General features: G+C 50.0%; 3 protein-coding genes across 3 annotated transcripts; all 3 read left to right on the top strand.

The window, feature by feature from the left end:
* The first annotated feature begins 23,110 nt into the window (after positions 1–23,110).
* MGAT3 (beta-1,4-mannosyl-glycoprotein 4-beta-N-acetylglucosaminyltransferase) lies at positions 23,111–27,433 on the top strand. The gene is made up of 2 exons (XM_059816806.1): positions 23,111–27,362; positions 27,419–27,433. The coding sequence occupies exon 1, from the start codon at positions 23,111–23,113 to the stop codon at positions 24,617–24,619; it is 1,509 nt and encodes a 502-aa protein (XP_059672789.1). The 3' UTR covers positions 24,620–27,362; positions 27,419–27,433.
* An 11,116-nt stretch (positions 27,434–38,549) lies between these two features.
* Positions 38,550–38,790, top strand: LOC132316931 (mitochondrial ribosome and complex I assembly factor AltMIEF1). Its single transcript, XM_059816888.1, has one exon. It carries the CDS (start codon positions 38,570–38,572, stop codon positions 38,780–38,782), a length of 213 nt encoding a protein of 70 aa, XP_059672871.1. The 5' UTR covers positions 38,550–38,569; the 3' UTR covers positions 38,783–38,790.
* Positions 38,791–38,924: 134 nt separating this feature from the next.
* Positions 38,925–45,777, top strand: MIEF1 (mitochondrial elongation factor 1). Its single transcript, XM_009817088.2, has 5 exons — positions 38,925–38,963; positions 40,157–40,305; positions 40,457–40,637; positions 42,647–42,909; positions 44,011–45,777. The coding sequence occupies exons 2-5, from the start codon at positions 40,162–40,164 to the stop codon at positions 44,815–44,817; spliced, it is 1,395 nt and encodes a 464-aa protein (XP_009815390.1). The 5' UTR covers positions 38,925–38,963; positions 40,157–40,161; the 3' UTR covers positions 44,818–45,777.
* Positions 45,778–51,251: the final 5,474 nt, after the last annotated feature.

The raw sequence follows: 51,251 nt of genomic DNA, 5'->3' as shown, positions 1-51,251 counted from the left end.
AGGGGGTCGGTGGGTCGGTTTGACCTGATCCTGGTTAAGCAGGGAGAAATACAGTGTAGGTGTCTACAACATTGCAAATTGGAGGTGTGACAGGTGATAGCTCAGGGGTGCTGTGTTTGAGGAGGAGAGGGAAGCGTGGTTCACTTTCCTCCAGGCTTTTTTTCCCCTCATGTTGTGATAATTATGTTTGCAAGACCAAATTACACTCTTAAGTGTGAAGAGCAAAACTCAGCCCTGGGAAGGAAGGAGCACACTGCCTCCCTCCAGGAGGACACCTGCTTCTCCTTGACCACAGCAACAGCTCTGTGCACCCCCAAAGGAGGGCTGCTGCACCCAAATCTGTGCATCCAGCATCTTCCCAGAGTCCTTGAACCCCCTGTTGTCGCATCGCTCATAGAGATGCGTTCCTTTTGACTTCTCCTTTATCTTTGTTTTGGCCAATTCTGCACACTGCCAAGAAAAAAAAAATCCTCTGGTTTATTTGTTTTCCGAGGTCAAGTTTCCAAGGACTACTTGCTGGCTCATGTGTCCATCACTGGGAGAGCTTGCAGGTACTGACCCCCCTGCAATCCGGAGTGTGCAGGCTAACTTGAGCTCAAGCAGTGCCAAGAGATAGAGAAACGAAGGCAGGCAACGTTCTCCTTTTATGTTTGCCATTGCTCCTGAGGGGAAGACACCAGAAAGCTCCCAGCCAGGCAGCATTTCTTCCACAAGAAGGGGTTTGCTGTCACAGTCTGAACAGGTGATTCAGAACAAGAGCACCGAGTGACACCAGGACTCTCAGTGCCCTCCACTGCCTATATGCAATTGCTGTTAAGAGACCTCTGCGGCGGAAATGCCTCTGAAGCCACTTCTGCATGTGCTTTTTCTTGACTGTATGGTGGTTTTTTTATCAAATTTATGTAGAAACATACTCTGTTGCTGCCAGGCCAAATTTTTGCTCAACTTTTCCTTCACCCTTTTTCCGACAAGCCACCACTGACTTGCTATTATTTATATTTCAGTTGCTCTTAGAGGAAGTGGTGGAAGCTCTGATACAGCAAGCGGTCTAAAACCATACAGTAAAATATAGCCCCACGCTAAAGAGTCTGCAGGCTGGAGAGGCACGGCGTTAGCAGGAACAAGTGGCATGACCTAGGCCAGGCAGGATGCTGGTGGCAGCAGACACCCTCACCTCCATGTCCACTGCCTAGGGCAACCATGCCGTGGCTGCCGCCCTCCTTTGCCCTCCCAGCGGTGGAAAGATTGGATTTTTCATGCTGCCCAGAATCGCTCTGTAGTAGGAGATGAGGGTGAAACTCGATCGCTTTGCCTTTAAGATCGCAAACTGAAAAAAAGCCAAATGCATTTCAGCAAATAATCCAAGGAGCAGGGCTGCCAGAAACCCCTAAGTGAGAGCAAACAATCCTTATCTGGCAAAGTTTTACGTTACTTAACACCAGTGCAAGTTTAAAGGCATTTGTTTGTTGCTGTTACACACAAGGCATCTTTTCTGGGCGGATCCTGTTATTAGGGTTAGTCCCTGAGTATTTGTACCAGCACTTGTTCATCTTCCCAATTGCTACAGCCTGATTGCTGGAAATGGTGATTGCCAGTGACTGTAATTTTTTTCAGATCTGAGGCTTCAGAGCACTCAAGTAGGAGATAAATACCATTGTCTTATGCCATTTGCCTTGTGACCGGTGATAGAAATGTCACTTTGTTGTTTTCCTCCCTGCCACCAGCAGTGCAAAATGAACAAGGGCATCGGATTTCAAGACTGGTTGGCTCAAAGGAGGACTTTGTTTGCAGAATCTAGCTCGAAAGGGCGTTAAAAGGACTGTAATCCCAAAGGGGGGGAAAAGAGGTGACCTTCTGGTGATCTTCTGGGGAAAGGGCAATAGTGAAAGTTCGGCTCTGTGACCATTAACTCGGCTCTGTAACACAGTGTGAAGGAGTCAACCAAATGTCAAATGACTTGCACACAGGGAGCCCGAGAATCACTTATCAGTAATAGCCACATGGTGAAAAACAGATCGCATAATAGCGACTGAGCCCGAAGTGTTTATAATTCCTCTTAGGAAAGGGACTGGCAGAGTTACCTCTTTCTGTAGCAGCAAACCCTTAGGCACAGCCTCTTGGATGTGCACCAGGTTCACCCAGAACTGATGGAAAAGTGCCTTTCCATCCCCTGCCTCTGGTTGGCAGGTCGGACCTACACAGCTCCGCTGGGGTTGGTGAAGTGCAGCACATGCCTGACACCCTGCCCGCAGGCTCTTGCCCATGCCACCCACATTTGGCACTGCCCAAGACGAAGAAAATAGAGCCAAGTCACAGATCCCAGCCACTAAAACCTAAAAAACCACGCAGGACGATGTTTTGCTTCAAAGCCTTGCACCTGGCAAGGCAGTAGCATGGGGTGGGGAGGTGCAAATCGTCACTGAGTCCACCTTGGCTTCAGTCGCAAACACAGAAGTGTCTCGGTTAGCAAACAAGCTGAGCTGAGGGCTCGGTTGTGACTAGGCAGTGTTTTATATCGCTTCTACCATCAGAATTCATTTGCATGCAGAGGTTTGGATTTTTAGACCATTTAAGGTTAACTCATTGCAATATGTTAATCGTCTGCTTTCCTGGAGGAGCAGCCAGCGGGGGGGGGGGGGGGGGGGGGGGGGGGGGGGGGGGGTTAGGGAGTGCGGTGAGCAGAAGTTGCTCTGCCAGCAGTGGGATGAACGGTCTCTACCCCATTCGTGCCCGGGGTCGCTGCACGCCGAGGACATCTCTCCAGTGTGCTCAGCTCCTTCCCGGCCTCGCCAGCCCTGCACATCGTACCCTGAGCTCAATCCCACTCTCTCGTCCCAGAGAGGGGTAGGAAGCATCACACACCATGCCAAGAGCGGTATCTGGCCACCCTGCAGCCCACAGGCACACAGGGGCATGCTCTGCTTTCTCTTACCCCTCCCCTGTTTCTGCTCATCATGGAGCTCATCCAAATTGCTTTGCTATAAGATCCCTTCCGTGCTGCCAGGTTTGGTTGAAATTGGCCGGTGGATTCAAACCGTATTGTGGGCGGCTGATAGACAGGCAGATAGACAACATGATTGCAAGAGCTTCATTTTTGTAAGAAATTGGGCTAAAAATGACTCCTTATCCCAAGGGAGCTTGTCCAGCATGTCTCAGACTGAAGCATGCAAAGCAGAGAGAAAACACTACACAGACAGCAATGGTTAGGGTGCTAATTCAAGATCCACAGTCAAATTTCTCCCCTACCACAGCCTCTGTTTGGCCTTGAGCAAATCACATAATTTTTCTAATCCTCTGTTCCTTTCACGTAAAACAGAGCTAAAGGTTTGGAGCTTTTACCTTTCTTAGAGGCTAAGTAAGCTAGAAATCATGAGGTGCTTGGATACTACATCTAAGCCTACAGCCTCAGTCTGGTGCCGTCAAAGCACATAATACCATTAAAGAAAATTAAAAAAAAAAAAAAGATTTCTGCTGTCTGGGCCCACAACGCCAGAACCACATGGGTCTGGAAACAAGGTCCCACTTGGGAGGAGGTACAGATATGGCTGCGCTAGGGTGAAGGAGGTACCAGCCATGCTATTGCATCTGGTAAAGTACTAGCGCACAGTGAAACAACAGCCTTCTGCATCATTCTGCTCCAGGGTTAGCTTGGGGAAGAAAAGAAAAATTTTGTCTTTCCTTACACAAAGATTGAAAGGCGAAGCTAAAATCCCCCCCAGATCTTTGCAGGGCATAATACAGGGGCAAACACTTCCAGGGAGGATGCGGGAGCCTGTCTCTCTAGTAAGGAGTACTTGGTGTGGCAAACGCTGTTTGTCACAGGACAGGGGAGCTGTGGTATTGCAGCTGCCTTTCTGTGCTCAGGGATATTATTCTGCCTCTAGATTCGTGGTCTGGTGTTCCTGAACATTTGCAATCTCTGGGTGAGCCCGTAAGCCTTTAGTTTTATCACATTAACATGGAAAAGTGTTGGCTGTCTTCAGACTGCTCCAGGGATAATAATTGAAGCTAAGGGATAATGTTTTGTGAGCGAAGGAGTTCCAAAATAGTGATGTTTTCTTCCCATTAGCACCAACCACCCCTTCTGTGATGGGTGTTCATTGGCTGGGGGAAATGAATAGGTGATTGCTGCCCATCCCTAATAGGTTTTATACTCCCAGAGCTGAAATCACCCACACAAGCATGGCTAATGGCATCACTTGCCAGCCCTCTCAAAAAAAAAAAGCAGTCATGGACTCGATGCAAATTGAATCACGGCTGCCAAATTCCCCTGGGGATGCAGGAGCTGAGGGCTCCCTTCAAGCCCAGTTTTCTGCTAGGGACCCATGGCTGTCCTGGAGAGCATCGTCCTGTGAGTGAGCGACATCCTGGACTCACAGAGATGGGGATGTTGTTGTCTTGCCAGCGTGTTCCCACCGATTTGCTATTGCTATCATCGAGATGGAGCGTTTTGGTGTCCTCAACGACTTGTGCTGGTGCAGAATTGTGTTCTGCCACAAAATGACCTCCCTCGTATGGTGAGAACTTCACTTGCTGTATCGTCGTCTTCCTCCTCCGTCCTCATTCCTCTCCCTCAGTACTTCCGCAATACTCCCAAGGCACTTCTGAATCCGGCTGACCTCTGGCTGTCTTTAGTCATCCTTCTAGCTGAGTTTGCAGTGGGGAAAATTCCCCTTCACTTATGCTGTCTCTTTGCCTGAGCTCTGACACAGTCTCCATCTTGGCCTTAAAGCTCAAAATTAGGACGGCCCTTTCCCAAGGAAGCCCTCTCTGGTGGTGGCTAGGTAAGAGGACGAGAACAGTCAGAAGATCAGTCCATAGGGCAGAGTCTCGTGCACGCCCATTGGGTTGCCACAAGTAGTGCTCAGGAGAGCAGGCGGCGGCAGTTTAACAGAGCTGCTTCTCCCCTTCTCCCCAGCAAGCCGCCCAGCTCACCCATCTGATAAATGGCAGGTTGGAGGGGCGTTGGCACGCATGCTTTGTTTTTAATGTGCTGTTTTTCTAAATTCCCATTAAATCGAGAGGAAGGGTGTACTCTGGTTCTGCTTCCTTTTGACCTCTCGTTAGCTCTTGGCTGCAAGGGGTTAGGTCCCATGCTTGCGATTCGGCATGTTTGTAGCGGTGCCGTTCGGCCGGGGGTGTGGGGGGGTGTGGGGTGTGTGTTTTGGTATTGCTTGGCTTTGTTTTCCTGGCCCAAGAAGGGCCTGATGAGGGAGAAGGCAGGGCAAAGTTGAATTAAGAAAAGGCAGCCTTTGTGGTTGGGGCGCAGGATAGAGAGTCAGCAGATGCAGGTTCTATTTCTGGCACCGCAGCAAAACTTCCTGGATGTCGCTGGGCAAGGCAGCTCGCACATCTCCACCTCGCCTTGTCTCCCTCCCGCCAAACAACGAATGCTCCTGCCCGCCCTCGCCCGCCGGGGCGCGGGGAGGGATGCTGCCGCGCCGGCGGAGGGGGCCGGCTCTGCCGTAGGGCTGCGAGGCGGCACCGCGGCTCTGCCTCGATCCCGCAGCATCCTTGGGGGGCACCGCCTGGCCCGGCAATCGCTACCGCAGCCCGCTCAATAAAGCACCCTCGGCCTTGCCACGGACCGCCGGGGCCCCCCCGCCCGCCGGGCCGCCCCTACAAGGCGCTCCTTTGTGCGGGGAGGCGGGGGGCGGCCGGGCCGTGCCCCGGGGGGGCGGGCGGCGGCGGCCCGCGGCGGCGGCGGCCCGGGGGGGCGGGCGGGCGCGCCGGGGGAGGAGACAGGAGGGGAGGGCGGCACAAAAAGGGGCTGCTGCAGCCCTGCCCGCCGCTGCCGGCGGGGCTCGGCTCCGTATCGCATCTTATCTTTTTCCCGCGGCCGGGAGGAGGTGCCGGGCCTCTCCGCTCCGCGGCGGAGAAGGAGGAGGAAGGCGGCGGGGGGCTGCGGGCTCGCCTCGCCTCGCCGCGGCCGGCGCCGAGCCATGCCGGGGAGCGGCAGGCGGTCCGGGGGCGAGCGGCAGCCTCGCCCCACCGGGGGCCCGGCGGGCACCAACGCTGCGCCGGCCGGGGGTAAGTGAGTGAGCGAGCGGGCGGGCGGGCGGTGGGGCGGCGGAGGGGGGCAGCGCATACCCGCCCTCCCCGGTGGAGCCGCCCCGGGGCGGTGGGTGCTGCGGGCAGCGGGGGCAGGACCCCCCTCGGTCCGTCCCCCACCGCCGCTGCTGCCACCTGCAAGTTGTGCCTCGGCCCGGGGGTGCGGCGTCATGCCCTGCGGGCGCTGCCAGAGAGGCTTCCCCCGCCGATCCCCCACCTTCCCGCTCCTTATTTATTTATATTAGTGCTATTTTTTTTACACCCCCCCCCCCCCCCCGCCATAATCCCGGCATCCTCTGCTAGGGACCATCGGCGATGGGGAGGAGGGAGGCGATGTTGACAGTCCCCTGCCCGAAGATGCGGGCTCGCCGGGGATGGAGGCACCCTCCGGCCGGGGCACTGCAGCGAAGGCCCATCTCCTGCCCATGCTCGGTTTGCAAGGAGGGCACAGGCTGGGGATGCGTGCCAAGCCTGCAGCAAGCAAGAAGGAGTAACAGGAGTGTGTGTGTGGGAGGGAAAACATACATACAAATATATGTGTATGATCATCATCGAATGCCCCCTTTCCCCCTGCTCTGTCTCCATGTCAGATTGCTACAGTCCTCCTGTTGGGAGCTTGGCTGCAAAGGGACGTGGGCATCCAAGTTCTCCCCACTCTTGCAGGGCTGTTGGGTTGTTTGTGGACTGCAAATAGCTGTATGTCCTGCTGGAGTGGCACAGGCTGGCGTAGCTCTGTCTTTGTGAGAGTTTTGGTCCCTGGATGAGCGTGACAAGGGTGATGGGGATGCATCTGCTACAGCTCTAGACTTGCTCAGACAGCTCAGCAAAGGAGGGAGTGTGGAAAGAGGCTCCTTTCAGTGCCTCAGCCCGTAGTTTTCCTCTGGGGATTTCCGTAGGCTGCGTTTCTGTGAGCTGTGCCTGGGTTGCTTGGGAGCCCTGCCTGTTTCCCAAAGCTGAAGCTGGGGTCTCACACCTCTCCCTTCCACCCTAAGGCAGAGCTTGGGTCAGTAGAGAGCCTGCCCAGCACACAGCATGGGTGCTGAGCACCTCCTCTCCCAGAGAATGGCCCTCTGGTTAACTCCATATCCCTCCCCCTGAGTGGGAAGTTCAAGCCTGTGAAAACACTCGGTGGCACCACTGCTAACAAGTGTGACTTGAGTCACCAGGAACCCCCAGCCTTGTGTAAACTGAACTTCAAATTCCCTATCTCCTCCTGCCCCTGTCTCCCCCACCCCAGTGGGGTGTGAGTCAGCAGGAACTTTTCAGGCCCCCTCCCTCAAGGGTGGCTCTCATGCTTTGTACCTTCCACCTGCAGAAGTGGTGTTTGAGTCCAGCTGGAGCCTGTGACTTAGGAAGTACTTGCAAGTCCCTGTTGCTGAAGCCTGGTTGCTGCCAGCTGCTCTGAGAAGAGCTGAAATCAAGCAGGATCTGCCATTGCTCGACCCTCAGACAGCAGAGCCATCTCAGAGGGGAGGGAAAACCAGTGGGCTCCCCACCCTCGAGCAAGCCTCCAGTTTCCAAAGCCCCCCTGAACACAGCTGTAGCACCTGTGCTGATTTTCCAGCCTCAGTAGTAGTGCTGGGAACACTTCCTCCAAGCTGGGGTGGGAGAAGAGCAGCCCTCTGAGCTATTCCTGGGGAGCCTCCAGTGTCCTTGTAGCATTATAAAGCAAGTTTTGAATGAAAGCCATTGCAAATTGTAGAAGAGGGAGTGAAGCTGCGGCTCTGCCACTGCATGTCATAAAAGTCCGTCGAAGATTTATGGCTCCTCTGCACCATCAGGTGATTTTTGCAGTAGTGGTAAGAAATCCACTACAAGGTATAACATTCCCTCCCCGCGAGGACTCTCAGTTATGCCTGCATGGCTTGTTTATTAATGCCCTGGATATGGCAATTAAATCCTTAGGAGAGGGGAGGGATTCTGGCTAGCTGCAGGTGAGTTTTTTTTTTCTTGCCCAGTTCCTAATGTGGTGGCCCAGCTGCTGCCTTTCATGCTGGCACACCTTTGGTCCTAGGTGCTACTGAGGCTCATCTTCATTGGTGGTGTCTAGAACATGGGGGACCATTTCCAAACTGGGTTCAGGGGCTGAGCTGCTTGCTACCTGCCTGCCTCCCTCCCTGCAAATGCTGGTAAGATTGGAAAAAGGAAGAGTTGCCTGTGTGGTACACAGGGGTTGCCTTAGCAAGGAGGTCAAGAAGAAGAGGTGGAAAATTGTGTGTATTTGCACGGATGTTAGCTTCAGGGGGTGCTCACAACTGTAAACATTTATCTAGAGTACTTGTGCCCAAAAAGAGATAGGGATAGCTGCTCTGGAGGATTGCTGGGGCTGCTCTGTGGTCGCAGAACCTGCTTAACCTAGCCCAGGTGCATGGCAGCAAGCACAGACACACTCAGTGTGTTTGCCTGGGGAGCGTACCTATGAAGTTTGTGTGGTCACGTGTTTCCCATATGCCTTGTGTTTACCTTTCTCCTCCTCCTCCCACATGCAACTGGTTAAGTATGGTGTGACTTTGTGGCCTGCTGGAATGGTGTAACATGCTTATTGCATGTCTTAAAAGGATGCTTGTATGACAGACATGGGTGGGTTTTTGCTGGGTGCATGTAGCAATTGCATGCAGGTCCTGCCAGGTGCACTTACCATGGAATGCATGCACTTTTGTAGAGTTTATGCCTGCAATAAGTGTGGTGTATATAAGCACTCGTGGATACAGCAGTTGTTCAGGACAGTGCATGTAGATGTTGCTGTGCATGTTCAGTATGTGAAGGACACCTTAGGACAGATGAGTTTCTCTGTCCCTCCCTTGCTTTGACCTGTCTGCAAGCAGAGATAAACTGTCTCATGGCAGGGTTCACAGCTGAGTTTTCAGCTTGCTGTGTCTGAGCTTCCTCCTATCTTGAGAATAGCACCTCTAAGGTGCACATGCTATCACAAATTGACATCCCCCCTTGCACTGGATCATAAAGGCAGAGGAAGTGGGGGAATTTGGTGATGGATAGATGGGGTAAGCTGGGCCAGCATTCATTCCTAAAGGCTGATTAGGTTTTAGGTGGAGTTAGTTGCTCTAAAATGAGCCCTTTGTACATTGTTGGAATCTGTGACCCAATCAGTGGGATGTAGCTTGAGGAGGTGGTGCTAATGAAGGCTGGTACAGCTGACAATAACTCTGGCAGCGAGGAAGGCAGAGGGGGTACTGACTGGCACAAGAGGCATCTTGACATCTTTAGGTCAGTGTGAGGTGCCTGAGAGGGCTGGTTCATGTTACCAGCCCTTACTAGGGGCTAGAAGCAGAAGAGTGTGGCTAGTTGTCCCCACCTGCTTTTCCCTGCTGTCACCCATCAGTTCTGCAACAAAAGGTCAGGCTGTAATTGCATTTGTCCTGACAACAGGATGGCATCTTGTGGTAGTACAATGAAGTGTTACAGTGGGATCTGAAACTTGGGGAAGGTAGGCATATGGGGCGGTGCAATGCAAGGGGACATGGGGGTATGTGAGGAATGCCTGCTGTTCCCCATCCTGGATGTTCTTGGAAAGGTGGTGACATATCTGCAGTGCACACGTGGACTGTGCTGTCAGGTCAGTGCTGCAGGCTGGCCTTGAGGAGCCTTGGCAGAGATGCATGGAGGGGGGAAGCCTGGGATCATAGGCAGCTCCAGGTCAGATTTGGGGTGCTTTGATAGAGTTAGGCAAGTGTGTTGCTAGGACTGGGCTGTGCGGGTCAGGGCTGCGCCACAGCAGCAATGTTGTGCAGGGTGCCAGGACCAGGTGCTTGTCCCAGGGGCTGGGGCAGAGTTGCAGTCACAGAGCTGCTGAGTTCCCCTTCTCCTAGAGGAGGTGGGAAGAGATGCTGTGTGCTGGAGCAGCAGCGTAGGGTGCACAAGAGCACTCCATGCCTGCATCCCTGTGAAATGGACTCTGACTGCAGCTCTCAGGAAGGCAGAAACGTGATTTCTTTACCTTCGTTTTCTGACTTCTTTGTGCTCCCTGCAGTGCAAACCTTTTACTTCCCTCAAGCTCCTTCTGAAGCACAACAGGTACCTCCTGCTCTTCAAACCTGTGAACACCTGGAACAGGGCAGGTGTATTTTTGTGCTCAGAAACTTGCCTGGTAGAGCTGATGGGTGAAAGGGAGTGCAGCACTGCACTCTGAGCTTTCATCAGGCAGGCTGAGGGGAAGAAGCAGCATAAAGGGAACTGGCTGCCTTACAAACAGTGAGGGCTTGTTCTTGAGCTGTGATTTAGGAAATGATTATTCCCTGCTTTAGGATAGTGAAAGTTACCTGAGCTGCTCACTGTGGGGGCCTTGGCCTTTCATACTGAGATAACCCCCCTGGTTGAATAGGCAGCTTCATGAGCTCAGTTAATGTCCCCTGTTTCCCCAGCTAGGGGAGTGCCCAGGCCTGTGTCTAGATAGGGTTTTTTCCACAAAATTGGCCATGGCTATGGGGTATGACCAAACTGAGCTCTGCCAGCAGTCTTTTTCAGCCTGTAATGCGCAAACTGCAAGCAGCAGGAGAGGTGGATGTGGCTGTCCAGAGGGAGAGAGGCAGTGGGGGCAACTCCTCTTTCTGAGGATCATCTGTGTCTTGTGTTTTATGACAAGGTTTCTCTCCAAGGGCCTCGAAGCCACCCATTAAGCTTCTTTTAATACGGCAAGCCCCTTAACTGGAGTAGAAAAGTATCTCTCCCATTTCCCACCCAGGGAAACTGAGGCATGGAGCAAGGCTGTGCTGTGTCCAGTGGCTCACCAGGAGAGCAGCGACTGAAGTGCAACATTTCCTGTACTGCTTTGCCACCAGCCATCTCGGAAATCCTGGAGAACGGCAGGGTGCAGGTGCTGAGCTAGGGGTTATCGATAACTTTCTAGTCACTGCTTGGATCCTGCTGCCCTTTTCACCACAGATATTGCCTCCTTCTTGATCTGCTGCCTAATCTATAATCCCAGCTCCCTGCTGCCTTTTCTTAGGAGTGCTGTTTTCCCCTCTGTGTGTAAATCCTTACAGGTTGGGCCAGGGTTAGTGAGCAGAATCAGACTCTCTCATCTCTTAAGTCTTTGGGGTAATTTTTATCTTGGGATATTGCTGCATGTGCCTTGCATGATACCAAAGCTGCAGCAAGCAGATTTGAAGCATACCGAAAGACTAATGCAAATTAGACCTGCTGCATAACGGCTTCAGCAACTGTGAAACCTGTGATCTAAACGCAGGTATCTGCTACACTGACTTTATCTGCGTTAGGATCCCCTGTTTCGGCATGCAGATACTGGAACTGAACAGAAAGCAAGAGAGACGGCATGGCAAAGAGAGGCATGAAAGGGAGTATCTCGTCTAGATGCTGAGCCCTTTAAGAAAGAAGGGGAAGGTAAGCCAGAGCCCTGATATTTTAAGCTGGTTGTGCTGAGGCTGAAGAGAGGGCTGTGGTAGCGCTTTTGATTCCTCCTTCCCCTAGCACAAATGCTTCTAGCTGGGCAGCAGGGATAAGGAGGAGGACGGAGACCTCTGCAGACTGAGCATGTTGGGCATGCACAGGTCTTGGAGGCTGCAGGAGCCTGCAAAGGTAGGGCTTTGGAAGAAGTGTTTGCCTGTGTAAGAGCTGAGAGCGGATGGTGCTCGCTGGGTACGAGGAAGTCCTTTTTTTGTGGAGCTTGTAGTGTGAGGGCTGGCTCTGAGGCAGAGTAAATAGGGAGAACGGTGCCCTGGAGTGATCAGCGTGAGTTGCATGCTGTTATTTAATGACCCCGTTGCTGAGGGAAGCCTCGGTGGCCCTGATATTCAGGGAGGCATATCTCCCGAAGGCAAAGGAGCGGGGCAGAAAAGCAGACGAGATTCTTTCTGCTTTCAGCTCAGCCTTCCCTTTACATTATTTGTGCTAGCAAAACTGTTCTTTCCTTACTGCCTCCTGAGCATTTTCAGTTCCCTTTTTCTCTTCCCACCTGCCCCAGCAGTCATCTCTTCCCCGCCTTGCTGTGCCAGTGCTGTCCAGCTGCAGCTCTCGCCAGCTAACCACGATCGATGGAGGCCAGATGTACCAAGCAGCCTTGCTTGAAGGGGATATGATTTGCTGCTTTTCTTCTGGGGCCATGTGAGGTCTCTGGAGAAGAGGTGGGTTAAAGGAATTGCTGTTTCCCCATCAGCCCTGTGTCCCCAAATAGCTTCTGTCATGCTGTTGTCTGGTGCAGGCCTGACTGTTAGCAAGTGGCTGTTGTGCTCTCAGATATGTGCTATTGGCACAGAGCCTCTGTGGCCTCGAAATCCCTATCTAGCAGCAACTTTTGGAGCAAGGGTTGTCCACACCTGCATTCAGCTTGGCCAGGGGGACGACGGGATTGCTTTTGCATGATTTAGCAGTCTCTTGAATTATTTATAGTGCAGTTGTGCTCTGGAACAGAGACCCCTTGCTTCCCGTGAGTGCTGGCGGGGAGGGAGGCTTGTCAGGCATCCAGAGTCTATCACTTAGCGTTGAGGAAGTGCTGTGGGTTTCCTTTCTGCCTATGTTTGTTCGCATATGCCTCTGGGCAGCTGAACTGCCCTGAAAATCCAGTTCTGGTTTCCACATCACTCAGGTGTGTGGTACTGTGGAGCATCTCTGTGGCTTGGGACTGTGCGAGAGGTTCCTGAGTTCAGAGCCTCGTCTTTGCAGTAAAGGGACAGTGTCAAGCTGGAGACAGTGAATCGAGTGCTCGGATTTGGTCCCTGACTCACAGTGCTGTGCTGTGTATCTGGGGCAGGGATCACTGGGACTGCTCTCTAAAATACTCGGATGCTTGAGAGCACTTTTTTCTTTCAAAGGCCCATTTTGCCCTGCCAAAGTGGTTTTTTTTTAGCTTTGGCATGACACAGTCCATTGGACTTTGCAAGAGATCGTCAGGACCTGAAGACTTGAAAGATCAGGTGGTTGAGCAGCAAACTGTGCAGCTGAAATTCCCATCATTTCTCAGTGACTAAACCCTGAAAAGCAACCAGTTGAGGGCAGAGGGAGACTGGGGCAGTTTCTTATAGGCTTTTGCAGCAGAGGAACATCATGAAGATGAGCTGGGTGGGCTGAGCAACCATGCCAGCTATGTATGAGCGTAATGCCCTTTGGCCCTCTGCCTCCCTCTGCCAGGTTGCTGTACCATGCAGATGGGCTGTCCCACTCCTGTCCTGCTTGTTCTGGCGACTTCAACATGACCGTGGCTCCCCCCCTTGCATTGCACATCCATCTCCTTCACCACCAGTTTTCATGGTGTGCTTACACATTAGTTTTGTCTTCCTCCTCTCCTTCCTTTCTGACCTGGCTGTGGCAGCTGACTTCTCAGAAACAGAGTTCAATATAAATGTTTGTGTTACTGAAGACCTGAAAGGGGGAGGGAAAGGGCTGAGGGTGGAGAGGGAAAGGAACTTTGCCTGTAATCAAGTGACTGTGGCAGTAAACCGCTCTGTCTTCTGTACTGTTGAGCAGAAATACTCAGCTTCCCTGTTTCTATCTGCACAGTGTCAGTTTGTGGCTTTTGCAGTTGGGGAAGAGTTGGCCAATCTCCAGATGTCCCTTGGACAAGCTGTGCTGTCCCACCTGGCCCTGGCCTGGTTCTCAGGTTCTTCAGCCTGAAACAAAACCCATTCTTTCATTGAATGGTTTTACCTCTTGTCAGGGACGTTGGCAACTGGCTAAATGCAAAATTCTTCCTCATCCTTCTCAAGAAATTAGGCAATCTAAGGGAAGAAGGTGAAGGCAAATGGTCCTAAAACCTGTGTGATGTCCAGGATGGCATTTGATTTCACTGATGAAGACTAGCGCTCTCCATCTTTCCCCATACACCTGCTCGCAGTCCTTTCCTCTCAGTTTAATCTGGAGATCAGGGTACTGCTTTGCTTAGTGAAAGGGAATGCTTGTACAGGAGAAGTAAACATATTGTTGAGACCCAGGCCTGCTGCAATGCCTGTAAACAAGATCCAGCCATCTGTGGGAGGCAGAAGAGAGATTTATGTGACCCTGAGTTAAGTGCATTAGGAGGCTTTTGATTTCATTCTGGGAAACTGCCCCTTTTCGTGGTACCATATGCCTGTTACCGGCATAGAGCTGTTACTGAAGATTTGATTCATGTGGATTTAATCTGAGGGGCTGTGATACTGCACCCGGAAGGATTACATAAGCAGGGGGTTGACTCTGCAAGCCGTTGCCCGAGGTGTTCTGCAGAGCCCTCCAGTCTGTGCCCTTTGTCCACCCTGGAGGTGGGAGTCCAGGCTGATTCACTTCTGCCTTGGGGCAAGGCATTGAAGAGCTCTCTGCCTATCAGTGCTTTCCTTCCAAAAATAATAACAAAGTGAAGTGGCAGTGGGGGATCCAGGCAGCACTGTGTTGAGGTCTTGCCTAAGTCTTGAAAGAGGAAATGAAGAACAAAGGCAGAAGAGACAAATAAATAAGGGTCTGTTCTTGGTCCAAGAAAAATTCCCATGGGTTCATGCAACATTCTCGAAGATGTGACACTCCCAGGGCTGGAGTTTAATTTTTGAGAAATAAAAGGAAAGGGGAAAGAGGCGAGAGAAGGGGCGGGGGGGGGGGGGGGTGTTGGGGATGGGGAGGAGAGAAGGAGGGAGAGACACCCTAGAGAAACCTCTCAGCATGGAGTCAGGTTTCTCTGGCTGTTCCTGGTGAAGACGGGTTAATGCTCTTTGCATGGGATTGGCTGGTCACCAGACATTCAGAGAAGAGGGGGATCAGGGGCTGCCAAGTGGGACCCCTGTGGCCTGAAAGGAGGGGAGGAGGGGAAGGAGGAGGCTGGGAAGGCTCTACCAAACAGTAATAGATCTGCTACTGTGGGAAAGTGAATGCACTGCCAAACCCCAAGTGGTTGGTGATGGATGGGGGAGGAAAGAGGGCGGGGATGGAGGGCCAGCTCTTCTCTGTGGCAGCTAGGATCTTGCTGCTGTTCCATGGCCTCTCTTTATTTATCGTCTTCATGGGGTTTAATTGCTCCCCTTCTTGATCCGTCTTGGAGAGCTTTTATCCCGGGGATGCACAAACAACTGCCACCTGCTTCAAAAATAGATGGAGACAATGTGGTTTCTGCCTGCCTGCGTGGGTTTGTCCACTCTACCCATCACCATGGCATCAAGTGCTTCTTGCCTCCTTCCTTCTTTAACTGCCTCACTCTGAGCCCATGGGACACCAACCTCACCTTCTGGGCTGTTCAACCTGCATCTCCCTGTTTGGGCTGTCACCTGGTCCCCAGGAGCTCTCCTGCTTTCCTTCGTGCATGGTCTGGCACGTGTCTGCCATGTGCCCTTCACCCATGGGCCCTCAGCTCCGAGGGTAATCTTGATGGCCCTTTTTGGTGCTCTTCTCAGGATTTGTGACTTGTACTCCACTTGCTTGACATACATGGACTGCCTACCAGGGTCTGCTTTGAAAGCAGTTACCTGCTGCTGCTTCTTCCAGATTCCTCTGTGAGATGTGCTCCTTCCCTGATGCTGCTGAAAGGAGTTAGTGAGCTCAGGGTAGTTGAACAGTGCTTAAAAAAGCCCTGTAATTTTGAGTGCCTGAGGATAACACAGTTTTGGTGAGAAGTGAACCGGTGAAATAATTCAGAAAGTTTCTGTTGGTCAGCTGCTTGTTCCCATGCCTAGGCACTTTTCTTGAAGTGTATTTTTAACCCAGTTAGATCTGCTGCTGATTTGGCTTTATAAAGCAGACTTTCATATGATTGACAACTTGAATTCATACAACTGACAACTGAGGGGTGGTGAGCTGTGAAGGTGGTGAGTGAGGGGAGAGAACCTATGAAACAACAGCCTGTGTTACCACATGCCTCACTTGAGGTCTCTGAATGTGTAATTTTCTTTTATCCTCAGCCAAAATGGTTTTGTTTGTCCCTCTCTGCAAGACACTGAGACTAGCTGGGAGTTCTTGCATACTTCTTGGATTACCCCATGGCTTGTCTGAGGACGTAAGCTCCTTTTTTGTGTAGTTTTGTCCCTTTTTCCTTTCCTGTTCCTTGTCTCACGATGTTCCTGTTCCTTCCCTGTAAGACACCAAAGTCAAGAAGAACTAGCCAACTCCATTTTGCACTGCTGTAACAGCTGCACACTTGAAGCAGTGAGCAGCAGCAGTACTGTATTTGGCTGGGAGAAAGGCCTTGCATCCTTGGTGTGTGTATACTGCGGAGTGCAATGAGCAATGCCTCAGCTCACCCTCTGATGTCCTGAGAGACCAGATCTTGGAGCCAAGTGGTGATGCAATCTCCAGGGCCATCACAGCAGTCTTCGTGGAACCAGATGTTTTGAGGAGACAGTAAGCAGGGTTGAGGAAAAGTCCTTCCAGGATATCAGGCATAAGTGCAGGAGAGAAGAGGATAGGAGAAGCGCCGCTTCTCCTTTAGTGGAAAGAGTGCTTAGACTAGTGGTGCTGAGAAATTAAAACTGTGGCTTCTCAGAGCATCTGAAGGATCAGAGTGTGCTGAGGCATCTCTGGAACCATGGAAAATCCTATGGTGAGACTGGCTTTAGCTGGAAAGAGGAGATTAGTTACAAGGGAGCCCAGTACAGCTGAAGGATACTGAGAAGAATATGTGATAGATTCCAGTGGAGTTGGAAATCCAGCTTGAAGCTTCCTTTGGCATACAGTACTGTACCCTGGTGATGTCCAACTACTTCTTGGATAAAACTAAATTGGTGTCTTGTAGGTCATTACTGGATTTCAGTAGAGTTTTCTAGTCTTCTCCGAGCAGATCTTCTTTTAAACCAGGGGCTGGAGAATTACATAATTATGCTGCTATTAGTATTATGGTAGTTACAGTAAGAACAGTCTGTTCAAGTGGAGGGTTTTATAATGGACTCTGAAGGTGTTCAGATGCTGGTCTAGTCTGCTGACTTCTGGAAGATCAGTCCTGAGCCAAAATCCTGTCAACAAAGACCACTTTATCTCCAGGTCCCGAGTGCTCTGTATGGAGGGTTAAGAGCTGCTTTGTCCCAGAGTGTACAGCTATGTTGCTGTGACTGGAGACGTGGCATCTAAAATAACCAAGGCTTAGTCCACCGAAGAGCAGGACAAGACACTTGAGAGAGCAGTTGAAATAGTTAAAGCCCATGGAAAGTGTGGAGTCCAAAGGTACTGTGCTTCCAGGAGCTGAAGAGGTGAGCAGCCACAGTACTTAAAAAGCTGGAGGCTTTGTATTGCATCCATTTTAGTTTCTGTAAGCAGCAGATTGTAGCTACTGGCATGGAGCACTTTGGTTTCTTACAAGAGTGTATAGGAGAAGACATCTGTGTTCTTTTTGACCACAGGTGCTTCTGGTCAGTTGAGGCCTAGCAAGACCTTGCACATAATCCTGAGGCTTGTGGTTGTCATGATGTACATCATGTGTCTGCCTTCAGTGGGAAGGGGAAGGCAATGCCTTGATTTCTCAGCTGTGCTCTCACCCTTTCCTGGCCAACCTTGCCTTAGCCTTGTGTAGATTCACCCTTAGCTATCATTTTTTCTCCATCCAGTTTTCTTTCTGGCTTGATGACACCCATTAATGGTGTGTGGATGGCAGCTCTGGAAGTCAAACGGATGCTATAGTGGCATCCTGTTGAGAGTGGTCACCTTGTATCTCTGCTCACCTCCCTGTTGAAAGGGAGGGAAGATGCTTAGGACAAAGCCTGGCTCTCCCTTAGCCTGACCTTACTTGGAGAGCAACTGTGCTGGATGACTTGCTCCAGCTGGTTTTGCTGGCAGCAAGTCAGTGGCACCTTGTGGTCAGTTGCCTCAAAGCTGCAAAGGAAATGCATGGCATGAGGTATTGCTGTTTTGCATTAGCACTGTGGGCAGCAGCTCTTGATGAAGGTCACGAAGAATGTTGTATACTGTCCTTGAACGGAAGCTGATATGGACCTGCCTGCTTTCAAACTACCTTGTACTGTGACACTGCCAGAACTTCCTGCTGACATTCTCCTAGCTTGCAGTCCCTGAAAACACCATGGCATCCTTCATGTGAGAGAAACGCTGAGCCCTAGCTACCTTCTGGTACATCCTGTTTCTCTCAAATTTCCCTCTTGTCCAGCTTTGTAGGATAATCTTCTCTTCCTATTCTTTAGCAAAGCGCAGTCCAGCTGTCCCTGAGCTAGTCACATTTCAGTTGTAGACAAATAGTAGGTTTTATAGTTTCTCCTTACTTCTGTGGGTGTTTGCAGGACAAAAGTAACTGAGATTTTAGTGTTTTGAGGTACTATGACCCTGATGCACGTAGTGATTCCTGTGCCCTGTGGATAGCAGGCAGACCTAGTACTTCAGAAGTGTGGAGCCTGTTCATCTGTCTCTAGCTGGAGCAGAGAGAGAGAGTTTGGCCCTCATTGTGGAGTGGGGGATGGAAGTCATGCTGGGTTTTAATCTGCTGTGTGAAAGTGATTCTAAGTTGAATTGTTGCTTTGTGTTGAAGTGTCTGAGTGATGGGCAAATATGTTACTGCATGGGTGTTATGGGATAACTGTAGGCAGAGGAGATGAGCATCTCTGTATTGGGGAAAGCCAGTAGTTTTTACTGACTTGTCTTCCATAGCAGCTTTTCTCCTGTAACCATGGGAGAGGTCTAGGGAATCTTGAGTCCTGTGCCCTAACGGGATGGAGTGTGGGGTTTCATGCATCCAGTGGCCTGCTGCATGGCTTCTTGCCAGCGTCCTCCAGAAGAGAACATTAGGACTGGTGAACTGCCAGCTCTTAGTGGTGCATATCTCTCTGGCTCCTTGAAAAATCAGGATATGACTTTGGGATGGTATAAATCAACTGACCACTTGATATAATAGCAAAGTAAAACAGTAACAGGTGCCTGGGGATAAGTCATATGCATACCACTTCTAGCTTTCCTCCTCTGAAAGCCCTTCCCCTGCATAGTAGAGACATAACTTCAAGCAAGGAAATATCAAAGGGATCACTTACTAAAAGAAGCTTTCAGCTTGTGTTGCCAAGACTGAATGTTGCTGAAGCAGTTTATAACTGCATGTTCCCTAAAGAGCTTTGTCTTAATGGAGCTGACTGTCCATACTCCTTCTGGCTTTTTCTTCTACTTGAACATTAAAGCTTTTCTTGCTGTTGTGTTTAACCTGACAGCAACTTGATCACTCTCCCTGAGAGATGACTTTTTCCCCCTCCTCAGACAAAATTGTCAGAAAGGAAATATCTCTTCTTGCTGTTTTCTGTGTTCCTGGTAACTGATGGCTGCTTTGTGACAGAGCAGCTGGGCTCTTTTATGACAAGCTGAGATGTCTCCCTGACTGGTACATCCTTTCTCATTTCCACCACACGCACATGTTCTGGATGGGGAGGGTGGGTAATAACATCCTCCTTCTCTGCTGGCCTTTGTCTCCAGTTTGCTACCACTCAAAGACACATCTTTCACTGCAGTGCTGATCAGAAGATACGGGAAGGGATACGTGACTGATGGTTTTTAGCATCTCAGCCCACCCAAGGGTGCATGAGCGCTCTTCACTCTCTGGCAGTGGAACCGCTAGCATGTGAGTGGAGGTGGTTCCCAGGGAAGAGGTTTTGAAGAGGACACAGCTTGCTGCTTTCCTTCCTTCCTTCTTTCTAGGAGGGGATAGGAAATGTGTTCATGTTTCCACTCCCTAACAAAGGCAACTGAGCAGTGAAATTTGCCTCCTGGGACGTGTCAGCAGCAAAACAGCAGAGGGTACTGCAGGGCCAGCTTGCTTTGGCAGAGCTGCAGGGGAGGGCTGTGTGCGTTAGCCCGGCTCTCCGCTCTCCCAGGCGCAGACTGCAATAACAGGGAGGTAATGCAGCCATGCGCAGGCTGAATTTTGCCAGTGGGTGAAGAGCTGCGGAGCTGTGTGCTGAGCCTGACAGATATTGATGTATGCAAATGTCAAGTGAGGAAAATATGCTTTACTTCCTAAAACTATGTGTCCTGCTATGTTGACATGGCACACCACATCCCAGAAAGCGAAGCAGTTTGAATGCCAAGAGTTAAGACCTTGTGTCTGGGAATTTACCTTGGCATGTGGAGTATCACAGCCATCTGGGAAGAAGATGAAGGCATGCCTTGTGTGACTCCTTCAGCACCTGTCCTCTGTCCTGGGCTGGCCCAGAGGAAGCTGGCTGCCCTGCATTTGTGTGTCTGGTAGGAACTGGAGCGAAACCAGCATTACCTGGCAGCCATTGGGACTGCCTTACTGGAGCAGGCCAGCTGTTCATCTTGCCTGGGTTTCAGCATCAATGGCCTCAAGTTGCGCCAGGGGAGATTCAGACTCGATATTAGGAAAAATTTCTTTATTCAGAGAGTGGTAACACACTGGAATAGACTGCCCAGGGAGGTGGTGGAGTCACCCTCCCTGGAGGTATTCAAGGACCGTGTGGACGTGGCATTGTGGGAAGTGGCTTGATGGGCATGGTGAAGTGTGGTGTGGTTTTTTGTTTGTGTGGTGTGGGTGTGTTTTGGTGTTTTGTTGTTTGGGGTTTTTTTTGTAATGGTTGGACTTGATGATCTTACAGGTCTTTTCCAACCTTAGTGATTCTGTGATCTGAGAGCAACCTGGTATCTGGAGGTAATGCCTCAGAAAGTGCAGGACACCTTACTGGAGAAAGCTGTACTAATTTACTAGTGAGGGACATTGTCTCCTGCCAGCCACTTGCTGCTAATTTAGTGTTTTCAGCTTCCTTGTGCCCTTCTCTTCCCCATACTTCAAGACAGAGCAAAAACCCAGTGACAATGCAAGGAAAAGGTGCTGGATACTCCTCTACCTTGCAAGTGATCTCGCTGCTCCAGCAAGACATTAAAGGAGCCTTAAAAAACCAATAAAACCCTGGACACCAGATGCTTCTCAGGCGCCCCTTGTTTTGCCCCTATGAAGAAAGCTCGACAGCAAGCTCCAGGATGGTCCTCTATGGCTTTCAACAGGAGAGCATCCAGCCCCTTCATGGCTGGGCCACCACAGAGATGGCCTCCCACCAGCTGGGCCATGACCGGTCATGTGAGGCCAGGCTGCAGAGCTGTGGCAGGTGGGTGCAAGAGGCAAGGGCCTGCCCTGGTGTGGTCTCCTGAGGGGAGACACCATTTCCTCCTTCCCAGCCTGCCTGACAAGATGGTCTCCTGGGGGTGCACAAAGCCAGGACCTTGCCCCTCCGCTGACCTGTGTTGTGTCAAAGTATATCAAAACCCCTAATAAATATTAACAAATCGGATCACGCTCTCCCTTTTTTTTGGTTTTTTCTTTTATTTTTTTCTCCCTCCCATGGCAATGCTGTACCTCTTCTGCCACTTCAGAGCTTGATGTTGGACTCTTCACACTGCCACCTGAGCGTGGGAGATAGCATTGGTGGGCAGTGGTTCTCACTAAAAGGTGACCGCAAAGTGTCCAGAAACACATATTGCTGAGCTGTAAGGTATAACTGCAGACAGCCCCTCTACCAAAGTCCGTATCGGAGCCATCTGTAGAGAGCCAGATATGTTTTCCTTTGGGCAGTTGCCATCTGTCTAAATGCTTTATGGCTTTTCACTTTAGTATTAAATTCTCTCCAAGTTAATCAGTAAACGCGCTTTGCTGTATTTTACCTAATACCCTCTGAAGCGGTGGGAGCGGGCTGGGTGCTTCTTCCCTTCACTCCTGTCTTGGGACACGTGTCGCTATGAGGAGCCCTGGGACAGCCCCTCTATGGGGCCAGTGGCGTGGGGTGGCTCCTTGTGCCCCCCGGGAGGGGGGACTGCCTCCTGCGGAGGCGTTGCCAGCACCATTGCGCACTGAGCGGAGGGTTTATAAGTAAGGGCATGGGGTGTGTGGTACCTCTCAGGAACTTTGGCCCTGGGAGGGATATGGCACTGGGGCAGAGAGCTGCCATGGGGGAGCGTGTTGTGGAGGGGACACAGCGGTGAGTGTTGCGTGCGTGGGGCTTGGAGGGGGTCTCTGCCTTTTTGCCTGCCGCTGCATGGAGGGTTTCGTGCTCCAGGGAGAAGAGGATAGCCTCTGTGTTGCAAAGGGCTTTTGGGTGAGCTTTTTCCCCTGACCACCTTTGCCCCAACCTTCCCTTCCCTAAACTGCAGAAGCTGAGTGCCTTTTCTTCTTTCCTTGGGTGAGTTTAGTTTTTTCTTCCTTCTTTGTTTTTTGTCCTTTTTCTGGATTGTAGTCTTCAATCACTTCTCTACCTGACAGCTGCTCTGTGCTCCCTGCCTGGGCTGGAGGGGGGGGGGCGGTGTGTAGGGAGAGGATGAAGGCAGTATTTCATGTTGTTTGGAGGGAAGGGCTCTCCACTGCTGGCTTCTTGCTGGCCTGACTTCGATCCGTCATGATGGCACAGTATTACCAGTGGAGACAGCTAGGCATTTATTTTAACCACCTTGATTCAGATGCAAAAAAACCCCTCAGCATCTGGTGCACAGAAAACAAAAAGCAAAGGGCAACATTTGGAGATACAGTGGACTTGAGAAGGATGGCAGAAGAGTAAAAGTGACAGAATGTTAATTTTTTTTTTCCTGTTCCTTGTGTGAACTTAGGTAGCATTTCCTAGGAACAAGGGTGGTTTTTAGGGAGTGTGTTGAGCAAACACGGAAAAGATCTGGGGAGCATAGGTATTTTCCTGGCTCTGGCAGCCTGGCTAATGATCTCGGTCCTTTAAAACTGCCTCTCTTATACTGGTCATGTTTCAACTGTGTACCCTCTGCTCCCGCTCGTCCCTCCTGCTCTCTTTTCATCTTCCCCCAATCCTCTGGTGATGCAGGGCATGAGGAGGCCTACATTCGTTTTGTTTCTATCGATGAATAGGGACAAATCTGCCAAGTGCAATGAGTTCACTAGGTTATGAATTCCTGTTATTCTGGATTTCCTGTCTTTTTACCCTGTCACCCGTGCCTTTCTTGTCTTTGTGAGTTTATAAGACTGTGACCAAGTAAGATTCAGCTTGGTGTAACCCAGCCGAGGCAAAAGGCCCACTGAAGATGGCAGAGGGTGGGGGGAGTAGTTCTTGGATTCAAGTCTCTAAAGATGCATGCTGAATTTGGACCAGTTTTCTGCCATTCCCAACCTGTCTTCCTACCAGTGGTAAACTTTTTACACCGCAGTAACTATTGAATGTGACTTTCCTTTTCATGGCTTTTCCACAGGATGAAGATGAGACGCCATAAGCTCTTTCTGACTCTCTGCATGGCTGGTCTCTGCCTCATCTCCTTCTTGCACTTTCTTAAGGCCCTTTCCTATGTCACCTTCCCCCGGGAGCTGGCTTCGCTTAGTCCCAACCTTGTCTCCAGCTTCTTCTGGAACAATGCCCCCGTCACACCTCAGGTCAGCCCTGAGCCAGGGGGTGCAGAGTTCCTCCGCACGCCGCTGTACTCCCACTCCCCCTTGCTCCAGCCGCTCCCCCCCAGCAGAGCCAGCGAAGAGCTGCACAAAGTCGAGTTTGTGCTGCCAGAAGACACGACAGAATATTTTGTACGTACCAAAGCCGGTGGCGTTTGCTTTAAACCAGGCACCAAGGTGTTGGAGAAGCCACCTGTGGGAGGGCGGCCAGAGGAGGGAGCGGACGGCACAGCCTCGGGGCGGCCGGCTCGCAAGCCGCTGAGTGCCGCTGGGACCAAGCGGCGCAAGTGGGTGGAGTGCGTGTGCTTGCCGGGCTGGCACGGCCCCAGTTGCGGGGTCCCCACTGTGGTCCAGTATTCCAACCTGCCCACCAAGGACCGCCTCATGCCACGGGAGATCCCCCGGCGGGTCATCAACGCTATCAATGTCAACCATGAGTTTGACCTGCTGGACGTCCGCTTCCATGAGCTGGGAGATGTGGTGGATGCCTTTGTGGTGTGTGAGTCAAACTTCACGGCCTACGGAGAGCCGCGGCCCCTCAAGTTCCGCGAGATGCTCCTCAACGGCTCCTTCGACTACATCCGCCACAAGGTGCTGTATGTCTTCCTGGACCACTTCCCCCCCGGCGGCCGTCAGGATGGATGGATTGCTGACGATTACCTGCGCACCTTTCTTACCCGTGATGGCATCTCTCGCCTCCGCAACCTGCGCCCAGATGATGTCTTCATCATCGATGATGCCGATGAGATCCCGGCCCGCGACGGTGTGCTCTTCCTCAAGCTCTACGACGGCTGGACGGAGCCCTTCGCCTTTCACATGCGCAAGTCGCTCTATGGCTTCTTCTGGAAGCAACCAGGCACCTTGGAGGTGGTCTCGGGTTGCACCATGGGGATGCTCCAGGCTGTCTATGCTACTGATGGGATCCGTCTGCGGCGCCGCGAGTACTACACCATGCCTGGCTTTCGGCAGTATGAGAACAGCACAGGGCACATCCTGGTGCAGTGGTCGCTGGGCAGCCCCCTCCACTTTGCTGGCTGGCACTGCTCCTGGTGTTTCACGCCAGAGGGGATCTACTTCAAACTGGTGTCGGCCCAGAATGGGGACTTCCCCCGCTGGGGTGACTATGAGGATAAACGAGACCTTAATTATATCCGGGAGCTGATCCGGACTGGTGGCTGGTTTGATGGTACTACACAGGAGTATCCCCCCGCTGACCCCAAGGAGCAGATGTATGCTCCCAAGTACCTGCTCAAGAACTACGAGCGGTTCCGCTACTTGTTGGAGAACCCTTACCAAAAAGCAGAGGGCACTGGGTGAGGCCACCGGGGCTTGTGTGGGAAATCAGAACTTCACAAGAAAGGGAAAGAGTTGGGTGTTTTCATCTGTTCCTTTCTTTTTTTGTTTTCTTTGGTTCTAGGTGGGGTGTGCTATTTTTCCGGGGTCTCTGCCCTCCCTCCCTTCCTTTTCTTCCCTTCATCCCAGGGTGATGCCCGGGGACACGCATTCCTCAGACACCTGAAGGGAGGCCTGGGCAGGAGGAGGGATGTTGGGGACCTACTGTGGCAGTAGCATAAGGACTTTCCTGCATCTCCCAGAGTTCTCCTGCTGGCTGGAGAGAATCTCTGCAGCCAGCTGGCAGATTTTTCTCCAGGGGAGGCTGTGAGGGTCCCATGGGGAGAGAGGGCAGCTGTTCCCGCCCACCCTCTTCCTTTGTGCATTGGAGCAAGCACAGATGCAAGCCTGGGCTATTCAGTGAGCACGTGAGTCAGCAGGCACAAACTGATGCAAGTGGTCACGTGTACAGATGTGTGTCACGTGCATTTTTTGGATGAGTGAATGTGCAAAAGCATCTCAGTATGCGTTTATTTTTTGTATACCTCTATATTCAAAGAGTATTTTGGGGAAGGGAAATCCTTTGCTTCCAAGGTGTTGTCCCCAAGATGCAGCCTCCTCCCACAGGCTTAATGCATCTGTCCTGGGCTTGCCCTGATGCTCTACCAATCCTGGAGCAGGCAGATGGGAAGAAGAGGAGAAAGCTGATTTATTTTTTTTACTATTTTTTTTTAAACTCCTTTTTCACCCCTGCCCCCACAACACTGCACTGGCTTGGCCCGCGGAAGCTGAAGCATCTTCCCTGCAGTACGTGCTTGTATTGGGGCTGGGATAAGCTGCAGGGGACTTAATCAGATGGTGGGAGTGTATGTTTACAAGTGCATGGTTTCCTATGTGCATGAGTGCTAACATGCATGGTTTTGGTATGCACGTGGGCGTTCGTTACCAGTATTGGGGGGAAGTGGACATAGTTGGGCTTGGGTGTGTGTGCTTTCAGGAAATGGTGGTATCCAGAAGCTGCGATCTCTGTCTTGGCATGGATGACTTTTCAGGGAATTCATAGGAGAGGGCCAGGGAGAGCATTGGCTCTGCATAGCAGTGCTACATATGTGGGACTGTTGCGTGCCTCTCTGCCTGCCTCTGCAACCCTGCGGACTGTGCCTGTTGCAGGGTTGCTGCTTACACGTTCTGGCTATTTCTTCTTGCCACAGGGTAAAAGGGAGAGGAGAAGGGCAAAGCTCTGAGTCAGCAGTGGGTGTTGTGGGGAAACACAAAGCCTGTTAAGGCACAGGATCCATCTGTCTGTTCTTAGGGTATGAGGGAGCTCGTGGAGAAATGGGCCATGGACAGGCTCCCCCTGGAGCCAAGAGACTGTGTTGGGATCATCATGCAATCCAGAGAGCATCTGCAGCCCACACATGCAGCCTGGGCCATGCAGATAAGACCATGCAGAGGACAGAGGATCTAGGAGGACACTAGCTGCAACTGGTTGGGCTGGTGTCTGCTCAGAGTTTGCCAGTAATGGGTAGTCAGGATCTGGCCTGTTTTATTGAATTGATTTAGCTCACTGAGGAGGCAGAGCCATGTCTCCACCCTTACTACCCTTCCCTAGCAGATGGCTTGACAGGGTGCCTGGAGCCTGGGCTGTAGTGGGCAGAGGGTGAAAAACATGATGAACTTGCTCTGTTAGCCTTGCAGTGGAAAGACTGGCTCATGTTGCAAGCAGAGAAATGAGGATCATATGGAGGAGGGAAATGTTGGCATGAGGAAAATGTTGGCATAAGGAAGAGTGACCCTGACATCAGACCAGCTGTGCTGAAGCAGGAGGGTTTTCATTGCTGTTAACTCACTTCATCAGGGCTCCATATTCCTGTGTTGTCCAGCCCATTCCCACCCTTGTGCCTCATTCCTATCTCTGCATCTCTCTCCTTTTCCTTCCTATTCCCCGCTCTAGAGAAGTGAAACAAAAATAATTTGATTGCCTAGTAAGGCTGAGAGTGGAACAAAATGAAGATGAACGTCTTTTTCTGATCAAACTGAGATAGAGTTCATCTTAGCTCCTTCCACATCTCATGTGCCATGATGCCTGCTTAAAAGAACTGAAGGACACTCTTTTTTTTGTTGTTGTTTTTGTTTGGTTTTTATATCACTGTTCTCAATTCTGCTGAGTCTTCCCCACAGGTAGAAAAGCCCCTTTGGGAACTGAGTGGAGGGAGAAGCTTTGGTAGGCAGAATGCTCTTCCCCCAAAGGGAAGCTGTGGATCTTGTAAGTCCAGACTTGTTCATGCAGCAGGAGGGAGGCTAGTCACAATCATGGGGTCCTTGTTCCAAATGTCTATGTGAAGGTCTTGGGAATAGAGAGATTACAGAGAAATGGGGACCCAGTTGAGAAAGGAGGCGCCTGCTTTGAGCAAGATGAGAGCAGTAGCACTGAGGCTGCAGCACGAGGGGAACATGCTTTCCCCAGGGGCAGCTGGAGGAGAGCAGGTGTGTTAGCTCGTGGGATTCAGTAGTAGAAAAATATGGAAGGAAGAAGCTATTTCTCATTTTTGCTCTTAGAAGGGAGCCTGAGATCTACTCTCAGACCTTTGGCTTTGTCTTATCTCAGTGACAACAGCACAAGCCCAGTGCCAGGCCTTGCTGAAGTCAGGAGAGAAAGAGAAGTCAGTCTTTGCATGGGTGCTTTGGCAGCACCAGAGCCCCATCAAGCAGGGACTGAAGTGCATGCGTGCTGGGGCTGCACCTCATCTTCCACAGTGAGAGCAGCCCACTGTGGAAGATGAGGTGCAGCCCCTCCTCTGATACCAGCCCTTCCTGTGCATGGGTGTCCTTGGGGATTTTCAGTGCACTGCAAATCACGTTTTCATTGCTGAGGTATGGCCCTTGTCTCTTGGGAGTTTCAGATGAGCCCACAGCTGCAATATCTGGCTCTTCTATTCCTCAAGTACAGCCTGTGGCCATCTCTTCCCTCTCCTCCATTATTTGCTCCATCATTCTCCACCTCTTCCTCCAAATTGCCTCACCCTTCTGCCCCCTTGGGCAGGAGGAGAAGGTCCTGCTGGAATAGCAGTGCTGGGGCTCTTCTGCAGGACTCTGGCCCTGTCCTCCTCCTGGACTTACTCACTTCCTTATTCTTAGGAAATTAAATTTAAAACAGTCTTCTGTTGTGGTGGAAGGAAGGGGCTTTAGAGCTGAAATGCATTCTTTTTTGTTTCTCCTTCTCAAGAATCATGTAAACAGTTCTTGATTTAAGGCCAAACCAGTCAATGTTTCTGTCTCATTTGTCTGGCTAACCCTGAGTTTGTTACCCTTAAGGAGCTAGCGTGCTTGTCATTAAAAATCTTCCTTCTTGTCCCTGGAGGGGATGGGAACTAGCAAGCTGACTTGCACAGTGATTTCCCAAGTTGGTGGCTTGCCCTCTGCCAGCCTTGCCTGTACTGCCGTGCCAGGACCTCTGTGGCCAGTGCACAGTGGGGACAGCCACCCTCCCAGACAACCTCCACAAGAGGGAACCCAAAAGCATGTGGGTGTGTGGGGTGGTGAGAGAGGCAAAGGAGGAGGCAGGTGTGTATCAGATCCTCATTTCCCAATGCTGAACTCTGAGGTGAGCGTTGAGGTTCCTTGATTTTGTCTGAACCAGGTCCTGAGGCTTGAGAAGGGAAGGACTAAAAAACTGCGTCCTGCCCCCGGGTTGGAACTGAGATCAGACCACCAAAGCCTAATGTCTGTTGGTTGTTGCAGTAAAGCCATGTGCCAGCTGCCTCTCTGGGAGTGAAGCTGTCCGGTGGAGGGAGGGAAAGCATTGCCAGCCTTTCCCTGCAGCCCTCTTCAGCTCTGTGCTTTTACTTCCCCAAAACTGTTCCACCTTCAAATTAATTGGTGCAAAGAGGGGCCAGGTAGTAGGTGAAGCAGTGTGTGGCATCCTTAAGCCTTGGTCTTCTCTTTTTTGTCTGCCCATCTCTGTTCTTGCCTTTCTTTGTGCTTCCCACCTAAAAAAGAGATTGTGTGCCCATGCATGGCTTTGGAGTGGGGAACTCATCTTCCTCCTTTGCCCCAAAGTGAAGGGAAGGGCATGGTCTTTGGTGGACCTGCAGCAGGTGAGCTTGCTAAAGCAGATGGAACAGGGCAGGTCAGCAGTCTTTGCCCCCCAGAGGACTGAGGGTAATGCTGTACCCAAGTGATAGACAGAAAAGATGAGGTGGTTTTGTGCCTGTGTGGTTGGTATGAAGATCGACATGCTTAAGTCCACTCTTGCTGTTCCTTTCTGATTCCTGTGTCCTGCTGAGGTGTTTGCTGTCGTGCAGCTCAGGCCAGCCTGCTCTTCATGTCTCTGTGGCAGGTAAATGAGGAGACCTTGTGGCCTCCAGGTAACGTACAAGTCAGGATGGAGGGAGAGTGTCAGAGCAGAACAGGTATTTGTTCCCCTCTGCCCCCCTTGGTGTATCCTTGTGGGATGGTAGTGTCTTTTCCCCTCCCGAATATCCCCTGGGTTCTGTCCATGTTTCCCAGCTCCTGCCAGCAATCTCCATGGCTGCTATGCCTCTGCACTGTGAAAAGACAGGTGTCTGGAGTCACTTCTGGTCTGATTAGTGAACACTGGTGGTGAAGAGGGAAGGGATGGCTTGTCCTGGCTTCGCTGACCTCAAACCTTGGCGAGAAAGGAGGGAAGTGAGTGGGAAAATGGATCCTGAATCCCTCCATCATTCATTGTGTTCTCCCCACCGTCCCAACCCCTCCCTTCTGATTTCTGACTCACTGGGCAAACTTGCTCTTACTAAGGAAAGAGGAGGGGAGCCAGAGGTAAGGGAGTGGCAGGAGGGGCTTGGATTCAGCACCAAAAAGAGAGCTGTTTCTAACGCAGTACACTGACACTTAAAGCTTTGGGGACTACAGATAATGGATTAAGAAGGGATCTGAAATACTCTAAGACTAAGAATTCAAACCACTGTTTTTTCCTTCCTGTGCGGATGATGATGCAGTATCATCCTGGAGGTGGTCCAGCAGCAATTCTAAGCCTAGGGTCCACCTGGACCTACTGGTGGTGTTGCCCCTGGGGTGGCCCCAGAACACCCTGCTTTGGCAAAAGAATGTGTGGACTTGCCAAAAATAAAATAAAAGAAGAAAAAAAAAAAAGAGCGTCTGCAAAGCTCCTTTCCACTCTAATTTATAAACCGCAAGTAATAATGAACTTTTTGTAAGGATAAATCAAATGTACATTCTGAAATCATTTTCTCTGTAAATGGTTGGATTTCATTTCACCCTTAAAGGGATGCTTAAAAGGAGGAGATAATAAAAAATAAAAAATTTGCAAAGTATGAAAGGAAACCAAGACGTGTGTGGCAGCTTTTATTTCTGATTGCTTGGCAGAGGGGCTGCTGGAAAACAAGGTGAGGGAAGTTGCTTTCCACCTTGGCAGGAGCATGTTCCCAAGAAGGGAGATTGAGGAGGAGCCCAGCTGTTTTGAGGAATGATTCCTGATATTGTGGGCCCAGCTCAGACCTAATCTTCATGTTAGGTGAGTATGAGCACATGCAGGCACATGAGCAGGGAACGATGGCTGCCCAGCATCTCTCAGAAGAGCTGGTGGATGTGGGAACCAGCATCGCTGCTCGTAAAATGGTCCCTTGTCACCAACTCCGCTCCCTTGGATGCATCCACTTTTTCAAGTAAAGCTGTGGATACCCTGGAGCCCCAAATTAAACCTCCCCACTGCAGAAATGTCTCTCTGGTGGCTGACTTGTCAGCATGCTCTGTGAAGAAATGTGACTTCCTTGTTTTTGCTTATTCCTAAACCTGTCTCATGGAATTTTGGCTGTTCCCATTACTCAGTATCAAAGCCCAGTCCTGCTCTGAATCCTCCTAAGCATCTGGCCTCAGCGCAGCGCCTTTGGTAAGGGTCTTTCACAAGCTTATGTGCCATCTACAGCTGTTTCACTTTTTACAAGTGTCTTGTGCTTCAGATTTATTCCTGGTCCCATTTAGAGATAGTGACTGTGAACATCATAAGTTAGTTTCCTTGTAATCATTAGATCTGGCATGTTCCCTCTTCTTTCCTTCTTCCACATCAGTCTAATGTTTTTAACTCTCTTGTGGAAGGGTCTCCATCAAACTAGAGACTTGTGTTCTGCATTGATTAATGCCTTTCTGCTGCTTCTGTCTCTGGAACAAAGGGCCTGGAATAAACATGCCACTCAAAAGTAACAATTAAAATTTTCTATTAAGAATTTTTAGCATTAGTGATCATTGTATTTTTGTGCACAAATAGAGGATAATCTAAAAATAGATCATCAGAATGCCTGAACTCAATTTTTCAAGAGGGGAAGATAAGTATATAAGCTTAGGCCAATGGCAGTTTAGGGAAACAGTTTAAGAAATGAGAGTTGACTAGGTTAAAGGTTCTCCCATGTATTTTTCCTGCCTCCAACACACAATCTTTTACTGACCTTTATATTATTTTAAGAAGTAATATAAATAGTATTTCTTCAGTTTCTTATGAGGTTTTAAAAGAAGGCATTGACAGAACCTCAGGCCCCTTTTCCCTGGAAAGCACAAGCTTCTGCTGTGGGAGCTCAAAGCGTCTCTGTGAGCGAGGGGTTGGCTCTTCTGCAAACCAGTCCTCGGTGGAGACCCTCATTTGCAGGAGCAGTGCTGATGGTCAGCTGAGCACGTGGCTCCACCATGAGCCTTGTATACCATCTCTCAGAGGGTCCCTCAAGATGTTAAAAGGGATCTTGGTACATGCAGCATGCATCCTGGATATGGAGCCTTAAGCACCATATTGAACCAGGAGCGTGCAAGCCATCCAATATCAAGTAAATACCTCTGTTTTCCAGAGTTTCAGCGTCCCAACAGGCATTATACAGGGAGATGCACCATGGAGGGGTTCTGGCATGACCTGCCTGGAAATGAGCCATTTCCCCCAAGCTGTCCCTGTATGTCAGGGATGTCTAGCGCTCATCGCAGGCATTGTGCAACACTGCTCAGTGGGGACCAAGACTGCGGCAGACCCTCCATCTCTGGCTCATGGAGGGGCTTGCTCCAGCTGGTTCCTGAGCGACGCCTGCAGCAGGTTTGCTGATCAGGGGGATGGACATGCTGTTTCCAAACACCAGGGTGCTTGGAAACAAAGCGACTTCAATATAAACTTACAGCACCATTTAGAAAGCTGGAAGGGGGATAACAAGATCCTGGCTTGCTGGCTGTTTGTTTTTGTTGTTTGAATACATTCGTTCCCTGTGTAAGGGCACAGCTTAATATGCTGTTTAGCAGGGACAGTTAATTTTTAATTATTGGTCCGATTTTGTATATTTTTTTTAAATCTCACTGCTTTAGCGGCTCAGCTGGGGAACCAGTGAGGTCCCAGCTGGCCAGCAGGCAGCCCATGGAGCAGCCAGGGAGAGAGTCGCCCCAGCCCTGGAGAGCGTTACCAGCAAATGGCTTCATGCTCACATGCCCCCAGCTGCAGGCGCCAGCTGCCCTGCTTTCCAGAGCACTGCGATGGAGAAGACTTGGCTGCAGCCATGGCAGAAGGGAGACATTCTTGCTCCTGGCAGTGGCATGTGTTTCTGTGGCTCACAGGCATGCTCGTACCCCAGCTGTGTCAAACCTTCACCTGGGAGCAAGCTTTGCAGGGCTGTTTTGCTCTGTTGCTGCAAAACAGCCTCAGAGGAGCTGTGCAAAACTGTCCCATCTGGAGAAAGGGCTCCGGGTCACTGAAGTGAAAGGCTGATATGTGGGATATAACCCACGGATGCTTGGGAGAGGAGCTTGGCTTGGGGCCAGGCTGCTGCAAGCTTTGCCTTTGTGGCTGCAGCAGGGACAAGCACGTCAACAAAAGGTTAAAGGATCAGCCCACTTCAGCTAATGTTTGGAACATTACTATAAGCAACTATGAGAACCCCAAACACAAACCCTTACTTGGAACTAAGGAAAATTTGGCAATCCTGACATTTCCAGCCTTTCTGTGTGTGCTTTTTTTTTTAAGCAAAGTGAGGACAGAAAATAGTCTTACCATCTCTTGAAATACATTATAGCTATGTAAGAATACAAATCTTTCAAGGCCATATCTCTCCTCACCCTGCCAAATGAAATACAAAATAAAACTCCATTGTTTTACTCCTGTGTTTCCTGTGCCTTGAGGCTTGAACCGTGGATCCTCTTGGCTGAGGTCCATCCCAGTAACGATTTAATTTGGGAACCACACTTCACCTTTCTAAAAATAAGGAAAACTGAGAAGAAGAGCAACTAAGCTGTGCTGAATAAAGATCTAAAATGACTTATCCAGGACCTCAAACTAAAGAAAATACGTTGCCCAGAGAATGTATAAAATCAAATATTATAAGCCTGCCTTTATGCAGCAAACTCTTTCCTGGCATTTTAGCCCTGTTCTACAGTTTGGACCTTTTCCAAAAAGAGAGCAACAAATCATCAGTCATATGTTTTTCTTTTTTTTCCTCAGACACTTACTAAGAACCAGGCACACACGCAAAAATAAAAGAATGTAGAAAACATCTACCCACTTCTGTTTGGTTTCCAATGTTTTTAAAGCATTTGACTCAAACTGTTACCCAGGAATGAATGTCAATACTGCAAAACCAAAACCAGGCAAATTTCCCCAAATGGGACAGAAATAAATCTGTCTGAGGACCCATGAGTTAATGGGACAAAATGTGCAATAGATGCCTTCCCCTAGGAAAAGAAGAGAAGCAGCAAGATACAGCAGCTCTGCCCTTCTCAGGTTGTATGTATGTACATGGGACCAAACCCCACACAGTGCTGGGAGTCCAGACTCCCCTTACACAAACCAAAATTTCATATTCATGCGCGGAGGACCTTGCCGCAGCATGCAGGGGGCGGAGGGGTGCAAAAAGCCTGGGGTCAGCATGTGCAGCCCTGCTCAGGAGGCTGGTGCTACCGGCTGCAAGCTCTCAGCTCTCTGCAGACACTTCCAGCACAGAAAGCCCACGAGGCTGTCAGAGTGATGCAAAATTGCAAGGATAACAGCACTCGCAAAAGCAGGGTCTCTGAATGGCTCTGGAAACCTGCTGCAGCACACAGCTGGTGCACAGTGCAAATTGGTGGAGAAGGAAAATCTTACTAGCCAAGGAATAAAAAAAAAGTCCCCAATGAACCCATCCCCAGGGAAATTTGGTTGAAGAAACACGAGTTGTGCTGAGAACAAAGGTGCACACGACCTGATTGCAAAAACACTACAGCAGCATTTTCACTTTGTTAGGTAACAAAAATGAGCTTGCTCAGCAACTGTTGGTGCAGACCCTTGCAGCAGCGGCAGCTCTGCGCTGCACGGGAGACGACACACACTGCTGCCAGCATTTGCAGCCCCCTGGGCTGCAGGGCTGGAGGTTGAGGAGTTGAAAAGCCCCACTTCAGCAGCAGCAGGGCTGGGAACCTTTCCTTTCTTCCCCCTGGCAAAAACACTCCCCAAGAGTGGCTCCCCGGAGTGGCTAGTTACTCTCTGTAACTAAAATCTGGGTCTCAGCTGTAAATCAGGAACACCCCTTGACAGGCGGCTGTGTACCAGTAGTCTCTCCTCCCTCAGCACCTGTATTCCTTCCCACATGTGCTCAACATCAAAGCTGCTGGGGGTTCAGGGAAAGAAGTCACCTGTGCCACCCTTGGCCCTCCGCCCTTCCTGGCTTATCACTGATGGGAGCCCAAATGCTGGAGAAAAGTAAAGAAGTAAGGCTGCAATGAGAGCTGTTGAATGGAGTTAGACTGCCAAAAGACCTCTTGCAAGGTCCTTTTACAAGAAGATATTAAGGATATTAAGCCCAAGCTCAGATGGCATTGGTGGGTCACCACCCATCTTCCCTCTTGCATTTTGGGATTGCTTTCTGGCTCCCGTAAGAGGCCAGACTTCTGTTTCCAAGTGCAGGTTTTTTCCTGACCCTGCAGAGACCCTCCAAGATGCCATTTGCAGATCTGTGAGTCACGTTCACCTCCCTGCTGCCCAGGGAGGGTTTGCTGGCTGGTGGCGGGCAGCACAGGGTTGTCTCCCTGTCTGGGAATGGTCCTGCCCTTGCAAAATGGGTGATGGGAAGCCCTGGGGATGGCACTTGACTCCCAGGGGCAGAGGCTGCAAGCCGGGTTCAGAGGCAGCAGTTCGCTGCTTTTGGTGGCCATCAGAGCCCGTGGCAGTGGCCACTTGAGTGGGAGGACCAGCTGCAAGCATGAGAAGAACAGCACAGGAGTGGTGGCTCTGGAGACTGCCAGGGAGGCAGGGAATGGGAGAACGTCTGTGCCTTATCTCAGATAACAGCGTGGGTTATTATGCCCCATCACCAATGCTGCCTTTGATATTTTGCAAGCTCACTTAGTCATTTGGGGAAACAAAGGTCGTTATTGTTTTCCAGGTGCACAGCTAAGGTGTGCTCCCTTCTCTCCACCTGCACCTCACCCTGTCAGGGCAAGAAAATTCTCTTTCTTGCAGGGACGCAGGCTGGAGGCACGGGGGGCATCCCATTCCCAGTGGGTCCATGGGGAAAGAAGCCACCAGGCAACAGGGCTTTGCGGGCAACAGGGTGCTGGGGTGAGCATCCCATCAGGGCAGCACGTGTCTTTGGGGCTGCTGGGTGGCTCTCTGCTGGGGTGGCTACGTGCGGCGGGTCAGCAGAAGAGCCAGCTGGGTTGAGAAACACTGGGAAGAGGAGGGATGTTGCTTCACTGTCTCAATGCAGAGTTCAAGTTTACAACCCCCGGCATGTCTGGCGCTCACACTGCAGCTGGGACGGCGTCAGTCATGGGTCACTCTGCCGTTGGCACTCACCCTTCTCTTTGCAAGACAGAAGGGGCAGGTTGAACACCCGTGCCCACATGGTGTGGGTGTGGGGAGCCCATGGCAAGCAGCGAGCATGGCAAGCCAGTGAGTGAGCGACCTCCCTGGAGGGGCCAAGGCAGTTTGGAGGCACGCCGCACGGCATGGCCGGAGGAGTTCACAACACGCACACGCAGCTGCTGGCGATGGGCCCGGGAGCTGGCACCAGGCCTGGGGGAAAAAAACAGAAAGAAACACTAAAACAGGCGCAACCCAAGGGGGCCAGGCTGGGGAGGGGGCACTTACGGAAGCCCACAGTCCTTGGCTGCCATGGTGGGAGGGCAGCAAGGAAAGCCTGTGATTGTGCAGCCTGATCCAGCAGATCCTGTTTGTAGTGCATCAGGGGTTTGCTGCATGTCGCTGTGCAAGTTTTGATCCAGACTTGGGAGTTTCGGGGACTGGGCTCATGAGCGCACCTGCCCAGAAGTGACAGAGCCCTGTTGTGAGGAGTGAAGTATTTCTGTGTATCAACAACCCAAGGAGGAGGCAGGAAGCTGGAGGGAAGGTTCAAAGATCGATTTTCATTCTGGCAGAAGGTTAAGGGTAGGGAATATGAATGCTGCCTCTGAGGTCCCGGATAGCTCAGTATATGAACTGATGATCTGGAAACAAAGATGAGCAGTATACCAAACATTTTTAAGAGATGACTCAAAGCTATTGACTCTTGAGGAGATCAGAAAGGACTGTAAGTAAAATGCGAATGTGGCAAATGGGCAACAACATGCATTTGCCAAGGCTTAAGTGGGTATGTGCAAAGTCAGAAAAGAGAAAACAAATTGCACATAAAAATTACAAAGTCTCTAGCAACTCAGGAAAGGATCTGGATGTCACACAAACCCTGGCTGTGTGAGTAGCTGCAGGTTAAAAAAAAAAACCACACACACAAAATATTAGCATGCAAAAGGAAGAAGGGGCGAATAATATGGAAAATACGATAATGCTATTATGTAAATCAGTAGCATGGCCTCTCTGGGAATACTGTCTGCAGTTCAAGTAAGCCTTTCTCAGAAAGGGCTGATTAGGGGCATGGCAAACTTGCTCACAAAGAGAGATCGAAATGATTGGTGTTGTTTATCTGAGAAAGGAAATGAACAAGAGGAGATTGGCACAGAGCAAGGCAGTCCGGAGCTTCTGGTTTTTTTCCTGCTCAATTCTATCGCTGTCATATCTGATGTCGCTGAGAAGTGCATAAAGTGATGTGGCTCTCCTCTGTCACACACGGTTTGCTCTTTCTCTCACCCTCTCCCCCATGAGAGGCACGGCACATGTGGTTACATTTTGTATTTTGGTAGGATCTGGGGAGGAGGAGATGGCTAAGGAGGAATAATTAATCCCCAGAATACACATATAGTAGAGAAGGCGAGAATGGAAAAGGGGAATTTGCACCTGGACAGACTCATGGAAGGTCCCAGCTTCGGGAGGCTCCTTCCATCTCCTCAGGCAGACCTCAGAGAGGCTGCCAGCTACTGTCCTTCTCCCAGAGCCCTTGAGACTTCCAGACCAGGCCCCGGGGTTCCTTGGAGATAAAGATAAGGAGCTTGAATTTGATAACTTATTCTGTAAAAGCATCAGGGTAGTCAGAAGTACCTTCAGATATGCAACATGAACCCTCTGCTCTCTGCTTACCCTGAAGCAGCAGAAAAACCTTCTCTATTTACCCCTGCATTACCCTAGGCAGCCAGCACGCGCAGCTGGAGACGACCATGATAGCCTGTGCTGTGGATGTCGACTCGCTGCAGCGTGCTGAACTCTGCCCTTTCTCACATGAAGCCGTTTGATGGCATTTGGGCCCGTCAAAGCCAGAACGACAAAAGGAAATACCTATTAGTGCTCCACCTGTTCTGGGCCATGGGGAGCACACTCGCAGGCACATGGAGCCACTGAGGCCGACAACCCAGGCCGTTTCGCCACAGCACACGAAGCCCAGGCTGCTAATGAGACCTTCCATGGCGGAACAAGCCCGGTGTCCCAAGGCAGGTTCAGTGCAGGTGCCCACCCCAGCCTCGAGGGCAGCTGCAAGTCTAAGGGGGAAGGGAAGAATCCTGTCTCCACAGTGGTGACAGCTCAAGCCAAGGTGGGATGCGGCTGCTCCACCCTGAGCTATCCAGGCGCAGCCTGGGTCCCTCCAGGCTGCACTGTGGGGGTCCCACGCATCCCCTGCTCCCCTCAGTCCTTCCCCACAGCCTTTCAGGTTGTCCCTGGCCCCCACCTGCCCCAGCCTCTTCCCCTCAGCCATCCGTTGCTGAGGAAGCCGGCTCATCACCGAGGTCGTCACCCCTCGAGAGGCACGGCCTCCTCAGACCAGACCAGCACCGGGCCCAGCCTGCCCCATCCCAGCCCCAACTGGGAGCAACTGGGGGCGGCAGTCCTCCTCCCGGCCGACAGGGGGCAGCCTCCCGGCGCAGGCGGGAGGCGGGGAGAGTGCCCTCCCGCTCGCCGTACGGCGGCGGGCGCGGCGCCCCGCCGGCAGGGGGAGACAGCGCTGCACCGCCGCCCCCGGTCGGGCGCGCTCCGGACGGAAGTCCTCCGCTGAAGGGACGGTTTGGGCCCGGGCGAGTTCCCTCTATGATTGGCGGAGGCCTGGGTCACGACCCGGAAGCGGATCGGCCATGTTGCCGGGTGACCCCGGGAGCGGTACTGGGAGGGAGGCGGTGGCGGCGGCGGGGTCCGCCGAAGGGAAGCGGCTGTCGTGAGGGAATCGGAGCGCCTCCCCTTCCCCCTCCCTGGTCCTTCCCGGTGAGTGCGCTGCGGCCGGTCCCCGCGGGGCCTCCGCGGACTCGACCCCAACCCGGGACCCCGGCGGGGAGAGGGTGCTGCGAGCGGCCCTGGGGTGGCCCCCCCATGGGAAGGGCCAGGCCGCGGAGTCCACCGGTTCCCCCGCAACAGGGCGTGCGGTCTTGCGCCCTTAGAGAGCCCGTATCCCCGGTGCGCCGTTAGAGAAGCTGTCCCGTCCTTTCCCGAGCCCCGGGGGACGGCGGTCTGTGGGGCCAGGCGTGGAGGGGGAGGCGGCGGCCGATGCGTCCGTCGGGGAGGGAAAAGCTGAGTTGGATCTCGCACTTCGTCACCTCTCTCTAGGTCGCCCACCCACGCACTCGTCCCCCATGGCAGCGTGGTCCCGGGAGGCTGTCCTGACCCTCTATCGGGCTCTGCTGCGCCAGGGCCGTGGGCTGCGCTACACTGACCAGGATTTCTACCTCGCTTTCATCCGCCGTGAGTTCCGCAAGAACCGGGGGCTGCAGCGGCTAGAGGACAAGGAGAGACAGCTGGAGAAGGGGCAAGCTTTCCTGCAGAGCAAACTCGGGGGCCTGGTTTAGAGATTCCCTGTAGCTCCTTTTAGCCCCACTTACTTCCCTCTTCTTTCTAAAATCCCCTCGCCAACGAGAAGAGATGATTAACGCTCCCTGCCCACCACTAGCTTGAAGAAGTCTGGAAGGTGCTTCCACAGGCACAGCAGGAGGGCTCTCCTGTTCTCTTTACAAATGCATTAGGTCACAGGTGGGTCGTTTACAATGATATAACCGTGTTCTTCATGCTGCTATTACAGTTAGCTTTGTGAAAGTGCATTTTTTTTTCTGCCTAGGGATGAGGAGTGGCTGGATTCCTGGTTCATCAAGGCAGGAACATTCTTCCTGAGATTGTAGCTTGGCCTTAGAAAAACCTAAGGGCAGTTTTAAACCACCCAAGCCAGGCAGGCTCTGAACCTTTGAAACTGGCTTAGAAAACAGATCTTGAATCAGGTTGGAAGAGTTTCCTGGTGTTCTCATGTAGGTTCACTGAGGATCCACCTATGGGTACAGCAGTGGCCAAGTGTGTTTTACACATGTAGTTGGCCAGGGAGACTCTTTAAATTTAAATATCAAGATCAGGTTAAATGGAAATTGAAGGAAACCGAAGTTCATGTGTAAGAAAATACTAATGTTCATGTTATACATGACTTGTGTGAGAGTCAAACCCACCAGCCTTGAGGGCAGAAATAAATGTCCAGTGAAAGCAAGGGAGCTGTTCCCTTTGTGGTGCATTGTGGTCTCTACTGTTGATTCTTGGGTGTCTTTGAACTATCGGGGACCAGCCATTGTCTAAAAATGAGTCTGGGCGTGGGTGCTCTGAGGCTGTGTGTCAACTCTTGGTAAGATTCTGATTTGTTACGGACAAGCAGTTGACCATCCCTGCATCACCTTGTCTGTAAGCAAAATTACACGCATTAGATTGAGAATAAAAAAATAAATTGGCATTAAAAAAGCCATGCTTTGGTTGAAAAGCACAAATTAAAAGGAAAAGACTTGAATCATTATAAGAGTTTTATATAATATACAGGATTTTATTGCAAACTATTGCTAAAGTAAATCTTATTTTCTTTTTTAAAAAGTGTTAGGTGATCGCACAATTAAATCTGCTTCAATGATTAGAAGCCCCACATCAAATTCGGGATGTTTTTCTCCAGGTCATAAACGGAGCTGGAAGCAAAGAAAAGCTGTCATTTCAGAGCTTGGTCAATACTGTTCTGGCGTGGCTGGGAATAAGCAGCTCTTCAAGGGAAGATAATTGAAGAGGCTGCACGGTTAGGTGGTCCCTTCCTATGGTTCTGTCCTAAGACCCCAAGAGCTGTGAGTGTGGGGTGGAGGAGAAGGGAGTGAACCATTAGGGTTGCATGTTTTGACCCATTTGTTTAATGCTCCTGCTCCTTCCAGGTGAGATGGCAGGTGCTGGGCAGCGCAAAGGGAAAAAAGATGACAACGGCATCGGCACAGCCATTGACTTCGTGCTGTCCAATGCCCGGCTTGTGCTGGGTGTGGGTGGAGCAGCTATGCTGGGCATCGCCACGCTGGCTGTCAAACGGGTGAGCATGTGGGACAGTGGGGTGGGACCTGAACACAGCGGCACTGGAAAGGAGTGGGAAACAAAAAGACCCGGGATGCTGGCACTAGGCTGGGTAAAATGCAAACATTGGGCTCTTAACGACTCAAACTGTGCCGGTGATGTTGCTTTAGATGTATGACCGGGCAATCAGCGCTCCCAGCAGCCCCACGCGCTTGAGCCAGTCGGGAAAGAGAAGCTGGGAAGAGCCAAACTGGCTGGGCTCCTCCTCACACTTACTGACCCAGGACATGAAGACTAACCTCAGCCGCTCCCTGCAGACCCTTCCCACTAATCCTTCGGCTGCAGACACAGGTAAGGAGCAGGGTGATGCTCCTGCATTGCAGAATCATCCAGGCTTATAAACCCTGTATTCATTTAAAGGAACTCAGGAAAGAAAATACTCTGTCTAGCCCAGGATTTTGATGTTTTTCTCTTAAGCAGGTCTGCTGGTAATTTCAAGAATTAGAAGTCACATTGGGAAGTAGTGTATAATAGTGATCTATTTGCATTTTTTAATTCCTCTCATGACTTCATGGTCTTAAGCTTTATTCTCCCTCAGTCTTTTCTGTTTCAAGCTGAATACTTATCTGTGCAGTCTTGCCTCAGAAAAAGCCATTCAATTCCTTTGAAGGTCTTTGTTGCCTTTCTTTGGACCATGCCCGTTTGTTTGTGTCTTTTTAAGAGGGGAATGTTCAAATTGTACCTGTCCTAGCAATTTATAACAGCATTTCCTATATTATTTCTACCATTTTCCTAATAATTTCTGTAATGCTGTTTGCCTGTTTAGTGCTGCTTATCACTGAGTTAGTCTTCATCAGGCTATGAAAAGTGACCTGCAGTCTTCTTTCTGAGTGGGATAATAAGTAATTTAGAGTCCGTTAGTGGTTGTTATATGTGTTTCATTGTTTTTTCTCACCAACTTTACTTTCTATCCCTGATCACTTCAGGAGATTTACACTTGGAGATTTAAAATAAAAATCAGGATCAAGCTTTTAACTTGATTTCCAGATTCTCAGCTTCAGGATGGCAATGGATTTTCTGCTGAGGAAATGTTAAATAAGTAGACAGCTGTATTAAACAGGGTCTAGATAATTTGATTGGAGTCTGCAACAATGAGGATTGAGGAATAAAACCATTGATGATGGTGTCTTTCATTCTTGACTTAAAAATAAATTAAAACTTAAGATGGAGAAATAATTTTTTCATGAACAGGCAATGAAGTCTGGTTCCCTGTGGTTTTGCGGGCTATTTCCTTTTCACACAAAACCTCAAATCTGTCCAAAAGACCCCGGTGGGACAAGAGACAGCAGCTGCTGATGTTGGGCGAGACGGGTCTGTGTGCAGCTTGGTCAGCCATTCTGCATGTGCTAAATGCCTGTTGCCAAACAAGTGCGCACCGGCTGATTGCCTTAATGGGGCCACTGACTTGGGGGTTTCTCCTCCACCCATTAAGTACCACAGCCCTTCCAAAGATCTCTTAGATCTGTAATTCTTCCTTAATTCTCATTGATAACTACCGAAACTCTTGGTCCATACTAAGAGAAGTCTGAAAGATAGCTGGGAAGCATTGACTTACTTCTTTAGGAAACTAGTCAGAAAAAAAGAGGCTGGGAGAATCCGTGCAGGTTAGACATTGCTTAATAAGGCAGACAGCAGCATAAAGTGTTGTATTGCTGATATGTGCCTAAGAGAGTGCTCTCTGCTCTTTGGCCAGTGAAAGTTTGAGGGAGGTTTTCACTGGGGCTATGATTGCTTGAGCTTTGCTGGCCCAAAGATCTGTCAGTTCACCATCTGGTAACTGTTGATCACAGTCCTGATGACTATTTCATTTCCAAGGGGCATGATCTTCTCAGATCTCATACGCTCGTCAGGACTGGGTTTTGCTGATAATTTGTAAAAATCCATTATAATGTTAAAAACTTAATGAGATAGTGATGGTTATTTAACAGTGTTTTATGCACTGCTATGGCATCGTGTTAAAAGCTTCTGAACTGGTAACGGTGCTGAATTTTTTATGAAGTTGAACTGAGGTACTGCACACCTAGCCATTAAAATTACTTCCTTATACACGATGTGTACAAGGCTCTGGCTGTATGCCAAGGCTAATAACTTGTTTTCATCTGGTTTGATTCCTGTAGTAGTATCTTTTGAAGTTTCTCAGCACCACCCTTTTGACTAGTACTTGTGAAAAGCATGCAAAATGTCTGCTGAAAGCTTTTTGAGACCTAGGAGGCTGCACTTCAGCGCTGCAGATTTTCTTCTGCAGATCAGTTCACAGTGAAACACTGCATATGATCAACAGTTTTCCTTCTGTCTTGCAGACTTTTTCCGACCCACAAAGCCCAAGCCATCTGCCAAGAGGAGTCAAGTAGAGCTGAAAAAATCCCGCCTTCGTCTGTCTCTGCAAGAAAAGCTCTTTGCTTATTATCGGAGGAAGGTAGCTATCCCAGCGGATGAGCAGGCCCGGGCCAAGCAAGCAGCTGTGGATATCTGTGCTGAGCTGCGCAGCTTCCTACGTGCCAAGCTGCCGGACATGCCCCTGCGTGACATGTACCTCAGCGGCAGCCTGTATGATGATCTGCAGGTAATTCCTGGGGCCGCGTGATGGGTCATTATTCAGAAGGCTGACTAGGCAGGAGCATTTCAGGCTTCCCTGTTGGCAGTGCTGGCTCAGCACAACATTCCTCTGTAATAAAGCTCCTGGTGTTGCCTTTCCCACCATGGAGCCAGGCACCCATTTCTGCAGTACTGTTTGAACAGGTATGACCAAGCTGCTCTGGCATTGTCTGCAAAGCATTTGCTTTTTGCTGGTTTATTTCTCTGGATTATTTCAGCCCTTCTTTCCTTCCGCTCTGTCTCTCCCTTTAGCTGTGTTTTTCTTAACTGTTTCTCTGGTAGACCTCTGTTTCCTCTCTGTCCCTTCTGTCTCCTTCCAAATACACAATATTCCCTTAGAACTCCTGTGTATTCATGTAGGTCTTCCCTACTCTTTTTTTTAATGCATGACAGACCTGGATTGGACAGCAGTGCCTGCTGCATGTCTCCCTGATGGCAAGATGCCCATGGCTATAGTGAGTGATTCAGAGGCACGCTTTTTTGTTTGAGTCAGAGCTCTGGAATGGAGTATCAAGTGTCCAGTGAAACTTAGATCTGGGGTCTTAATCACATTGGTGAAAAGGGATCTTTAATGACCTTTATCCAAACAATGTGGCAGACTGGGTGAGAGCAGAACCTAGTTGTAGCATGGGATAATTAAACCATGACAACTTAAGCTTGTCTAGAAATTTAATACTCTGCCTCCTGTTTTAAATTATCACATGGTGTGGCTGTGCCCTGGGCCAGCTGCATCTCGCATCCAAGGAGTGGACTTAGAGCAACAGGAGGCAAAATGATTGTCAGTGTGCAGTCCATGTCAGGTCCTGAAGTGTTTAAGGGTCTCTAAATAGTACATACCATACAAGCACTAGCTGGGGTTATACCTTGGAGTTACTTCACTGATGATGGGAAGTAGTCCTTCAGAATGTCTTTTGTCAAAAGGGAGGCTGTGAATCCCACACAGAGAGGAGAGTGAGACAGCTGAATCCTTATTCCGAGTTCCTTTGAACAGAAGGCTATCTAAAGGTCATGAATAAAACTGAGTGTGCAGAGAGGAGGCTTGTTCTTACCAACTTTTCTCTCGTGAAAGGTAGTGACAGCTGATCACATCCAGCTCATTGTGCCTCTGATGCTAGAGCAAAACCTGTGGTCGTGCATCCCTGGGGAGGACACTATCATGAACATTCCTGGCTTCTACTTGGTGCGTCGGGAAAACCCAGAATATTTTCCCCGTGGGAGCAGCTACTGGGACCGCTGTGTGGTGGGAGGTTACCTCTCCCCCAAAGCTGTAGCAGACACCTTTGAGAAAGTCGTAGCTGGCTCCATCAACTGGCCAGCAATTGGGACTCTCTTGGATTATGTGATCCGTCCAGCAGCTCCCCCAGCAGATTTGACACTGGAAGTCCAGTATGATCCAGAACGGCATCTTTTTATTGACTTCCTGCCATCCTTGACACTGGGTGACATCATTCTTGTGGCCAAACCCCATCGATTGGCCCAGAATGACAATTTGTGGCGACTGAGCCTGCGGCCAGCAGAAACGGCTCGCCTCCGGGCCCTGGACCAGTGTGATTCTGGCTGCCGTTGCTTGTGCCTGAAGATCTTCAAAGCAGTATGTAAGTCAAACCCAGCCCTGGGTCACCTCAGTGCCAGCCAACTCACCAATGTCATCCTGCATCTATCCCAAGAAGAGTCTGACTGGTCCCAGGACATGCTGGCTGATCGCTTCTTGCAGGCGCTGAAGGGTTTGATCCGCTACTTGGAGGCAGGTGTCCTCCCTAGTGCTCTGAACCCCAAGGTGAACTTGTTTTCAGAGCTCACCCCCGAAGAAGTGGATGAGTTGGGCTATACTCTCTACAGCTCTCTGTCAGAGCCAGAGGTCTTGCTGCAGACGTAATAGGGCCTTACGTAAGGAAGTGTTGATAGGGTTTACCCAAGGTGGACTGTGATTACTGCGAAATATGTCTCCTCCACTTCTCTCTCTCTCTCTCTTTCTCCGTTTGGTTCATTATTATTTCCTGCTGTGGAGTTGGTGCTCCCACTGAATTTCTTGGTGCTACTGGTCCATTTCCACCATCTCTGCCCCAACAGGTACCCATTGGCTATGGAAAAGAGGCTAAAACTGCACCTCTAAGATCTTCACATAAATTCTGCTGATGTTTTAAGTGTCTACCAAAAAAAAAAACCACCAAACTATGCAGTTCTTTCTCCTGTAGTACACTCACTGCAGTGAGTCCATTTTGGTGTGAAGAAGGTGGAACTGGCCTGGTAAATCCAGTGATGATTTTATCAGACTTGCATTGAGGTCCTTTCCTTTCCTCCAGTCTGACTTTTACCCCATGTTTCTTTTTCTCTTCTGTACCACACTGTCACGCTTTCCTCTTTTTTTTTTTTTCTTTCCTTTTTTTGGCCCCTTTGACCCGGTCATGCAGGGCAGGCTGAGTGAGATATTTTGGATAGGGTTGTTTTTTGTATTTGAGTGGATAATTACACTGGCAATATTTAGGGCTGTAGAGCTTGGAAGAGGAGAACACCTATGGCTTCTGCTCCTACGGAGCCTTCTCATCCTTTGCAAGCTGTGTTCCGGAGTAAGGGCTGCGGCTTGTACAGTCTGCTGCAACACAACCTCCAGTATGGGCAATTCTCACTGAAGCTGTCATAGGGGAGGAAGAAACCTTTGTGTTCTGGCTATGTGATGAGGCTGAAGGAGCAGGGCTTGTCATTCCTGTCTAGCCAGATCTGCTGGGTGTTGCTGGTGGGAATGGCCCTGGGAATGGAGACCAGGGCGGCTCCATAGATGTCTCTGGCCTAGAGGAAGAGAAGTTGATTATGGGGGAGGGGTGGGAGACACACATGGGAATGGGCTTTTTTTTTTTTTTTTCCCGTCTTTTCCCCAAGAGCTTATGACTGTTCTGGTTTATAGGAGGTGAAGCAAGACTCCATGCCTCAAAGGGCTTTGAAATAAGCACACATAAGCCAGATTCTCACCAGCTGTAAGTCTGAAAAGGTGATAGGACTGAATTGGTGCCATCAGCAAGGTTCTGTCCCATACACTGATATTAGGGCACATATACAGAGCTGGCATTTAGAGATACGTTGGCTTTGCCATCTGCTTTCAATGTGTGTTTTAGTTCCCTCCCCAGCCACCTCAGAACTGAGGCTGTCCGTCCCCTTCCTCATTCCCTTGCGCTGACTTTCCAGTGCTCCCAGTTTACAATTACTCTTAGAAAGCTGGTGAGGGCACACCTTCCCATTCTGACTGTTTGGACCTGTTGGTAATGCAGTTCTGCCTGCTCCTGTTTATGGCTGCTGTCAGGCTGTTTTCCGTTGGCTGCCCTCCTGTCTGCTGCTGGACTGCGGTATGGGTTTTGGGGGGCAGCCGCTGCACTGTTGGTATCTCCTAAACTAGCCACATAGACTCTCTATACTCTGCATTAAGCCTTCTGGCCTCCTGTCTTCAAAAATGGGGAGGGATGGTCTCTCCCCGAGTCTGGGACTGTGACTCTCTCCAAAGACCAGCGCAGCTATCGTTACAGAAGCGTACTTGGCTTTTCCTAGCTTTAGCACCTTTTTTTTCCCCTTGCTGTCCAGCCTCCCTAGCCAAGGGAGGGGCGTACTGCAGCAGCAGACTTTGGAGGAAGCAAGAATCCTTTTCTCCTCCTTTCCTTTCAGGTCTTCCCCCGCTTTGACAGAGAAGTTTCAAGGTGAGTTTCAGGAGTGGAACCATGGAGGAGAGTCTTTAGCCCTTAGTTGTTTTTTTTAGAGGCAGTGCTGGTGAGATGAAGGAGGGAGCATCTTTCTCAGACAATCCGTCCATTTTAGCCAATGTGTGAGATAGTATTCCGTATACAGTGCTAACGCAGTGTTGCATTTTAAATTATTTAATCCTTAGGGTACTGGTATTCTCTAGACTGCCAGATGCGTACTTTGAAGTTTGTGTGTGTATATAAAGTCTGTAGTCTATAAAAGGTTAACAGAAATGCCATTTGTATGATTTTGTGTTTTGTAAGTTTTACAGCAGTCAGTGTTGGTCAGCTGTTGATTGCTTTTCACTCTGGTTCCCAGATTTTTTCCCCTCTTCCTTTCCCTGCCCTCCACTGCCTTTCTGATGTCAGCCTTCCTACCCTAAAAGCAGACAGATGAGACTTGGAGCCTATAGGTTATTGGGGGAAATTTCCTCTTTCTTTTAATTACTTGAAGGTCAACAAAAATATTAAAATATCTGGGTTGTCAGGAGCTCCCTGTAAGTTCATTTCTTCAGTGTGATCTCACCCCTCACTTGGTGCTGACTCCAATACCATGGTCTTCACACAGAATTGAGCAGCAACATGGTTTGGAATGATCAAAACTATAGATACAAAAAAGGTGAGATATAAACAGGAGGAAGCCACTGTCTGAGCTGGCTTGAGAACAGTTGCCACATACATACCTGTATATATAATTTTTTACACGAATGCTTTTACTTCTTCCTGACAACCTAATTAATTAATATTTTATGGCCAATTCTTGCTGCTATTGAGCTCAATTTGTGTATCAAATGGAGACTGAAGCTGCCTTTTTGCCTTTTCTGTAGACTTTGCTCCACTTCACTTGAACCACTTCCATCATTTCTTCCCTTCAGTTTTGCCCTCCTCTGAGCTAGCCACAAGCCCATTCTTGGGAGGCAAATGCTCACTTCCTACGGGCAGCCACCACAGCGGGCAATAGCTGCCCTGGCAGTGGCAGTCTCCGGAAAGGCCAAAGATGTAACGGGTCACAGGGACACTGCAACTAGGAGTATTTCAAGAGCAGGGTCAGGCATAAGGGGCAACAGAGGCAGGGAAGAAGGAATAGGGTAAGTATGCAGGAAACTTCACTAATGCTGTACCCAGCCTGTGGGTCAAACAGACTGTTGCAGAGACTTTTGAACTGGCACCTTTCAGTATTAAATGCAGTACACGTGTTGATGTACAGCCCAGAGGGCTGTCTTACCTACAGGTAGGCTCCTTCCCAGTCAAAGCTGCAGCACAGAGCAGGAGGACCTAAAGCTGAATGTGAAAAGGGCAGCTCCCGGCCACTTTCCTGGCGGAGCAGCTCAGAGACAAATTGATTGTCAGAGGCCCAGAGCGTGCATTTGGTTGGTTGCTGCCTGGGCTCCAAGAATGCCTCCGTGTGCTCTGCTATAGCTTAGCTCACGGGAGCTTCCCACGAGATTGTTGTCTTGTTCCCTGTAACCACAGGGCGAGGACCAACCTGCTCAGCTGTGGGGTTTCACTGCTGCTGAGCTCCACCACTAATCCTTCAGGTCGGACGGATTTCTTTTCCTGTGTTTAAAAGCCATTATGGAAACAAGAGGCTACTTTTTGCCTCCTGGCGAGCTGCCATCAGGGCCCTCACTCTTAGTATGTGAGTACTTGCAGTGAGAAGTGAAGATATGATGCCCTATCTCTCCCAGGCCTGGAGGCTGTGGATTTGCAAAGGGGAAAGTCTAAGTGCATGGTCTGTGACAGAATGGGTGAAATTCTGAAATAAAATGACTTTCCACAGTAACCTGGTTGTCTCTGGTGTGTTTATAAATAAAGGAGCGTCTCTCTGCTTCTGTCGCAGTGCATCACCTTTATGCTGACATAGTTCTGCACCACACCAGTGCTTGGGGACTGGCATGCCCCTTGCTGATTCACTTGCTTTCCCTTTGTGGCTCTGGGCGCTCAGTGCTCTGCAACTTGTCTTGAGAGAGCAATCAGCTCGGTACTGCAGCGTGCTGGCGCCTGGCAGCATTCACACCAGTCACAAGATGATGCATAATTATGGCACTGTGCCTCCCATCCTTTCTCTGATAGCTCGCGTGCCCAGGCAGGCACCTGCTTCTCATGTGGCTCCCCAGACTTCACAGGCTTCCGTGCCTCTTTAACATTAAACTTTCCTGTGCAGACTCCCCGCCCTTACTCAGGCACACGTTGGTTTCTATGTGCCAGTCCTTCCCCCCTGCCAAATGCACTCCAAGCGTCAGCCTCGAGGCAGTGAGGAAGCGGCTGTGCCAGGGGCCTGTGTCTGGTGTCTTGAAGCTCTTTACAGTAAGACCCAGTTTTATGTGCCTGCTTGGGAAGGTGGGGTGGGAGTGTTGGACGTCAAGTAAAGTATGAAGTGATGCTGCTTTTGATGGATCCCAGGCTCCTTAATTCTGCGAAGACATGCTACGGTGACAACGTTGTCCTGTGAGACTCGTTTTAATGAGGACTCGGCAATTAACACTTAACTATTTTGGAGGATCTGTTATGATACAAAGGAAGTCTACGTCTCTAACATATTTTTTTCCTGATATCCCTTGCCTATGTTTTGGTTTGGTTTTTTCCTTTAATCTGTTCTGTGGTACAAACACATAAGATGAGATCAAGCACATTTCATGTCATATGGAGTCTTACAGGAACAGCTAAAATGAGCTGCTTTATGGAATTTGTGCCAGGTATGACGCCCTCAAGTTAATGCCCCTGGAAAGCCTAAAGCTTGCAATGCATGTTTAACGTATGCAGCAGTTTGCACCTTTGTGTGAAAGCTGTCCCAGCATGAATAGGGAGGAAAGATCAAAAGATAGGGGTTTGTTTATTGTAGGGATGAAATAATTGAGGGGAGTCATGGTAATTGAAATTTCAAGTATGGAAAAGGTTGCTACAAAGAAGAGGAGCATAAATGGTTCTCCAGGCTGCAAAGACTCAGCATCTCTTTTGTTCTTAGCCTAAGGAACAAACAGCTTAGGAGGAAGGTGAATTTTGGAAAAAGCAAAATATTTTGTGCACTTTGTTATATAACCACAGTCCTGCCCTGGCAATGAATGTAGCCGAGCTTACATATTACTTACTTATTTTTCCATCTCTTCATTTTAAAAATAAATGAATAAATTCCAGCCTGACTTTTGTAGGTAATCTTAGGCTGGGGGAGTGAGGGTGACTGTACCCCAAATTTGAGATTACCATGCTAAAGTGTTGAGCTGTATGATGAATGTTTCTTTTTTTCCCCAAATACTTGATCATCTCTGTGGTTTTTTAAGGTTTATCTTAATATTCTAAACTCCAGAAAAGCTGCAAACAGCTGCTGCTGTTTAAATTTAGTCTCATGGAAAAAAGAGGAGCCTCTTCCAAACGAGGAGTTTCTCTTCCAGATAAGAGAAAATATGTTGGCCCACTACCCACACTAGGTATGATTCTGTGGCTCCAGCATGGCTCACTGAATCTGGGACTGGATCTAGAAATGTTGGGCTTTACTCACAGATGCAGCAAGAAAGAAATGGGAGATTCTCACTTCTACCAGTGAAACCCCGTATTGGCTTCCAGCCCTAGGAGGACTGCTGCAGTCTAGACACTTAGGGAACTGTTTGAGGTATCTGGATTTTATCTTCTTTATCCTTGTCAGGCTGAGTTACAATCTGAGTTTATGATCTGAAGGATTCAAGAAATATCCTTCCCCTCCCTTTTTTATTTTTTCCCTTTTTTAAATTCAACACCCTCTTAAAATAGATCTCATGTAACAAGTGTGTACCCTACACAATCAGGGATAGCACCGTGTAAAAAATTTACTAGCATACTCTGAGAAGGACAGCATTATTCACAAGTCACAGAGCCAGATATGTGGTGGTGAGCAGGCTAATAATACCTTTATAGTATGCGATCCTGTGGAATAACCTTGCAAATGGTAAGGCAAAAGAGTGTGGTTAGACCAATGGGTAAGGCAGGGAAGACCTGAAATCATTCTGTACGTAGAAAGCATTCATGTCATTTTATGAATAGCAGGAGAGTGGGAGACAGAGTTTGGCTTAGAGAACTCAAACTTTTCATGATCTTAAGCTTTCCTAAGTACTCACGCAGAAGTCAGATCTGAACAAAATCACTTTAAACACACTAAAAGTCAGATTGATTTTTATTTTGCTGCTCTGGTTCAATTTCCCTGGCTCCAGTGGCTAAGTAGCTCTTTGATCTGTCTATTAAACACTCAGTGCTAAGCTTCTCGGGGGAAATACATATATATCAATTCTAACCACATTCTTCATGAAAAACTTTCTCCATACAAATAACGGGCAAAAGTAGCTTGCTTGAGTTTTCAGTTTTGTTTTGGATTTTCTTCTTTTAGGCAACAGTTCCCTTGGTTCAGCCCAAGCCCACCCGTTCCCCTGCCTCTCACTGTGGTAGAATTGTCACTGTTCCACAGAAGCACAGGGCTGATACACTGTCCCATCAGACATCCCACTACAATGATTCGAGTCCTGTAAGATTCTCTTGTCTCATTCTGCTCAGCATTGCAAAGGACAGAGACCTAACAGGCAGCAGACTCAAGGACATAGATGGCAAATGATGGACTGTG

This window comes from Gavia stellata, chromosome 4 (assembly GCF_030936135.1).
Source record: "Gavia stellata isolate bGavSte3 chromosome 4, bGavSte3.hap2, whole genome shotgun sequence".
In the NCBI taxonomy this organism is placed as follows: Eukaryota; Metazoa; Chordata; class Aves; order Gaviiformes; family Gaviidae; genus Gavia; species Gavia stellata.
This window is presented reverse-complemented; position numbering and strand designations above follow the sequence as displayed.

Coding starts and splice junctions, on each gene's coding strand:
- MGAT3 (XM_059816806.1), top strand. CDS start 23,111: ATGAAGATGAGACGCCATAAGCTCTTTCTGACTCTCTGCATGGCTGGT.
- LOC132316931 (XM_059816888.1), top strand. CDS start 38,570: ATGGCAGCGTGGTCCCGGGAGGCTGTCCTGACCCTCTATCGGGCTCTG.
- MIEF1 (XM_009817088.2), top strand. CDS start 40,162: ATGGCAGGTGCTGGGCAGCGCAAAGGGAAAAAAGATGACAACGGCATC. Junction 40,306..40,456: donor CCACGCTGGCTGTCAAACGG/GTGAGCATGTGG, acceptor ATGTTGCTTTAG/ATGTATGACCGGGCAATCAG. Junction 40,638..42,646: donor TCCTTCGGCTGCAGACACAG/GTAAGGAGCAGG, acceptor TCTGTCTTGCAG/ACTTTTTCCGACCCACAAAG.